The sequence below is a fragment of the Anopheles moucheti genome, unplaced genomic scaffold (genome assembly GCF_943734755.1).
Source record: "Anopheles moucheti unplaced genomic scaffold, idAnoMoucSN_F20_07 scaffold_24_ctg1, whole genome shotgun sequence".
NCBI classification, from domain to species: Eukaryota; Metazoa; Arthropoda; class Insecta; order Diptera; family Culicidae; genus Anopheles; species Anopheles moucheti.
Genome location: NW_026453616.1, coordinates 1 through 69,337, shown reverse-complemented (window position 1 = coordinate 69,337; position 69,337 = coordinate 1). Strand labels below are relative to the sequence as shown.

General features: G+C 41.7%; 4 protein-coding genes and 1 pseudogene across 4 annotated transcripts; 3 read left to right on the top strand and 2 right to left on the bottom strand.

Annotated features, from left to right (window-relative positions):
- The first annotated feature begins 42,084 nt into the window (after positions 1-42,084).
- On the top strand, positions 42,085-50,515 carry LOC128309216 (uncharacterized; annotated as a pseudogene).
- Positions 50,516-55,074: 4,559 nt separating this feature from the next.
- LOC128309214 (putative nuclease HARBI1) lies at positions 55,075-56,346 on the top strand. The gene is made up of 4 exons (XM_053045597.1): positions 55,075-55,219; positions 55,275-55,707; positions 55,768-55,912; positions 55,991-56,346. The coding sequence occupies exons 1-4, from the start codon at positions 55,104-55,106 to the stop codon at positions 56,251-56,253; spliced, it is 957 nt and encodes a 318-aa protein (XP_052901557.1). The 5' UTR covers positions 55,075-55,103; the 3' UTR covers positions 56,254-56,346.
- Positions 56,347-56,424: 78 nt separating this feature from the next.
- On the bottom strand, positions 56,425-57,297 carry LOC128309178 (uncharacterized). The gene is made up of 2 exons (XM_053045571.1): positions 57,006-57,297; positions 56,425-56,937 (listed from the first exon to the last, which is right to left on the bottom strand). Exons 1-2 carry the CDS (start codon positions 57,189-57,191, stop codon positions 56,425-56,427), a joined length of 699 nt encoding a protein of 232 aa, XP_052901531.1. The 5' UTR covers positions 57,192-57,297.
- Positions 57,298-65,114: 7,817 nt separating this feature from the next.
- On the bottom strand, positions 65,115-66,253 carry LOC128309177 (uncharacterized). The gene is made up of 3 exons (XM_053045570.1): positions 65,408-66,253; positions 65,201-65,266; positions 65,115-65,141 (listed from the first exon to the last, which is right to left on the bottom strand). The coding sequence occupies exons 1-3, from the start codon at positions 66,251-66,253 to the stop codon at positions 65,115-65,117; spliced, it is 939 nt and encodes a 312-aa protein (XP_052901530.1).
- Positions 66,254-66,797: 544 nt separating this feature from the next.
- On the top strand, positions 66,798-67,850 carry LOC128309224 (uncharacterized; the record flags this gene model as incomplete). The annotated part of the gene is made up of 2 exons (XM_053045601.1): positions 66,798-67,643; positions 67,785-67,850. Coding segments are annotated over exons 1-2 (912 nt in total), but the record flags the coding sequence as incomplete, so codon positions are not given.
- Between the last annotated feature and the right edge of the window lie 1,487 nt (positions 67,851-69,337).

Sequence of the window (69,337 nt, the reverse complement as noted above, 5' to 3'; positions counted from 1 at the left end):
TTTCAAAGTGTCTATTCTGTGTTGCTATCCCGCTCACACAATCGTAACCCTTTCTCGCTCTATCCTGTCAAAAAGCAAGAAAGAAAGCAGATCAAAAAATCAAAAGATTTTTCAAAGTGTTAAAAAAACCCGAACGGCTTGTACTTTACTATGGTACAATATATTGTTGCGCCGTTTCAAGCCTGACACGCAGCTTTATCTTTATATTGCAAATAAATCATATGGTGGTGGAGCGAGGAAAATCGTTATGCTGTTTTGCGTTGGAAAGCTTTCTTTCTTGCTGGTTCTTACAGGTTTGGTTGTCCGTTGTACGTTTTCCGTGTCCTCCGCCTACCAAGAAAGATTACTCTGCACAGAGCTTGGACAACTTTGAGCTGCTGGCGTTATACCCTAAAAAAGAATTAATCATTAAAATACATTCCAATTTTAAGAGAGTGCGGATATTGACCGACTGACACTTACCTTGCACTTATCAGCATCCTTCGAAGACTTGCTTTGCATTTTTCTATTCATCCAAATACACCCCCAATGAAATTGTGTGTTTTTTTTTACAATTATGATAGACACTGACCGAGTATGGAACTTTTCTAAAACGTTAAAGAAAACCTCGAAAATACCAGAACAATTACAAATTAGAAGAAATGTTGATTTATAAGATCAAACCCGCAAAGGGAAACACTCAATAGCTATAGCCAATCAAACTAAAGTACAAGAAGCTCAGGAAGAAGTGTTCTAAGACATGGGAGGAAGACAAAGACATAAGAGAAACATTAAAATAATGAAATAAGAGAGTGTTGTGGTTTGCAAAGTTTATTTATTTTACTTCAATCCCATTTATAATTGTATTTATATAGACCCGTTTATGGCGGGTGTATATTTATTTTTATATATATTTGAAGCTAGGGTAAATGGCTTTACGGGCCAATCTTAAACCGTATGCAGTTCGGGAAACTAAACGCTACCACATTTGATCGTACTCCTTAACGATCCTTACCGTGTACGCATATAAGTTAAATTACCAGATTATTATACTTGCGAAGCGGTACAGGTAACTTATTCTATACTGATGACCGTATTATAGTTTCCGTTTTCTTCTCTAACTCACAGTTGTGGCGTTGAGTACAAGCGACGATAATATATCAATGATGGTTGTTTGTGTACGCTTAACCACACGTGCAAAACTGCCGCGTGTAGGTGAAAAAACAAATAACCCGGGCTTCGGAATAAAATGAATTATTAAGGGCGGGAGGACTAGATTGTGTCGCTATTGTATGAAGTTAGACAATTCCACACCTTTCATATCTAATCATTATTAATAAGCTTATGTCAATAAACGCAAGGCTGACACGCTGAAACAGTGCAGTCGTAGGGGCATAGGGGCAAACATGCTAGTGTTTTTCCATCAATTCTAACAGGTTATGGTCCCAGTACCCAGCTAGAGAAGTGGTTATTTTCAAATTCTCAAAATGACAGAATTATTAAAAAATAATTTTTTGGTGCCTGTGTGGCACAAATTACGCTGCGTGGAAGATTCTTGTGTTGGCGATCTTTGATGAGCAAGATCTCTTAGGAAGAATCTCCAAATGAAGAGGAAACCAGTCACGAAGAATCAGTGCTGAAGTCTGGTGACAAATTTAAAAGTGGCAAGAGTGAAGAAGGACAAAAAGTACAAAACGCTGTTGCTTAAAAGTATGTCGGACGCGCAAATTGTAAATACGCAATTTTGCAAGACGGCATATGAAATATGGTCCACGTTCGCATCGGTGTACGACAGAAAAAGTGTGGCAAAACGTTTGCATGTGGCTATAGAGCTAAAATCTCTCAAGCCAGAAAAGGAAAACATTCACGATTTTTTTTTATCAAATATGATAAATTAGTATTTATGATAAATAAAAAATATGATAAATTAGTAATATGATATATTAGTATTAGTATTAGTATTTGAGTATCGGACCGCAATATTCAACAATAGTGACTGTAGTGTAGCAACCTGGTAATGTATAAACCTCGGTATGTTAGTTGGGAACTGATGACCGGGAGAACAATAAAGTATAGGGAGTTGCACATAGACCATCAGACGAGTGAGATCTCTTTATTCAAAACATTACACTTGGCGACGAGGAGAAAGAACGAAGAAGGAAATTAAAATGAATACTCTTGGTAAGCGTTGTGTAGCACGTAGTGTAATGTAAGAAAAGTGAAAGCATGAGGAAAATCATAGAATAAGTTCGAATTGCTTGAATGCAGCGAACTTGATTAAATTCGGTTTTGTTGAAATATGGTAGATGATCGTGCTTAAATGCAGAAAACCGGAATGGGTTTAGCTTAAATGCTGTACGAATCCAGGTGAAAAAGAGTTGCTTAAATGCAGAAAACCGGAATGATTTTAGCTTGAATGCTGTACCCCAAATAGCCAAATTGTTTGAAATCGTATTGTGACGCTGCTTACAGGCTGCTTAACTAAAAACAGAACCTTGCGTGACCCTTGCGGCCATTTAAACCGCACGCGGAACTCAATGGGATTACAGGGCTTGTTATTGGTCGCTAAGTGGGTCGCAATGGAACTTCGCGGTCTGTTGAGAAGCACGCGGCACTCGATGGAACTTGCAACTGTTTAGTACAACTTGCTTGTTTGTAGTCGGTTTGGGGTTCCCGATGGAACTTTACGGTAAGTTAAAAGAAATACAGCCCCCGGTGGAACTCGGGGATATCTATCATATGTCAGATAAAAAAAACCTATCTGTTTCGGGAAAGTGTACATATACATAAAATATTTTCGCAACAAATTAAAAAGTCGGGTAAAATCTATCGTAAGCGCGATAAGATTAAACGGGACTTATTCAAGAATATAAGTAATTCTGATGAGAGTGAGTTCTTCGATATCCCAGGTTCGTTACAATAAACTTACAGATCATATACAAGATTAAAAATTATGTTGTTATGATTATCGGTTACATTTCTTATTAGGCCCATCAACCAGTGTTCCGAATACGATTTTTCAATCTTCGCAAAGTTTTGATTCAGAAGATGAACATGAAGGAGCCACAACAGAAAGAAATGATTTTGAAAACATGAATATGGAGGATTGTCTGAAATGTTGGGCTTTATCGACCAACCAGTCTCATCAATCAATAAACATGCTATTGAAAATAGTTAACACGAAACATCCAAGCGATCTTCCTAATGACGCCAGAACGTTGCTTCGTACTAAAAGAACCCCGGCATGCATTAAAGACATCGATGGTGGACAATTTTGGTACAACGGTATCGAAAATTGCATTTCAACCTATTTCTCGTAAGATTTTTTATACTAGATTTGCTCGTTGTTATTCATTCTCACTTAATTTTTTTTTCAGAAAAAAAGTCCACCATATCAAGAATTATGCTTATGCTGAATTAAGCTCAATGCTGAATTATGCTGAATTAAGCTCTACTACACAGTTTTGGCCTATTCTTATAAACTTTCACGAGATGCCAAATATTCCTCCCATGATTGTTGGTGTTTTTTGTGGTACATCAAAACCCGGCAACATTCTGCCTCCAGCCTCCGTCGAGAGCAGACGTGTTCCAGACGAGCATGAACACAAGCATGAAGCCCGCAGAGGCAACGAACAAGTTGGGTTACGAGCCACCAAAAATTAAAAAAACGCAATCGCTTCCAATTAACCAACAGTATAAAAGGAATACGGACGCAACTTCCTGTAATGGCTGCGGAGGACGACATTTGCGAAAGGATTGTCGATTTCGTGATGTTCGTTGCAACAAGTGTGACATAAAAGGTCATATAGCGAAGGTATTTAGATCTAACAGAAGCAACCGCGGTGAAACATTTTCAGGCAACGAACAGACGCGTCCAGCCCCTAACATCGACCACGTTGTTTTCGATGTAGAACTCTCGGGTTCAATCAGTAGCAGCCAGCAGCAGCAACAGCAGCAGCCGCAACAGCAGCAGCCGCAACATCGTCGGCAGCAGCGTCAATGTCAACAGCAACACATCCAGCGGCAACGCCAACAGCAGAAGCGTCAACAGCAGCAGCATCATCGGCAGCAGCATCATCGTCAGCGCAACAAGCCGCACTGGCGTCGAGCAGGACGGCGCTGGAAGGTGCAGGAGTTTCAACAAGATGCTTTTAAGGTGGCGCTTGAAGCTACTTCATTTGAACAGCGGGCGACCTCTCCATCCACCCTGATTTCGGCTCTCTCCAGGACATGTGATGAGACGATGGAACGCGTCAGCCCCTCGTCTCCACTCCATCCGGTACGACCACGGGCCTACTGGTGGACGCCGGAAATCGAGCGCCTGCGAGAAATGTGCAAAAGTGCCAGTATTCTCACGGACCCAGAGGAGAGGGCAAACGCCGCTGTTACACACATGCAGTGGCGGAAGGCACTGACTATTGCTATCCGGCAAAGCAAGGAGGAGAGGTTCAAGCAGATGATTCGAGAAGTAGAGGAAAACGTGTTCGGGTCGGGATACCAGATAGTCAAGGCATGTCTTCGGGGCAGCAGCATTCCTCCAGAGATGGACCCTGCTGTCTTGGGCCATATTGTCGACGATTTGTTCCCCGAACACTCGTCTTTCGAGTGGTCACCAATCCTGGAAGAAACCACGGAGAATGTGCGTCCGGTTACGGAGTCGGAGTTGGTGTCCATTGCCAACACTTTGGTGGCAAAGAAGGCTCCCGGGTTGGATGGAGTCCCCAACTCAGCCCTCAGTGCAGCCATTAGGGAGCACCCAGGAGTTTTCCGACGTGTATACCAGGAGTGCCTGGACACAGGGATGCTCCCTCGCGAATGGAAGACGTCACGACTTGTGCTGCTGCCGAAACCGGGGAAAACACCGGGCGAAACATCCGGTAAACGCCCGCTTGGGATGATCCCGACACCGGCCCGAGTCGGAGAACGTCTCGTTCTGGATCGCCTGAACGAGCATCTTGACCGTTGGGAAGCTCCCCGTCTCTCCCCAGCACAATACGGTTTTCGTAAGAGGAAATCGCCGGTGCAGGCTGTCCAAAGGGTCGTGGAGGCGGGCGAGATGGCCAAGTCCTTTGGCCGGACTAATGGTTGGGACCATCGGTGCCTAGTGGTGGTTTCCCTGGACGTCCGAAATGCGTTCAACTCGGCAAGCTGGAAGGCGATTGAAGCTGCTCTAGTGGAGAAGCGAGTCCCGACACCCATCCAAGCATTCATTCGGACCTGGATGACTGACAGGTGGCTGGTGTATGACACTGACGACGGACCGGCCACGCGACGTTTGTCGGCAGGCGTTCCTCAGGGGTCTATCCTGGGCCCCACCCTGTGGAACGTCATGTACGATAGTGTGCTGGACGTTCAGCTGCCTATCGGGTGTCGGATCATTGGATTCGCTGATGATTTGGCGCTGCTCATTCCGGGCACAACTCCGGAAGATTCGGCCAGGAAAGCCGAGGAGGCGATCGTTGTTGTCCAACGGTGGATGGAATCCCGACAGCTGGAGCTAGCCCCGCGAAGACAGAAATCACGTTGATTTCGAGTCTCAAGCGGGGCTACTCCGACATTCCTGTCCGTGTCGGCGACGTGGAGGTGAGGTCCACGCGAACCATCCGCTATCTTGGGGTCGTGCTCCATGATCACCTGTCGTGGAAGCCACACGTTGAGTACGCTACGACGAAGGTACTCCGTGTGGCGCAGGCGGTTTCGCGCCTTATGCGTAACCACAGCGGCCCCAAGTGTTGTAAACGCCGGTTACTGGCAGCGGTGGTTGATTCCATCCTCCGGTATGCTGCGCTTGTGTGGCACGAGGCGACTGGGGTTCGCGAATGCAGGCGTATGCTGCATCGAGTCCAAAGGATGACAGCGATACGAGCATCATGCGGCTTCCGTACCACCAGATACGAGACGGCGGTGGTACTGGCGGGCATAGTACCTATATGCTTGCTGGTTAAGGAAGACGCGCGGTGTCATCAAAGGCAGCAGCAGGGCGCAAGGACCCTCACCACCTCGCAACTCCGCAATGAGGAGCGGACGGCTACGCTCTCAATGTGGCAACGCTCGTGAGACGAGGACGCTTAACAGGAGGACGCCAGTCGGTACGTCCGATGGGCGCGCCGTCTCATCCCGGACATCGTGGCGTGGCAGTCACGGAAGCATGGCGTCGTCGACTTCCATTTGACGCAGGTGTTGTCCGGACACGGATTTTTCCGCGAATACCTGCACGTCATGAGGTTCACGGCGTCACCGGATTGCCTGAGATGTCCCGGCGTCCCTGAGACGGTGGAGCATGCGATGTTCGAATGCCCTAGGTTCGCGGATGCACGCCTGCGACTCCTGCACGAGGATGGCTTCGATCCTGTCTCTCCGGACAACCTGCTGTCCCATCTCACATCAGAGTTGCAGGAGGCGTGGAACGCGGAACTTGCGAGCCTGACGGAACCCGTCGATCGGACGAGCCACGAGCTGGTGGTCGCTTTGCGGAACGAGCGGCGTAACGCGGCCCGGAGGTTGGCGACACAACATCGTCAGGAAGAGCGCCGGCAGAGCCCCCCTTCACCACCACCAACCCCGCAGACAGCGAGAAGACGCGAAAGTGGACGAGAGAGAGTTCGTCTCTTTCGTGAAAGGCGACGAGCGGAAGCCGACCCGAGAAGTCGACTCGAGCCTGCATCGGACGGAAGCACCGCGGATTCCACAAGGGACGGCATCCTGACGGCCGACGAGATGGCATCCATCTCGGAGGCTACGACGTCGGGACGTTAAACTATGGAGTTGAAGAATAGAAAAGTGTACATACAGAGGATGGCGTGCCTCGATGAGGGGTTGCAAAGGAAGTCTACACTGGAAGGACACAAATCAGGTCAACAAGACCTTTAAGCAGGCGAAATTGGCAAGGACAACGGGGCTGAACCTGAAAATCGCTTGAAAAGAGTTTGTTTGTTGAAATAAATTCGTTTTTAAAAAGAAGAAGCCCCTAACATCGACCTGGTACAAACACTCAACATGGTAAAAGCAACAGCACCAGCCGAAAAGAAAATGGTGCAAGTGAAGATAGATGGACTTTCGATAAACATGGAGTTTGATACAGGAGCCCATGTGGTATTATCTCTGAGGCCAAACTCAAAACATTAAAATCGAAGTACCGATTACTTTCTTCAGATCGACAGTTTTCTAGCTACTCGGGACACCGTGTTACCTGTCTAGGACGTTTACCGGTGAACGTAGCTATGGGAAATGCACAACGTAAACTAAATGTTTATGTGGTATCCGGAACATCAGAACCTTTATTTGGTAGAGAATGGATCGCCCAGTTCTCAGAGCACCTTGATTTGAACGCTATGTTTGCGCCGAACGTGCCAATTCAATCCATTACCGAATCCGAAATATCAGCTAGGCAAAAATCAAAACTCGATGCATTGTTGGAAAATTATCGCGATATTTTTTGCAAAACTCCGGGAAAGCTGATTGGGCCCCCTGCTAAAGTACATTTGAAACCCGGAGCTTCTCCAATATTCTCCAATGCCAGAGAGGTTCCATTTTCTCTTCGAGATACGCTGCCGAGATAGACAAAAAAATCGCAGCAGGTTTCTACGAAAGGGTAGATTTCTCCGATGCGTCACCAACGCATATTGTAGTGAAGAAGAACGGTAACATTCGAATTACCGGCAATAACAAACCGACTGTTAATCCTCGGATGATCATTGACGAACACCCCATCCCGAAGATCGAAGACATCTTTAACAAGATAAAGGGTGCTTCATTCTTTTGTCATTTGGATCTGACAGACGCATACACGCATCTACTCATCTTGTCCGCCGGGTAACAACGGACACCAAGTCGGTGGAACATATTGCCTGGTAGCAAGAAAGACATGGAAGTAGTTCAAGTCAACTTGAATCACTGCGAGGCGGCACAGGATCTTCTGTGGCAAGCAACGGAGGAGGAAAACGGTGATGTGGTTTTGATATCGGAGCCATATCGCACATCAATCGGAAGCAACAACTGGGTGTCGGACAAAACGGGAATGGCAGCTATCTGGGCAACGGGAAAATTCCCCATACAAAGGGTTGTATCCTGTGCCTTCGAAGGGTTTACCATCGCCGTGGTGAATGGAGTCTACTTCTGCAGCTGCTACGCACCCCCGAGGTGGGACCTGGAGAAGTTTACCGCAATGCTGGACAACATAGTTGCGGAGCTTTGCGGGCGAACTCCGGTTGTCATCGTTGGAGATTTTAACGCCTGGGCAGTTGAATGGGGCAGTAAACGGACTAACAGCAGGGGAGACGCGGTGCTCGAGAGCTTTGCCCAATTGAACGTGGTTTTGGGTAACGTTGGCACTACTCCCACGTTTAGCAGGAACGACAGGACGTCGATTATTGATGTGACGTTTTGTAGTCCCGTTCTGGCGCAGAGCTTAAACTGGCGAGTGAGTGAAGCATACACTCTCAGTGACCACCGTGTAGTCCGGTACTACGTCAACAGAAGGCGCAGCCCAGCACCTGTCCCCTCGACGAGCATCCGAGGTTGGAAAACCGAGCTGTTCGACGAGGAACTGTTTGTGGCGGCGTTAAACTTCGGCGATTTCGGAGAGACTCTCGATGCTTCGGGCCTAGTAGCAGCGTTGACCAAGGCGTGCGATGCTACGATGCCCAGGAGGAAGGCGCCGAAATACACAAAATCTCCTGCCTATTGGTGGAACACATCCATCAAAAGGCATCGGGATGAATGCATTGCGGTGTGCAGGAAGCTGCAACGGGAGAGGTGTCCTGTAACGAAGGAGCAACTGAGGGCAAGCTACGTTACGGCCAGGTCGGACCTAAAAAGGGAATTAAAGGCAAGCAAAAGGCGACATTTCCACGAGCTTTGCGCTACCGTCGCTCGCGAGCCCTGGGGGTCCGCCTTCAACAAGGTGCTTATGGGGAAAGAGAGGAAGCACGAACCGGTTGAACGATGCCCCATAAAGCTCAAGGGCATTATTGAGCAGGTGTTTCCAACGCATGGCGCTCCGGTGCTGAGCCTTACTTTCAGCAACGCGGAATCCGAACCTGTGCCGGTAACCATTGACGAAATCCTCAGATTTACAGCCCGCCTTCAAACAGGAAAGGCCCCTGGTCCGGACGGCATTCCAAGTGAGGTTCTAAAGGCAGCAATGCAGGCGTTTCTATCGGTGTTCCAGGCCATTCTCCAAAGCACACTGTCGTCTGGCCAGTTTCCGTCGATCTGGAAGCGGCAAAAACTTGTGCTTATACCAAAGCCAGGTAAACCCTCGGGCGACCCGTCAGCCCTAAGGCCATTGGGTCTGGTCGACAACCTGGCAAAGGTACAGGAGATGCCAATTCAGGACCGCCTGACAAAGAGAGGGGCAAGATGGTCTTTCGGATTGACAGTTTGGCTTCCGGAAAAACCGGTCAACGGTCGACGCGATACTGGCATGGTAATGCGGCGTTTCGGCGGAAGATGTGTGGAGCTCGCTACTGCGCGGTCATCACCATTGACGTCAAAAACGCCTTCTATAGCGCCAGCTGGGAGGCGATTGCGGTCGCGCTGCAGGGCATGAGTGTTCCTCCGTATCTGTGCAGGGTGCTGAGGAGCTACCTCAACGGACGCGTGTTGCAGTACGACACGGAAGAAGGCGTAAGGACGGTAAACATCACTGCAGGCGTCCCACAGGGATCTGTTCTTGGTCCCACCCTGTGGAACGTCATATATGATGGCGTGCTAACCCTTGCACTACCTCCAGGGGCACAGCTAACCGGTTTCGCAGACGACATCGCCCTGACGGTCACCGGCGAGTCCATCGAGGAGGTGGAATTACTAGCCACGGACGCTGTCGGAACGATCGACGAGTGGATGAAATCAGTGAGGCTGGAGATTGCACACGCGAAAACCGAGTTCATACTCATCAGCAGCCACAAGGAGGTTCAGAAGGCATTGATAATGGTAGGCTCAGAACGCATTTAGTCTGTCAGGAATCTCAAATACTTCGGGGTTAAAATCGACGACCGACTGAGATTCAAGGACCATCTCGAGGAAGCCTGCAGGAAGGCTATGAACACCGCAAACGCATTGGCATCGTTTACGCCAAATATAGGAGGACCGAGCAGCAGCATCAGGTCTCTTCATGCCAACGTTGCCACATCCATGTTGAGATATGGAGCGCCTGTTTGGGCGCACATCCTGACTGAAAAGCAGCACCAAAATGCTGTGAACAAGGTGTACAGGCGGTTGGCTATGCGGGTTGCTAGTGCGTACCGTACCATATCGTATGAAGCGGTATGCGTTATTGCGAACATGATGCCGTTGTGTATCATCCTCGAGGAGGACCGGAAGAACTTTCGGCAAGCACGTTCGGGGGAACCACTCACCGCAGCAGTGAGAGCGATAAACAGAGCTGCGTCGATGGAGAAATGGCAGAACACTTGGAGCAGCGCAACGAGCGGGAGATGGACCTTCGCGCTGATCCCGGACGTGACATCATGGCTGGGTAGGAAGCACGGTGACGTAAATTTCTACGTTACGCAGTTCCTGTCCGGTCACGGCTGCTTCAGGAGCTACCTACATAGGTTCCGGCACGCTTCCTCGCCTCGGTGCTCAGCGTGCGTGGACGTTGATGAGACGGCGGAACACGTCTTGTTCCACTGTCCAAGATTCGCCGAGGAGCGCCAGCAGCTGAGCAACAAATGCGGAACGGAGGTATGCCGATCGAACCTGATGCAGTTGATGTTGCAGAGTGGTGATCTGCGGGAAGCCACAGCTACAACGATGCGTCTGATCCTGGTGGAGCTACAGCGGAAGTGGAGGGAGGACCAGCTGAATGGTCGCGCCTGAGTGTTCAGTGTTCAACGTTGAAATGTGTGTACAGTGAGCGTCTGTGAAATGTGCGTGTTCGTGAGTGTTATTGTTGCTAGCGTGTATCCTACGTAGACTGAGTGCCACAGCACTGCCCCTCCCACGAAGTAATACCGCAAGGTGATCCCGTGGGAGGGTGCAAAAAGGGTCCAAGGAGAGTTTTTTACTGGGTAAAAATCCCATGTCGCCCCTAGTGGTGTCTTTTGAAGATTTCAAACTCCTTGTAAAAAAAAACCCATAGATGAGGAATTTTGACACGTCCTCACACTGAACACCGTTACACACGGGCTCATCAGACCTACTCGAGGAGTATACGGTGCAGCTAACATTCCTGCAATCTTGCAAAGGCGTTTGGAAAGTATTCTTCAGCATTTGACCAACGTAGTCAATTTCTTTGACGACATCATAGTAGCTGCCGACAGTTTTGACAATCTGCTGGAAACCCTAAAAAATACGATGGAAACATTGAAAGAAAGCGGACTCAAGCGCAATCGATCTAAATGTGTTTTTGCAGTCTCGACCTTAGAATGTCTAGGCCACAAGATCGATCGCAACGGACTGCATAAATCAGATAAACACATTGAAGCGATACGTGACGCACCGAGACCAAGAACCCCAGAGGAACTCCAGTTATTCTTAGGTAAGGCGACCTATTATAATTCCTTTATTCCAAATTTCTCTACTAGAGCTCGTAGTCTACGCACCCTGCTAACTAAGGAACCGTTCGAATGGAACGAAGAAGCTGATAGAGCCTACCAGGATTTGAAAAATGTACTAATTTCACCGCAAATCTTGATGCAATATGACCCAACACTGCCAGTCATTTTAGCAACAGATGCCAGCAAGACAGGACTAGGCGCTGTACTTTCACACCGATACCCTAATGGAACAGAACGGCCAATAGCCTATGCTAGTTGCACAATGTCAACAACCGAACAGAAATATCCGCAAATAGACAAAGAAGGCTTGGCAATCGTGTGGGCAGTGAAAAAGTTCTTTCACTATCTGTATGCTCGTAAATTCATATTAGTAACAGATCATAAACCACTAACTCAGATTTTTCATCCTGAGAAATCCCTACCACCGTTGTGCATCAGTAGAATGGCAAATTATGCGGACTATTTAGCTCATTTCAACTTTGACATTGTTTTCAAGCCAACAAACAGTAATACAAACGCCGACTACTGTTCGAGAATTCCAGGCAGTTCAACAAACTCCGATGTTGATCACGTCAAAGACGAAGGAAGAGAAACTAGCGATGATTTTGAATAATTTGCATATGTACAGATAGAGCAACTTCCAGTTAAAGCCGACTTTTGGAAAATACAATAGTTTTCAGTTAAAGAATTCGATCCATTTATAAAAACTAGAAAAGGAAAGTTTTAGGATAAACTGAAATTTATAATCAAGTAACCATAGAGCCAAGGAAGAGCAGGAAAAGGAGTTTAGTTTGTAACCAGATCCCGAGAAAATAAGACCTAGAACCGATTGAAGTTGAATATCAGATTGATGTTGAGTAGTTAGTTGAAAATAAAAGGCTACACTTGAAATCAACGGAACGTGTTTTGGATCGTTATCAAGAAGAAATACACAACGTAGGGTAACTCACGCCAACACCGACCATATCGCAAAAGAAAAAAATCAAAGATCCACATTTGGGAAAAATCCTGCAACACCTAGAACTAGGCCAAAATCTCGCACAGTACGGATACAAAGCTCCGGAATCGAAATATACAGTAGCAGCTAACTGCTTACTTTTTGAACATCGAGTAGTGATCCCGAATACGCTGCGCCTACCGATTCTCAATGATCTCCATGTTGCACACTTTGGCATCGTTCGCATGAAAGCTTTAGCACGATCATACGTATATTGGCCCGGTATTGACGCCGACATTGAAGAAACAGTCAAAGCGTGTGCTGCATGTGCATGTTACGGTCCAACACCACCCAAATTCGACAATCACCATTGGGAATACCCGAGCGCACCATGGGAGTGCATTCATATCGATTACGCAGGCCCCGTGGCGAATACGATGCTATTAATCGTTGTAGACGCGTTTAGTAAATGGGTAGAAGTAAAACCCACTCACACAACAACATCAGCAACTACGATTAAAATCTTAGATGAACTCTTCGCTACTTATGGGATACCAATAACCGTTTTTTCTGATAATGGACCGCAATTTACAGCTGCTGAATTTCAACATTTCCTCCGAAAGAGTGGAGTGAAGTACCACAAACTGACCGCCCCATACCATCCAGCAAGCAATGGACAGACTGAACGTTATGTCCAGACAGTGAAGAATTGCCTTAAAGCAATGGGTGCAACATGCGGAAGTCTAACTAGCGATCTTAATGTCTTTCTGCAGCAATACAGAAAAACGCCACATGTCGAAACAAAAGATTCGCCAGCGCAGCTGTTCCTGGGACGAAACATTCGTACACGCCTGGATTTGGTTAGACCATTAACCGTCAACGAGAGAGTTACAGAAAAGCAAAAATTACAATTCGAGCCAACGTTCCGTTCATTTCAACCGGGACAACACGTGTACGTCCTATCAGGGAACACGCGATTGGATAAGTGGTTACCTGGTATAATCTTTGCTCGTTTTGGTGATTTACATTATGACGTCGTGTACAAAGGACATCATTTGAAACGCCACATTGACCAAATACGCCATTTTAAGCAGAGACTCCACAATCAATGTAATGAAGCAGAACGAAGTTCAACAGAGCATTCCACTGTAAAAGCAGACGCTTCAAACAGCCATACTCGTTTCTATAGAGTTACAGATCCCGGATCATCAACACAAACATCTCCAGCGAATACAGAACCCGACGAAACAACAGATGATTCTGATGCGGAACATGAACATTTCACGACACCAGATACGAGCCTTCAACAACAGCAAGAACAACAACGATGTAGCTCGCCAGTCGCCTTGCGACGTTCCAATAGATCACGCCATCCGCCTTTGAGATTTTCTCCTTAATTTCAGAATTCCTATACGAGGGAGGAATATGTATGTAGAACCGCGAGCTGATGAACAAACGTCATCCAAGCTATAGATATATAGATGTGACGTTAAGCTATAGATATATAGATGTGACGTTAACTACTTCCGGGTTAGAAAGAACGTGGTTTTTCTATGGACAGAGTTGTACGAATGTAGCGCAATAAAACGAACGTGATTTATACGAAATACACAATAGCGTTATTCTCCGATATGGAAAGGAAACTGGATGGACTTTCCGCTAGGAGAAAGTGATGTCTATGTGTCGATCGTATGCGTAGGGTAACTCACGAGAGTGACCTATCATAGCGATCGCAGTTAGTGTCGTCGCTAGAGCAATTCAATTAAAAATACATATATATATATATATATATATATATATATATATATATATATATATATATATATATATATATATATATATATATATATATATATATATAAAACATCGCTAGTGGAGCCCGTCGTCGGCGAGCGACGCGGTAAAGAAAAATGTGAAATAAATGTCTCCTTTCTCTCACACGTTAAAAAAGTCGAATAATTTGTTTATTTGTGGAAAGAAAGGGCCCAACTCCCGTAAGCAGCTGCGCTCGCTTTAAAAGGACTTGGCGAGATTTGGGATTATTGCTCGGACTCGTCCACAGTTAGTTTTCACTGTAGTGTGTGTGAAGTGTTTCTGTGCGTGACGGTAAGTCCCAATCCCTGTCCCCAGTTGACAATTTCTCGGGCTTTACCAATATGGTAGAGTCAGACCCATGCAGTGACTCCGATTCGGAGTTACGCAGTGGGTCAAAGCGGAAGAAAGGTGTGCCAGCACCAAAAAAACTCGCTAGCGAGGAATGTTCGTTCAACTCTGACCCTCAAGCCCAAGCATCAGCATCGCTGAATAAGGGCTTAACAAGATCGCGCGCTTACCCCGCTTCCTGGCAGGGTAAGCCAATAGTTTATTTTATGCCACGTACGCGCCAGTTGGATGTGAGATCGATCGCCACATCGATCTTAGGCAAGTACCCGGGTGTAACCGATATTTATCGGATGCGCCTGAACAAGATCAAGGTCACCGCAAAGGACCGGCTTCAAGCCAATGCCATAGCGGCCGATACGGAGTATGCGGAGCTTTACCGGGTGTTTATCCCTGGTGGATCGGTGGAGGTAACCGGCGTGGTCGAAGAATTCGACTATCCGGAGGAGAATATTTTAAAAAATGGTTTCGAAACTTTTCCGTCGCTAGATACTCCAAAAGTACGTGTTTTGGAGGTTAAAAAACTATACAAAGCAGTGGTATCCGAGGAAGGTGGAAAAACCTTCGTCCCGACATCCTCCCTCCGGATTACGTTTGAGGGAATGGTACTCCCACAGACACTCGTTTGCGAGGGTCTAAGAATACCCATCCACCGGCCATACATTCCAAGGGTGGGCACCTGCTCTAGGTGCCTTCGGATAGGCCACTCCGAGGCGTTTTGCACTGGCAAAATAAGCTGCGGTAAATGTAGGGGGCAACACTCCACCGACGAATGCAAAACCTTGACCCCTAAATGTTCGCATTGTCTGGACGAGTGGCACGAGGTGGTAGTGTGCCCTGTATGTAAAAAAAAATAAAAAAAGCAATCAAAAACAATAGCCGAGCGGGCACGCGGCACGTTTAGTGAGGCTCTTAGGAGTGCTCAAAATACGTTTGCAGTGCTGGCCGATGGTGCGCCAAATGTACCAAATCTGACTACATCAGAGCGAGTGGTCATAAGACTAAGAAAATTGACGAGATATTCCTACAAAAAGGTCCAAAGGAAGGTCTTATCAAAAAAGGGAAACCCTGTGGCACCACAGCGTCGCGCCGAGAAAAAGACGCCATACCCCACATCCAATTGTCCTAGTCGAGGCGGTGATCCCTCAAAACGATCATCCCAAGCTCCCCGAGAGCAGACCAAGAACAAGCGATCTTCTCGGGCCGAGGCCCTTGTGGACACTCCTGGCTTCACTACTGAACCTAGGGGCTTCTCGAGGGCTCACACCCCTTCCTTGACCGAAATCCTAGAGTCCCTTCTTATGTCCTTGAATCTTCCCATCCCACTGCAAATGATCGCTACTTGGGCTCTCCCGTACCTAAAGGGGATGATCAAACAGTCGCTGACACAATGGCCATACTTGAGTATGATGGTCCGTCTTGATGATTAAATCAAAATGGCTACCATCATACAATGGAACTGTAGAAGTTTGATTGGAAAAATAGACTCTTTTAAAGCCATAGTTGGCGAATATAATTGTAACGTCTTCGCCCTCTGTGAAACTTGGCTATCGCCCAATACATTATTAACCTTCCCGGGATATAATTTAATCCGTGAAGATCGAATCAACCGAGGAGGAGGGGTGTTGATTGGTATTAAAAAGAGTCACACTTTCTCAAGAATAGCAACCCCCAGATAGGATATAATCGAAACTGTCGCTATAAAGGCAAAGATAGGCGATCTTCACGTGACAATTGCCTCTATTTATATCCCCCCGATAGCTGAGGATGAAAAGATCAAACAGGATCTTGGAAATCTAGCAGTGGCTCTGTCTGGGCCACTTTTAATCCTGGGAGACTTCAACTCCCATGGTTTAGACTGGGGATGTGTAAAGGATGATATCCGCGCTCCCTTAATCAGAGAATTCGGCCCAGGCTGCAAACGTCATTCGAAAAGGCACCTTTCTGCAGCCAAAAAGGGGTCTTTTTTGCTGCACAAAGGCGCCTTTATAACAATGGTTTAGGCCCATTTTGACAGCGGTGTGACTACCTCAATGTATCTTGCTACAGCAGAGGGTGACGTCACACGCCCGTGTAAAAAAAAAATAATAAAAAAGTTGTCTGTTTTTTGGCGGGTTCTCCACCTTCGCCCATTTTGCCGGTTTTTTTTTTGCTGTCCCCATGTGTTGACACACTCTTTCCTCGTGTGATTGTATTCGTTCGCTGTTTCTTCGTATCACACACTTGGAACGCGTTCCTGTGCGCGCTTACACACTCTTTCTTGGTATGGGAGACTGGCCTGGCTCTGCTGCTGTATCAGCTCGCGAGTTTCTTCGTATCGATTTGGAAGTGTTCAGCGCTAAGGTAGGGAATTGAGTGTGTGTGTGATGATGGATGATGCGTTGTAGATATCTTTTTTACTGAGGCTCTCTGTCTTCTGGTGTTTCCGATTGGTATTGAACTTGACTTTCAGGTTTGAAGCATTCATTCGGCAGTCGCTTGTGTGTAGTGCTATACGATTCCCCGAAAGAGTTGCCGTTACAAGCACAATATAACGTTATAATAAATAAGAGAAAATGGAAAAGTAAGACCATGTGATCATAAAAAACATGCACATAATGATTAAACTTCTTTTCATCCATATGCAGTGCCAAACGACAAAAAGTTGTAGTGAGGATGGTAAATGGAAAATATATTTTAAGTTCATTGAAACCCCAAAACCATGGTGAGCATTTAATTTTCAATAATGTATACTTTACGGGCTGTTCTACGTTGTATAGAAACGCTTGCCATTTGAATGGATGTGAAAACCATATTAAAAGTTTTTGTATATTACCAGATTCGCCACCCCGTGATAGAAATCTAATTTTGCACGAGCAGGTTCTACAAGAGATTTCATCGGAAAAACTATCACTTGAATCCAGCCAGTCGCAAGAGAAACGTAAGAATTTTTTTTTAAACACTAGTGGCTTAATTATAAGAGTTTTGTTTCTAATGCATATTTTTAGACAAACAGAGCAGACTTCAGTCAGTTGGTACGCAGACGATTGCAGTACAAAACGCATGCTTAGGAGATATAATCACGAAATTAAACGAAATGCAAGGAGAACAGCAGAAAACTATCAAGAAGCTAATGGAGGTGGACAGGCAAATTAAGCTCATGCGTGCAGAACTTGACATGTTAGCTGATAGAGTTGCTCCTAGGGCTGGAGTTGTACGAGCTACAAGTTTTGAGTTCGAGCCTATCACATCCAAAGAACAACTTGATCAGCTGGAACAAAGCTTGATTGAACAAGAGGTTGTAAAGAAAATGCGCGAATTTTTAGACGCCCGGCTTCCAGGAGAAAGCGTCGAAGCACGCATGCATGCAAGCGTCGATTTGTTGTTCAATCGCAATTTTATGGTACAGATGAGCTGGTCAGGAGTCGGACATCCGAACCGTAAAATAGCTTTTAGGAACTATGTACATATTTTAAAACTTTATAGATATATCGGTACTTGCCACGGCCTGGTATCAACAGATATTAAAATTAAGACATTTTTGATAAATAAGTTTAGGCATAGTGGACAGAGGCTAAATTTAGTAGGTATAATTAAAACAACGCATCATATGCATAGACATTAGTGTTAGGAGTTTTGATTTTAGAGTAAGAAATCTTTTTTGATACTCATAACTTAATATTGAACGTTACCTTTTCATGAAATATGTACTTCATAATTTTCTCATCTTTTTTCACATCTAATATCGGTCAAAGACAAGGAATCAAAGATTCATAAAAAATCAAAAACGTTTTAAAAGGCATTCCTTATTAAATGAAATTTATAGTTATTCTATTTCATTGCACTAATGTATGTATTAAGGGTACAAACAAATAATTATTCTCTTGAGAAAGGGGCACTATTACTAACTTACATTTTATATCCTGGGGACCTACTACAATATTTGTATCTTCTAAATCATTTAAATTACCTTGATGTATGTTAATGAATTTTGAATTCAAAGGATATTTGAAACCATCTATCGATCGGGTTATTTTTTTAGCAGAAATATCTACAGAGGTTTCATGTAAAACCGCATTTACATATTTACATATTTTGCCCGATTTGGTCAAAAACCATGAATTACGTTGATCATCTTTCAAGCAAAACGCGTTACGTATATGGAGTATAACTAAACTTCCTCTCTGACGAATGGAAGTATAGTCAACCTGTTCTTCACATGAAATTGTTTGGCAAGCCTCTATTTCAGAAAGTCGATTTATCGTTTGTTCTAAACTTTTCGGTCCACTTCGCAGCAAACGTTTTATACGCTGCAATTCATTCTCAAATGGATACGAAGATAGTGTATGAAGTGGACCGAACTGATCTATTTCTTTGTAAATATTTTGTTGTTTATTAACAGCGGTCCTCGTTTGACAGCAGACAGCGGGGCGAAAAAGACTGTCGGGCGAGAGGGCGAAACGATAAGTCGGTCAGGCTTAAGGCCGTTCATCCGAACCGCTCGATCCTTCGGAGGTTCGGATGAATCTAGGAAGGAGTAATGACCGCTATCGGAACGAAAAACTCCAAATTAAAACCAAACTAACTAAACTAAACTAAAAAAAACCAAACTAAAAAAAATAACCAAACTCGGCCCGTTCGGCTGTCTTTTGCAGCGTGGGTACTAACTTCCACTTGAGACACATGTTCATATAAGGTTGTTGCTAGAATAGCGTGCATAGTGTTCAAATCGTGTTATTTTCGGCGTTACATTGAAGTAAATATAATTATTCATGCAGTGCAGTTTAAGCCGATTAATCAACGCAGTTTCAAAAAAGGTAAGATTATTGTTTAGAGTTAAATACGCGTGCAATATTGTGCTATATGTGATTTGATAATTTGTGTAAGTGCAAAAGTACATATAATGTGACTTGTTTGAACGTACATGTACAGCATGCTTGATCGCCGTCGATTTGCGACGACTTGCCGGCAGAACGGAAAGCAGTGCTAAAGCCACTTTTAGTTCTATTCAGCATAGGCAGAAAATTAGCATGGCATAGATGTTCAAACCCGAAACATGTAAAAACATGTTTTTTAACGCCATTTTTTTTTGCTAGAACAATGCGTTGATGCTTTCTTTTTATATGATACTTGTATTTAGTAGCATGGGATGCTTGTGGATGGTAGATATGATGTTATGTCTAGCTAATTATTCATTACAAGAATGAAATCCAATCTGTAAAATGATAGAACTAGTAATTGTTGTGTGCCTCGGCCCATACAATAATACTGGCGCACTGTCACAATGTACAATGGTATTGGCGCGATATGGTAGGCTAAAAGGCCAAACGACTATTGCAGCGCGCTTGGCTTAATTCTTCGAACTTGAATTTTTACTACCTCTTTTTTACTGCTCTGAATGAATTTCAGGCAATCTGAAGTTCGATAGAATCCGTGGACAAAATCTTCATTCTGTCTCAATCTATTCAACTAGAGTTAATTATTAGAATGTTTTATAATGATATCATAAATTATATTTTTTTCAATCTAAAGTGTATTGCAAGCAACGTACTAAGTAATAGTAGTATTAGTATACGAAACATATTAGTTAATATATAAATTTAAGCATGCTCAATCTCTAACCAAATAAATTATAATTTTAGTATAATAATTAAGTGGTATTTTTACAGATCTTTGAAAATGGCTGGGACAAATAGCGACATCTGGCAGCATTTCCCTAAAGATGATGGTGCAAAATGTAATTACTGCAAGTGTCTTCTCGCGTTCAACAAAGGATCAACATCCAACTTAAAGCGCCATTTGGAGCGTCGACATCCTACGATACCACATTCCATCGAACCATACCATCAGTGGAACCAACACCATCGAGCAGCAATATACATCAGTCTATATTTACGTCCTTCGCTTCAAATAAGCCTATTACTCCTGCAAAAAAACAAGAGCTTGATTATTCTCTTATAGTTATGATTTGCAAAAAATACTACCCTTTTTCAATGGTAGAGGACTCGTATTTTCGTAAGTTCATGAAAAATGCTTGTCCAAACAATGATCTACCAAGTAGAAAAACGCTTTCGAATGCTGCTCTTCCTCAACTATACAATGAAGTCCTCGAGGCCGTAAAAGATAAATTAGAATCTTCGACGAATGTCTCAATAACTGTTGACAGCTGGTCAAACATCAATCACGTTAGCTTTTGTGCAATAACGGCACATTGTATCAACAATGATTCATAAATTTATTCTTGCCTGCCAAAATGCTCAGATTTTCCAGCAAGTCATACAGCTGTAAATATCGAATCATGGGTAAAAACATATTAAAAACCTTCAATATCCATGAGAAAGTTTTTGTACTTGTAACAGACAACGCGACAAACATGAAAGCAGCAGCAGGACTACTAAAACTTGAACATCATCCGTGTAGCGCACACTCTCTAAATCTTGTTGTGCAAAGCGCACTGAATAAGTCTATTAAACACATAATAGACGAAGTTAAATCCATCGTGTTACATTTAAAAAAAAGCATTAAATCCGCTCGAAATCTCTCAGAAATGCAAACGAACATGAAATACGCACCGCTAAAACTAATCCAAGACTGTCAGACACGTTGAAATTCCACTTATGTAATGTTAGACCGAGTACAGAAGAATAAAATACCAATAGTGTCATGTTTAGCAGCTGAAGGATTTAATTTTAAATTACAAGAAACAGATTGGATCGTAATAGAGCAGGCAGTCAAAATTTTACGCTTGTTTGATAAGGTAACAACTGAAATAATGGGGGGAAAATATGTAAGCTTTTCGAAAATGGGGATATTAATTCGATCCTTACAATTTCAAATTTCAACAAAACACCAAACGAGACATTTACAGATGAAGTAGTCAAATTAATTGATGAACTAGAGTCCGGAATCAAGCTAAGATTTTCAATTGTTTTAAACTCTGAATTAGTGTCTTTTTCTATTATGCTCGATCCCCGATTTAAAACAGACGGTTTTTTAGGCAACGAAGCGCATTACTTAGATACGTTTGAGAATATGGTTAATCTCATAACGCCAAGCGATAATGAAATGGACTTTGATGTAAATGAAGATATAAACGATAGCAGCGATAACGAAATTTGGGAATGCTTAAACAAATACCACAAAAATGGCGAGAAGTCTACCCCAAGAGCAAACGCAGCTTCGGAGATAGATACATTTGTAAGTGAAAAAACTTTGGGAGTTAAAGAAAACCCTCTTTTATGATGGCAACAAAGAAAAGAAATATACCCTAAACTTTTTGAACTGGTACAAAAAATACCTAAGCATTCCAGCAACATCCGTTCCATGTGAACGAATTTTTTCAAAAGCTGGCCAAGTACAAACTGACAGAAGAAATCGACTGTCTCGAAAAAAATTAAGGAAATCTTCTTTGTTCAACATAACTTTGAGTGATAGTATTACGACTACTACTAACCCAAACAATGTGTGTAGTAGTTGTATACATTTGCCCAGTCTCCTATGCTAGAGGGGGCCCCGAAGGGTACCACAAGAGGCCCCTGGTGAAATTTGAAGTTGGGACAAAATGCCCCGTAATCGGCCAGTTTTGTTACTTGCGATACCAAGCGAGCATCCACAAGTGGAAGTAACACTTCTCACCATACATTTAATACAGCTTTTTTTCTCGCATAATAGCATTAATCACGTCTGCCTGTAGGTGTCACATTCATCAAACGCGTTAGAGTGTTTTGCCATTTGCAACAGCGGTATTGATAAAGCGGATAGCTTTGTCATATATAGCCAACATCTTCGACCCTCTCGGCTTGCTGGGTCCAACGATAATCGTCGCTAAACTATTCATGCAGCAACTATGGTCGCTTAAGAAGAATGGAAAGGCATGGGACTGGGATAGCGAACTCCCATCGCACTTACAGCACGAATGGTTAAGGTATCACTCTTCACTAGAATCACTTCGTGATTTACGCATTCCGCGCTACACTTCACAACACGCGGCTACAAATCTGCAGATACACATTTTCGCAGATGCATCACAAGTGGCGTATGGTGCTTGCTGCTACATTCGGGCTGAAAGCATGAAAGGAATCACGGTTCACTTGCTTACAGCAATTGCAAGCGCGAGCCAAGTATTGCAATGGTCGATCAGTAACCGTAAAAGAAAACCAACTGGTGATCGTCAAAGATGACAGCATGAATCCTACCTTGTGGGCAGTGGGGTGTATTATTTCGGTTCATCCTAGCAAGGACGGAACAGTTCGCGTAGTGACGCTGCGCACAGCATCCGGTAAACATGTCGAACGCGCAGCAAACCAGTTGGTAATGTTACCCAATCCAAATGTGCTCAGCAATTTGGATAAGAAGATTGGCACTGGCACTGAATAGCATGCAGCAACAAACCATATTTTCGTTTATTTACTTTCATAGTTGTCAGTGATAACAAGGCAAGGCACATACTCATATATACCCATAATTTCAATTTCTTTGGTGACCGGAATGTGAGAATTAAGGTTTATAAAAGAACATTCCCTTCACATTCCTATCAAACGCATTACAGTGAAGTGGGAAAAGGCAAAACGGATCCTGCATCTCTTTCGTATTTTGCGCCGATCCGTCCGTCAAAAACGCTCAGAAACGGTGGAATTTTTGGTTTCGGACACCAAGAGAGCATCCAAACGAAGAGCTAGCACAAATTTCCGTACCATTTCATATGCTGTACCCTGCCCTCTAGTGATCATAGCGCTTGATCCGTCGACTGATCTTTCATTTCTTTCCGTTCGTCCAAACGTTATAGCTCGCACACACAGTAGCTTCCCTCACTCGAAGGCGTGCAAACGTTTTTTCGAGAGCAAATCAAGCACCTACGTTAGGGTGGTGGCATTGCTCGGTCGTATACGACTAGTCGTATGGAAAATGTATGGGATTTGACAGATAATGTCTTACGACCATTTTGGTTGCACGACCAAATCAAAAAGTTTTGATTTTGAATTTGGTCGCATGCAACCATATCAGTCAAATTGAACTTGCGTGTATAAACTTGATTTTTCTTGAAATGACGAATTGTAATGAAAACAGTAATATGTAAACAACAACAAATCAAATCTACCCACCTGGCAAAATCCCACCCATACATATACAAAACCTTCTCAATAATTTCTCAATACCTTCGCGAAAGGCGTCGTTATTGAGAAGGTTTTGAACATGTGTGCGTGTTCGTGTCCCTCCGGCGTTCGTGTTCTCTTCGGGTATCGAGACATTTCTTTCCATGTGTTAGTGTTAGTTTTCCCTTCCCACCTGGCAAAATCCCACCCATACATATACAAAACCTTCTCAATAATTTCTCAATACCTTCGCGAAAGGCGTCGTTATTGAGAAGGTTTTGAACATGTGTGCGTGTTCGTGTCCCTCCGGCGTTCGTGTTCTCTTCGGGTATCGAGACATTTCTTTCCATGTGTTAGTGTTAGTTTTCCCTTCCATTTCTTTCGTTCTGTTCGGCGATAAAGGAAACACAGTCGATACACAACACTTGCAACACGAAATATTTAACTTTATTTTTAATATAAAAATATTTGTTACATCACTTTCACACTATTTTCACTGCACTTTGAACAACCAATATCAAGAAATGAACGAACAACACTATTCACTATTTTCACTATTACGGCTGTACGAAAGCAGCCTTCCCTCGCAGTGCACATGACTGTGCGGATGACGCTTCCAATGACGCCGTCGGTCGCTCCTGGAATCGTCGTCTGAAACACAAAGAACCAGAAAAAAATGACATTAGAAAAGGTCCCAAACATTATCTTATACTTTATCTTACCTTATGCAACATGATGCACTAATATTTCACTGCTCCTCGGCCGACTTACAAGCGTCCATCTTGCAAGCTGCTTCACCACAGCTGAGCACAACATTTACCGACGGCCTCACGGACTGTGTGCATGAGTGTGTTCTTCTTTCGCTCTCGATCTTTTCCGATTGCGGTTGCAATTGCCACTACACATTGACAAAATTGAGTAAAAAAACAGATTCGTAATGCTCGATACGGTAAATTCGACATCAACACCAGAGCAAACGCGCTAAATTTCGTGTCCATACAGCAAAAACCGAACGCAAACTTCGGGAAATGTCATATGGGTTCCATTTCTTTCGTTCTGTTCGGCGATAAAGGAAACACAGTCGATACACAACACTTGCAACACGAAATATTTAACTTTATTTTTAATATAAAAATATTTGTTACATCACTTTCACACTATTTTCACTGCACTTTGAACAACCAATCCCAAGAAATGAACGAACAAAAATTTTCACTATTACGGCTGTACGAAAGCAGCCTTCCCTCGCAGTGCACATGACTGTGCGGATGACGCTTCCAATGACGCCGTCGGTCGCTCCTGGAATCGTCGTCTGAAACACAAGGAACCAGAAAAAAATGACATTAGAAAAGGTCCCAAACATTATCTTATACTTTATCTTACCTTATGCAACATGATGCACTAATATTTCACTGCTCCTCGGCCGACTTACAAGCGTCCATCTTGCAAGCTGCTTCACCACAGCTGAGCACAACATTTACCGACGGCCTCACGGACTGTGTGCATGAGTGTGTTCTTCTTTCGCTCTCGATCTTTTCCGATTGCGGTTGCAATTGCCACTACACATTGACAAAATTGAGTAAAAAAACAGATTCGTAATGCTCGATACGGTAAATTCGACATCAACACCAGAGCAAACGCGCTAAATTTCGTGTCCATACAGCAAAAACCGAACGCAAACTTCGGGAAATGTCATATGGGTATTTTGCAACACCATTAGCAAAACGTGTAGTACTTACAGCCATGGCGTATGTTAAAATTAATGAAGAGCGACTGATTAGCCTGGTGCAGGAATGCCGGCTAATTTGGGATTTAGGTGATCCGAAGTATAAGGACAACCGGCTAAAGAAAGCAGCGTGGGATGAAATCGGAGGACAGTTAAATGTACCCGGTAAGTATGCAACGCGGTATAGTAATGTTTCGTGGCTGTGGTGTATGGCAAACGGTGATCGTATTGGGGTCCTCTACCAGCATAGTGCAGGACTCGCACCTACAGGCTTCTACACGCAACATTCACGATATATTGAACATTACATATGTGCAATATTATGTGATTTTGTGTGTTGGATACTGTCGTAGGAAATGTTTCTCTGAACAATGCGCCTCCAGGTTTCAGTATTAATGGTGTTACTAATGTGTTAATGGTGGAAGTTTCGCCTTACCGTGCATCTACACCTAGCATTCATTCCAGGTTCGTTAGCCAGGGTACCCTGCTTTTTGGTGAACCACCACCACAATTTATGAGAAACTTCTATCGTACCTGCTAGCGTACCTAGTCCCATGGTAAATGGATGCACTGTAGATGCACGGTTAGCGATAACAATTCAATAAAATATCACAATAATAATGTTAATGTTCATGTACAATAATGTTTTGCGAAACAAAATTTGTTTTGTGAACAAATTTTGCGAAAATTGAATACATATGTTTAGTATGAATATATATATATATATATATATATATATATATATATATATATATATATATATATATATATATATATATATATATATATATATATATATATATATATATATATATATATATATATATAAATATATGTAAATTATATATATTATATATATATATATAGTTATAGGATTGGACCTCATCCTATAAACACGCGTACGCACAAGTGCGTTAGCTACTTACACAGCGAGGGAGGCCACATGCGTGCTGCCAACTAAGAGCGTTCCTCTTTTACGTTCCGGCTTTCGAGGTGTACACTTAAACAATACAGAATAAATCCTCTCGAAAACTTTCATTTGTAATTGGCGCAGCCGTACGGAACTGACCAGTGTGGTTTTAGGTGTATAAAAGTGGTAGTAGTTGATTAATAAAAGCTACAACAGGAATCCGCCTAAGGCATCCGCGACACGTAGGTTTATCCGTCGTGTGATTTGAGGTTCCCCCCACCTTCTGCAATACCACGTGAGTACCTGGTACCCGATTTTACCCCAGCTTCCAAACACGACGTTTTACCGTTACTATCGGAAAGAGATCAACTTCTCTTAATTGTTTTATTCGCGTTTCAAAAAAAAAAAACGAGAAACAAGTGAATTTGTGTTAGTGTATTTGTTAGGTGAATGTGGCAGGCTAGAGGAAACCACGAGGATTCTGAAAGTGATACTATTTCATCCTCATCAGAATCAAATAACGAGCTAGCGTGCATTCCAACTGCTGTTACACAGGAACTGTCTCTTATAAATCTCTCGATAAAGAGCAACGAGATGGAACAAACGATTTTAGAGCAGCTATCCGTAATGCAAAGTGTTATGCACGATTTAATGCAACGGCAAATTTCTTTAGAAACCGCCCTAAACAAAGCACATGTGGAGGATCAGTTAGATCGGTCAAAGGACCCTATGTCATTGAACCCGTGTACATCAACCCGAAAGAACGATTTTTTTGTAATACCGGACCCTGTAAAAGAGCTACCATCCTTTGATGGTAATAAAAAACAACTTTCGGCCTGGATCGCGAAAGTCGAAACTACTCTAAACATTTTTAGAGCAATGGTACCCGAAGACGTTTTCAAATTATACGAAATTGTAGTCAGTGGTAAATTGACAGGGAAAGCAAACGACGCCGTTTGCCAGGAAGGAAATCCTCATGAGTTTGAACAAATAAAAAAAATATTGATCAACGCTTTTGGAGATCGACAGGATATTTCCACATACAAATGCCAACTTTGGCAGTGGAAATTAACTAAAAACGTTACAATCCACAAATATTACAACGTGAATAAAGAAATAGTGGAGAAAATTAAAAATATTGCAAAACAAAATCAAAAATACCGTGATAATTGGGATGTAATAAGTACTTTTATTGAAGAAGATTCATTAGCAGCATTCATGGCAGGCCTACAGGAGGATTATTTTGGACATGTACATGCAGCACGTCCGAAAGATGTTCACGATGCCTATACATTTTTGTGTAAATTGAAGAATAAGCGAGATTTTGATGGGATCGTTCAACCCAATCGCAATACGTTTAATTCGGATAAAAAAACCGATCGTAGCCCGAACGTTTCATACAACGCACGATCGCATGGTGCTAATTACAAACCTACACAATCAAATGAGGCAAAGGATTATAACGTACCCATGGACACAAGCACAACACGTTCCAAGTTAACCCTTAATAGATCAACAAACAATCACGAATGTTTTGAAAGCAATACAAATTCAAATGATAATGAAAATTTTTGTGTTTCTTCGGAAACTTGTTACCCGGTTTAGCAAAAAATAAACACAATTTCCTTCCATACATTAAAGTAACAGATAAATCGAACAACCGAACGTTGAATATTCTTATAGATTCTGGAGCCAACAAAAATCTCTTGCGACCAGGAATACTTAAAAACTCCAAAAAGTGTTGCGATACAAAAGTTAAAAACATGTATGGAAACTACATGGTACGTTTCAAAAGCCAAGAATTATTCCTTGGGCTAAATTTACCGAACTATACGAAATGAAGTTTCACAATTTTTTCGATGGTCTACTAGGCACCGAAACATTATCTACTTTAAAAGCTATCCTAAACTATAAAGCTGAGACGTTGATTCTATTAAATCAAAAATTGAAGTTTTATAAATATCAGATAGAACCATCTTCAAGAGAATTCCATATTCTAAACTGCACAACCATTAACCATGATCCATCTATAGGAAAACTTCTCAGAACTGATCACCTAAATTCATACGAAAGAGACAGACTATTGCATACAATAACTAAATATAAAGAAATTATTCCAAAAGAAAATCAAAAATTGTCAGCAATTACCCAAGTGAAACATAAAATCAACATCGTAAATAACAAACCCATATACACAAAGTCATACAGGTATCCACATGCACATAAAGCAGTAGTTAAAGAACAAATAGAGGAAATGCTTAAAAGTGGAATTTTGAAACATTCTAACTCTCCATGGAATGCTCCCGTCTGGGTCGTCCCAAAAAAATCAGACGCATCAGGGAAGAAAAGTTTTCGTGTAGTAATTGATTACAGGAAATTGAACGATGTTACAGTGGATGACAGATATCCCATCCCTCAAATCGATGATATTCTAGACCATTTGGGACGTTCAGAATATTTTTCCACTTTAGATCTTAAAAGTGGATTCCATCAAATAGAAATGGAACCTGAATCAATGCAAAAAACCGCATTTAGCACCGAATCTGGCCACTACGAATTTCTTAGAATGCCGTTTGGCCTAAAAAACGCTCCTTCAACATTCCAAAGAGCTATGAATTCCATCTTAGGCGATCTTATAGGGAAAAAATGTTACGTGTATCTCGACGATGTTATAGTGTTTGGTACAAGTTTGGAAAACCACCTTTCAAATTTAAGCCAGGTCTTAGAAATACTATATAAAGCTAATTTGAAGATACAAATTAACAAATGTGAATTTTTGAAAAAAAATTGCGAATTTCTCGGACACATCGTTACGAAAGATGGGATAAAACCGAACCCAGATAAAATCAAGGAAATAGTTAATTGGAAATTGCCATCCAATGAAAAAGAAATAAAGCAGTATTTGGGTCTTTTAGGTTATTATAGAAAATTTATCAAAGACTTTGCTAAAATCACTAGACCTATGACTAAATATTTGAAAAAAACTGCTTTACTTAATACTTCAGACCCCGAATACATCGAAGCCTTCGAAAAATCAAAGAAAATGCTAATAATGGACCCTATACTGACTTACCCAGATTTTTCAAAACCATTTACTTTAACAACCGATGCTTCGAACTACGCACTAGGTGCAGTATTATCGCAAACTATTGATTCGAGAGATCACCCAATTGCATTTGCATCAAAAACTCTTAATCACGCCGAGATAAACTATTCTACAACAGAGAAAGAGGCTCTTGCTATAGTTTGGGCAGTAAGTAAATTCAAACCATATTTGTTTGGTCATAAATTCACATTAGTCACAGATCACAAGCCTTTAATTTTCATTAAGAATTCATGTAAAAATTCAAAAATAATTCGTTGGAGACTAGACTTAGAAAATTATGATTATGATGTAGTTTACAAAGAAGGTAAAACAAATGTAGTCGCCGATGCATTAAGTAGGAAAGTGGAAGTATGCAGTAATGAGACAATTCAAACAGAACCCATTCCCAACGATTCAAACACACTGCACTCAGCCGAAAGCTCCGGAGATTTTTATATTCATTTCACCGAGAGACCCATTAACAATTATAGAAATCAAATTGTGTTCCGAATAGCTCAAGAGGAAGATGTAATGACAGATACTCCTTTTCCAAACCACAAAAGAACAATTATTAGCAAAAGCTCGTACAACAATACCGAAATTGAAACGTATCTTAGAGAGTTTCATGATGGAAAAAAAAGCGCTATCCATGCCCCTGAGCAATTATACCAATTAATACAAGATGTATGTAGAACGTATTCTACCGAAACTCTCTCTCATTTCGTAATAGCACCAAACATGGTGGAAGACATTGTATCAGAAGAAAGACAGTACGCTCTCATTACCCAAGCCCACGACCGTGCTCATAGAGGAATTCAAGAAACCGAAAAACAAATGAAAAGAGCGTATTACTTCCCGAAAATGTCTATAAAAATAAGAAAAATTATAAATGCTTGCCAAACTTGTTCGAAGTATAAATACGAAAGGAAGCCTTATAACATAAAAATTTCGCCACGACCGATCGGAAAGGCTCCTTTTGAACGAGTACACATGGACATCTTCGGTGTAGACAGACTCTACTTCCTATCTCTGGTCTGTGCATTTTCCAAGCACCTACAACTAGTGAAGATTGACTCAAGGAATGCAATAGATATTCAAACTGGACTGACACATTACATCTCTACATTTGGGATTCCAAAGAAAATTGTATGTGACCACGAATGTTCATTCAGGAGCACTCAAATACGTGGATTCCTTAGCAATCTCGGAACTGAATTAGAATTTGCGTCCAGCTCCGAATCAAACGGTCAAATAGAAAAAACTCACAGTACAATATTAGAAATATTCAACACCAACAAACACAAAAATCCGGAATTAAGTACTTTAGAAAATATGCAAATCACAGTAGCATTGTACAACGACAGTGTACATTCATCAACGGAATTCACACCTAACGAAATCGTCTTTAACCAGCAAAACGAAATGAACCCCGAAACTATTACTGAAAGTGCAAAAAAAATATTTGATAAAGTGTTATGTAATTTGAACAAAGCAAAAACTAAAATGGAAAAATACAACGAAATAAAAGAAGATCCCCCATTAGTAGAAGAAGGAAAAGACGTTCTCATAAGGAAAGGAGTAAGAAAAAAATTAGATCCGCGTTACCACTTAACACGTTGCATACAAAACAATAGAAAAACTATTAAAATCGGCAGAGACGTAAAACGGAACAAAAATAAACTAAGACGATTAAGAAATTAGGAAATGGGTTGTAGTTTTTTTTTTATTTAGTTAAATAGGGATAGCGGATTAGGTTAATTAGATAGGTTATGCGAATTTTATAATTAGTTAGGAAATTTGGAAAAAAATGTAAACATTGTAAACACCACGGAACGACAGCTGCTACTCTACTCGGCGAGAGTTTATTGTCCTCACTTAACACGGACGAGGACGTCCGTCTTTTTGCCCCGGAAGAGTTATAGGATTGGACCTCATCCTATAAACACGCGTACGCACAAGTGCGTTAGCTACTTACACAGCGAGGGAGGCCACATGCGTGCTGCCAACTAAGAGCGTTCCTCTTTTACGTTCCGGCTTTCGAGGTGTACACTTAAACAATACAGAATAAATCCTCTCGAAAACTTTCATTTGGAATTATATATTTATTATATATATATATATATATATATATATATATATATATATATATATATATATATATATATATATATATATATATATATATATATATATATATACGTAAATTGAAAACAGTTTCGACTATTTCATGGTTGGAAATTAATAACAGAAAAATCGGAAAACTTTGAAAGTATTGAGAAAAACGGACAAAAAAGTCATTGAAGTAAAATTGAAAATATGAGAAATATTCGGATATCGTAAAGTATTAAAACTAATTAATTATAACATATTTTTGAAAAAGGAAAATGTGTGCATGTGCGCTATATATCTAACTTTTTTTTATTATTCGGTTATTGCACTTGACAAATATTCCTCGAACAAATATTTCCTGAAAATATCTCGAATCTCTGTTGCTTCACGAGATGAATGGTTGTTTGCTCTGCAGCTATTGGCGTTAGAATTATGTGTGGAACTATTGCCCGGATTAACAACAGTCTCTTTAACATCTATGCACAAGTTGTGCAATAAACACACTGTTTGCACGATTGTTGTAACGTGATCCGGAGTTATCTGTAATTCTGTTTTTAAGCATCGCCATTTAGCAACCAGTATTCCGAAGGCGCATTCTACGCAACGTCGTGCTATACTGAGCGATTCGTTGAAATGCAATTTTGCCGGATCTGCACTGTTATCTGGGTAGGGTCGTAGTAAACAATTTTTCAGAGGATAACCCTGATCGCCCACGAAAACGTGTGGTACGCCACACGTGGAATATCGCCACATAGGTTTTCGTTGGAACTGCGCGAAGGTGTTTGCCCTTCACATACACTGGACCACAATAATCGACTCCACATATGGCGAATGTTCTAGCTTGGGTGACACGACTTGCTGGTAACTCTGCCATCGGCTGTACAACAGGTGTTGGCTTACATCGGAAACAAGTGAGGCACTCATGGACTATCTGTCTTACTAGATTGCGGCCGCCAACAATCCAGTAATGTTGTCTGATCGTGCTTAACACAAGTTGAGGGCCCGCATGTAACATCTGCTCATGGTAATACTTCACTATTAATCGAGCCAATGTGTGCTGTCCAGGGATGATGATTGGATGCTTCGCATTGTGTGGCTCTATCGAGTTCCCCAGTCTACCTCCAACACGAATTAAACCATCTTCACTCAATATTGGTTTAAACCACTTCATCGGCGACTTCTGTGATACTTGCTGCTCATGCTTTAACGCCTTGAGTTCGTCGCTAAAACTATCTCTCTGTGCTATTCTGCACAACGCTCTATCTGCTGCATGTAAGTTTTCACTTGAAAGCCATTTATTGCTTGTGTCACCATCTCTCCTCAAAATACTAAAATATCGCATCCAAACTGCGATGATTCTTCTAAGTTTTGACCATGATGAATACCGAGAGAACAATTCGTGTTCTTCCTGTTGCTTCTCTGTCATGACAAGGACTACGGCTTTTTGTTCTGGTACATTCTCACACTTGCCAAAACAAACATCAACTGGCCAATTATCTTGACCTTTTCTCAACCATTCTGGACCAATCCACCACATATCATTATGCATAAAATCTTCTGGTGTACAACCTCGAGACACTAAATCTGCTGGATTCTGAGTACCAGGTACATGGCGCCATTTGCATTCCTCTGTAGCTCGTTGCACTTTAGAGACTCGATTTGCAACGAAAGTTTGCCAACGGTTTGGTGTTGCACTCAGCCAATGACCAACTATCATGGAATCTGTCCACATAAAACATTCCATAGGACTTCTTAATGCCTTTTTAATACTTTGGTACAAACAACTTCCTAAGACAGCAGCGCATAGCTCTAATCTCGGAATTGTTGTCTTTTGAGATAGTGGTGCAACCTTGGATTTTGATATTAGCAATCTCGACGTAGCATAACCTCCACTTTTCTCACAACGCATATATGCACATGCTCCGTATCCCTGCTCCGACGCGTCACAAAAGATGTGAAGTTGTGTGTTGTCTCTTTCCGCAGGATAAACTAACCGTGGAAAAGTTGCATTGGTCAGGCAATTCAATTGATCGACAAATGTTCCCCATTCTCGCTGCATTTCTTCTGGAAGTACCATATCCCATCTCCAGACATTACCATCTGACGTCTTTAACGTCCATATTCTTTGCATGAAAATCTTTGCTTTCACTTTCACTGGGTCCAAGAAGCCTAATGGGTCATAGATTCTCGCAATATCCGACAACACAGAACATTTCGTATACGGGTTACGCGAGCCAACTGATCGTACCTTTAACTGATCCAATATAGGATCCCAATACAATCCCAATGTACTGATTGGATTTAAACTCCTTGCTAGTTCACAATCATTTGTTGTCGCTCGTGCCTCGTTCGGTAGTTCGCTTATCACCGCTAGTTTGTTTGATGCCCATTTTCTAATGGTAAATCCTCCTTTCTTAAGCATGGATTCCAACTGACTTCTTGTTTCCCTCGCTGCTGCTTCAGTAGCTGCTCCCGAAATTAAATCATCGACGTCATGCTTGCATAACGCTGCCAAAGGGTATTCTTCACTATAGTCTCCAAACGTTTGATTCAGCGTTCGAATCGCCAAATATGGTGCGGACGATGTACCATATGTTACCGTATTCAACTCATACGCTTGAAGCGGTTCATCAGGATTGGTTCTCCATAATATTCTTTGCCACTTGCGATCATCTTGGTGTAGGTGAACTTGACGATACATCTTTTCTCCATCTCCTACAAGTGCCACTGCATATGTACGGAATCTCATCAATATAGAAATCAAATCATCCTGAATCGTAAGGCCGATTTTAAGAATATCATTCAGCGATGCACCTGATGATGTCTTACAAGATGCATCAAATACGACGCGACATTTTGTGGTCGTGCTTTCCAACATCATAACAGGATGATGAGGAAGGTAATAAGCAAGTTCCTCATTCACTACATCTGCCTTGGTCATGTGACCTAAATCTTCATATTCTTTCAAGAAGCTCACGTAAGCTTCCTTCATCTGCGCATTCTGATTCATTCTCTTCTCAAGCGCCATGAATCGTCGCTTCGCTGGATCCAGAGAATTCCCAAGCGCATCAGCAGGCAACTTCTTAAAAGGAAACCGAACAACATATTTCCCTTCCGAATCTCGAGTAGTCGTTTCACTGTAGAATTCTTCACATTCTTGTTCTTCCTTACTTAATAGTGATTCTCCAGTTATTTCTTCAATCTTGAAGAAAGATTCCACTAACGACTTGATATTCTCGCTTTCATCTACTTGTACGGTTGTACATACGGTCTTCCCAGGTTCGGAGTAGCAAGCTCCGCTAACAATCCAACCTAATTTCGTGTTTCTCAGGGTTAGACCTGTATGTGACTGTACTGCATACGAGCCTTCTAAGAGCAAATCCAGAAACACCTCTGCTCCTATCAGCAAATCAATCCCTCCGACTTCATTGAACTTGGGATCGGCTAGTTGAATATACGATGGAAGTCTCCACTTAGATACATCCACCGTTGTCGACGGTAGATCTATTGTTACCCTCTTTAGAATTAGGAAATCTAAAGACCATGTTGCATTAGAACTTGTCGACTGTATTGTTGCCTTCATACGATGACGTACTCTTGTGGCAGCTTCTCATTCATGGCATTGGAATCGGTACATTAGCAGCGCTACGTCGTAATCCCAAATATTGCGCTAATCTCTCTGACATAAAATTCGCTTGAGATCCGCTATCTATCAACGCACGTGCAGGTATCAACTCTCCTCTTCGATCTACCACATTGATCATCGCTGTCGACAAAAACACCACCTTTGATTCTTGAATTCCAACTATGTCATTGAAACTACCTTCCTTAGCTGGATACGAGGCTGTTGTTGTAACTTCTGCTTGGCTATCAGCTCCTTTGCGCGATGAGTCACTCTCGTTGCACAACAATGAATGATGCCGTCTCTTACATACTCTACACGACACTTTCGAGTGACATGTAAATGCTCCGTGTCCAGGAGTTAAACAGTTGAAGCACAACCTATGCTTCATTGCCTGGTCTCTACGTTCTGGAAATAAGAAAAGGATAATCTGAAATTAGCCGTTGTTGTATATAAAAAATACATTTAATTAAATATCGTTAATCTATTTTTGATTTTATTATCCACAGAACAAGAAAGCGAGGAATATTTGGAGGAGTTCCTCGAAGAAGAGGATCGGATTGACCACGCTGGGGGGGAGACCAGCAACAGCGGTCTCCAATCTATCCCCAACAATGATATACAGCCGTCAGGGCAAACATCGGCCGGCCGGTCAAGGCGCGAAACCGACGGTGCCTTTCTCGAGGAGCTGGTGGCCCTCGAGAAGGAGAGGCACGCGATGGTAACCAAAAAGAGTGGCAACTACCATGCCATGATGAGTTTGGTCGAGCTCATGGACATGCTGACCGAAGAGGACCAAATTGACGCGCGGGAGGAGATTCTGCGGTTTGGCCACCGCGTGTTGAAAGAGAAGTTGAGTAGTTATAAGGATAGTTAGTAAGTTAGGTTAGCTAGGTTTAATGAATTTTAATTTTCATGAATTTTTTTTTCTTAGATAGGTGAATGAATTTTGTTAGGTTTGATTAATTTTAATTTTCAAGAATTTTTTTTTCTTAGGGTAATGAATTTTGTTTTTAGGTTAGGGTGTTGAATTTTTTTCCATGAGTTTTTTTAGTATATAGGTATATTTTAGGTATATAGTTTTTGAATTTTTTTTTTCATGAAATTTTATTCTTTATAGTTAGTACAGCATTTTCTTTTTTTTCTTTTATTTTTTTTTATTTTTATTGTTTTAGTTTTAGTTAGTCTAGTGTTTTAGTGCCAAGGGCTTCTGTAGCAGGCAAAGACCGCGAAGCGGTTAGGGTGACTGATAAGCAACTCAGGTTTGTGGCAGCGATGCCGGTCTGTAACAGACGCCATACAGAAAAATACAGACCAATATAGTATGTTCCTATAAACCTTTAAGGTTGTTAAGCAATTACATACACCTAAATTTAGAGGGCCCAACGAAAGTCTATGACCTTAGAAAGACATTTTGAAATCAAATCAACATGGTTTCAAACAAAAAACAAGCATTAATTATTGTAACTTTGGACTGCACCAAACGGCCAAGCCGATCAATTTAGTATAAAAATTATTATAATGACTAGAATAATCAGCTATAGCAACTATAGCAATAAAATTATCCAATTGAATTTATCAAGAGTAACGCCAATAGTGTTCGTGTGTGAACCTTCCCAGTTTTAACCGAGTATGCCCGGGAAAAGGTAAATTGCAAGGACGCCTTGTAAGATTGTACATCACTCAATTCAACGGTGTTGATAATACGGCAAATGCCGTCATAATGGAATAATAAATACATAAATAAAAAAATGAACCTTCCCAAATTTGTTATAATTATATTCGTAAGTGATATCACCACATACCTGAGAGTTACCATCAATCTTTCCTCTGGACAAATGTATGGTTTGTGTGTAGGCAATTTTAAGACAAGATGCTCAATCTTTCCTAATATGAAATAGAATGTACGTTTCGACATCCTCATATATTGGAAAAATTTTACTCTATCCCGTAAAAGCTTCGGGAATAACACATAATATTCTCCATTTTGCTGGCGATCCTTAAATATATCGTTGGTTTCGTCGCGTTTATTCCTCTTCCACAACAAATAGCGCAAAGCCAAGCTCGTACCCGCCGCCAGTTCATCATCTGAATCCATTCTACAAATAAATCACAAAGAGAGTAAATAATAATACATTTTGATTGCAGCCTAGTATTGATGATCATAATTTAAGTGATGATACTACTAACTGGCAGGCCTATTTTTAAGACTATGATCGATGTAGCGCAGGATGGTCTTAAACGTTTCAACCTGCCACCTAGCAGCCATCAATTAGTCGCAGAAGCAATTGCTCAAAAAAGATTGAGAAGGAGTACTAGTATGTTACAAACATTCGTACATCTAGTCAAAATTCTTCTCGGCAGTCAGGATGCAACAGTCTCATCACAATTGCAACGGCTGGCGGTATCTCATGTTGAGTATTTACGGCAAGAATGCGCCAATATCCAAACCACCATCACACAATCCGGACGTACCGCTCCAGACGTACGGCCGTGCGCTAGATCAACGATCAACCAACGATCGGTGTGTGCTCACCGGATTGTCGATGATATACGGCCAATGCTGCAACCGAAAACATGCAACTGCGGTTGTAGCAGAATGCTTCATCTCGTCTACAGTCTTGCCGGTTCCAGTAGACCGGCTTCTAAAATCTTGCCGACGTCAGCAGATAGGGTGAAAATCGTTTCATTCGTAGTTTTGATTACGAAATGAACTTGCAATCTGGGACATAATAGCATAAAATATCATTTTTAAACACATATACTCACCTTACTTTCAATTACAGTTCACAGTTCACAGCCCCTTGCTTTTTTCGGGTTTGTTAATGTATAGCATTAACATAACCTAGTATATCTTTCTATGTTTGTTTATATTGAAACGTCAAACCGAAAAAGGTCGCATGACAGATCTGGTCTTACGACTGAGCAATGACACCCCTTCGTTTGGTTGTACGACTGATTGGTCGTACGACCGAGCAATGCCACCACCCTCAAACTAAAGAAACAATATCAATAAAATTAATACCAATTATTGTTGGTTAAAAATTAGAAATTGTAGAATATTCGTGTGTATGCGATTGGAAATTGTGTTTAAAATTAAAAAATGGTTTTTAAAAATATTTTCACATAAATTTTCCCCATTTTATGCAGTAAAAATGCTTTTAAATCATATGAAATCTTTAACGTGGTATTATAAATAACCAAACTCGGCCCGTTCGGCTGTCTTTTGCAGCGTGGGAAGCCACATGAATTTTAGATCATGCTAGACACAAACCGCTTAGGATCAAAGTGAATTAAAGCAGTCAGAAATTAGAACAAGATAGCTAATGAGATAGCATGAGAAGTGGCGTCCTCAATACATACACATGAAGATATTTTTCTGTCAATTAAAACTAAGATCAAAAGTGATTATAACATTGAATACCTCCAAAAGTAGCATAGGAATTTTAGTCATAACAGGGTAATATTTTAATAGCACATGCGATAAGGTAAACTATGTAAATTAGAGTGAGTTCATCCAATTGCGCAGCAGGACAATAGGAATTGTTACCAACATTAAAATATGTAAAACGCACCTGTGAAAAATCACGTACGCATAATGCACGCGTTAGAAAGAGATAGTTAAATATGTTCTCGCATTACAGAGCTAGAGGGCTAAATACGCCCATAAGGACAATGTAATTATTTTATATAAAAGGGAGGCTGGCGCGGAGCCAAAACCAGTCGCAAATCAGTTAGTCAATCGGAATCGCATTATACGCATTTACGCATTTGTTTTATTACGCATTTGTAACGCGCATTTGTACGAAGTCAAAAATCAAAATTAAATAAAAAAGGTGAACCCAAAACGCAAACATAATAAGTGCAAGTAAACTTCGCAAATTGGGATGACTACGGAGGCTAAGGAGCTACATGGCGACCGTGACAGCGAGGATTGTGAGTACGATCCAAGTTACCTGCTCCAACAACCACAGGAGGAAAGACTGAAGGACGAAATCGTGGACGCGGAACACATCGTCAAGGACACCGATGTCGGTCCATGTCGGACCATCAGAAGCAGGTGTTTCTATACAAAATCAGGAACCTCGAATGTTTAGTAAGAAACATCGAGGGTAACAACGAGGTAGTTTACCACTGCCTAGTGTCCATAATACACAAATGCGTGAGGCTAAGCCTTGAGAAGATGATTGAATAAAACAAAAAAAAATGTCCAGCGTCTTGATCAACAAACTATTGGAGAAAGCATAAAAAGACGTAGTGGGTGTTGCAAACCAACAAGTACAAGCATCAATAACGAAAGTGTTACAACTTCTACGATACGTAATCTATTCAGGATCAACAAGTGAGAAAAATCTCATAAGATTATTGTGCACACTACACTATATAGAGCAAAACTCCGATCATAGCATTTATGACGAACCGGATCGTTAAGTGTACTAACGCAATCAAAAATGGCCAGAAATACGCAACGCGACACGAACAACGAAACGCGAGAATACGCACAGTGTCATGAAACTACCACTGCAGTGAAAAAAAAGGAAAAACTCACCTCGGAACTAAAAGTGCACGCGCAATACCTCAGTGCAATAATAAGTGCATAACGAGCTAAAAGTGAAACAATAATAAGAAGACAACAACAACACAGTGTACAGTGATACAATGTATACAGTGATACGCAGATACTAGTATACTCAGCCGTTTAGTGCACAGAAACTATTTGTGACAACGAAAATAAGTGAACAAACTGAACCAGTTTAAAACGAGTGCATCGCAGAGCACCTTTACCACACATCACTACACACTACACGAGAAAAGTGTAACGAACGAGAACAAAGCGACCCATGCTACAAAGAACCCACGAAAAGACCGATTCTTTGTGTTTATACTACTAATTAGCGAGTTCATTTATTTCAAAATCGTTTGTACGGCATATTGAGTGAAAATTCAACGTTAAATTGTACTTACAGTTGATTTCATAATTTATCGTACAAGTTTTATGCATAATCAGACGATTTTTCAACAATTTTCTATTTTAAGCCAACAACTGTGGGCATTGCATTGTTGATGTTGTTACCTTGTGCGTTATTTTGGCTGTCATGCCATATGAAGCTCGAGAAGAAGACAAAGAAGAAGACCATCAAGCTCGTGTAAACAACACCAAGGGAAAGATAAAGAGTTAAATAAACGTGTTTTTGTCGGTAATATTTTAAAATACGGTTGTTTTCTTGATAGAAATATCATTCAGGAGACTTTCCCGAAACTATCCAAATATATCGAGTAGCTGCATCACCTTCATGAGCTGTTACCGATTCTAAATAGGATCGCCAGCAGTGAAGCAGACGGCTTGAGAGATCCTTCTACAGAATGATTGTGTTTTTGAACAGGATAGCTGGTATGAACAAGAACGAGGAAAGGATGCCGAACTACAACTGTGTTGCCTTATTCCTGTGTAGACACACCCAGCGATTGTTCCAGCACCACATCGCAATGCTTTTTTGTCGGAATAGATTCTCTAAACGCCATCAACCCTCGGAGTCCGAATCTGTTTTAACATGTTGAATTTGTGTAGCTGATGGTAATGTTTGTGTAGTTTTTGTGGCACTAAAGGCCGTGAATGAAAAATACATGTACATTTTGCAGGTAGCGTGTTTTAGCACTGCGGTTGCACGAGGCAAGCTTTTATTTGAAAGAAAGGAGTGCACTGCCCTATTACACATGCCGGTATAATCATGATTCTGTATCTCTTCCACCGGGTCTGTAGGATTGCAAACATTTTTTTACAATATTATTCCATTTGTCCCTATTGGTCTCATCCTTGACGAAATTACTTTTTGTGTAATACAGGAACGATGACACACCTGTTTTACTTCGGTTTGCAAAACATTAAACATTTTCTAATCATCCGTTAGTTGATAACACATCATGGATATGTTTCTAACCTATTGCCGATTCGATGCAGTTTTTCGAAGGAGAAAGGTTTTCCACATAGTCAGATGGTAAAATGGCATCATCGGAAGCGTTTACCGTATCTGAAACGATTCACAAATATCGCACTCTGTTTATCTCAAACCATATAAAGAAAACACATTTTTCGTGGCCGAGGTCATAAATACATCAAAACGATTACCGGGTAGTACGTACACCATCAATTTTACGCATTTTTCGCGATTTGTTGATGAAGAAATACAACAGCATTACGTTTTCCATTCCACTACACCGTTGTTGCTTTTGTAGCTCTACAGTCGTCTTTTAAACAAAACAGACGCATAGGACAATTCAATAAAACGCTAGAAACATTTGCACAATCAGACATACACAAGTTCAATTCTATAAATAGCTAGCTTGCATTCGGACCGGACTGTTGTAGGGTTTCATTGGGGAAAGACGACCGAAGGAAAAAAGCGGCAAAAAAAAAGCTCGGAAAAAAGCGGCACAAAAAATAATTTTTGCAGCTTTTTTTTTTGTGCCGCCATGACAGTTGGTCCGATGAGGTGTTATTAAGACGTCTTTCCGTCGTCTCTACGGGGACGAAAAGACCGCGCAAAGACGTCTTTTCATGTGACGTTTTGGAGCATGGGGAATAGCAAAGCAGTGCCCATGCTCCAAAACGTCACATGAAAAGACGTCTTTGCGCGGTCTTTTCGTCCCCGTAAAGACCGCGCAAAGACGTCTTAATAACACCTCATCGGACCAACTGTCATGGCGTACGCATCAGGTATACATATATATTTCTAGACGATGTATGTATCTTGATTGCCAAAACAAGGGTTTTTTTTTCTTCTTTTTCCCCGCTCACATTCCGTTCATGGTATTGGTTGAGCCGCAACATATTTATTTGTTAGTGTTGTGTTAACTTCATTCGTAGTTAGCTAATTGAGATTCGAACTTATTACTTACATCATCAGTGGAAAACGCATCCCTCGATCTGGTTGGTCCATACGGTAGTGTTGTTGACAGTGCAATAGAAGACCAATAAAAGCTACCATGGAAAAGTATGTATAGCCCACATTAATGTAAGACAACAGTCCACATGTTCTCTATTCCATTTTTACAGCACACAAAGCAAAGTTGTATTGCTAAAAATGAATAATGGAAAATATGTTTTATCCGCAAAGCCTCAAAGTGCAGCGTTCGCGCCTATGCGTAGGCTATCCGCATTACGTACATTTGGTAATTGGGTTGCAGGAAGTTCGTGATATAGTATTAGTATTAGTATGTAAGGCACAATTGTAATTACGGTACCTGAAATACAGGAGTCTAAGTCGAACCATCAAGGGAATTACACGCAATTTGTTAGCTATCGAAACATTGGTCCTTCGAACCGGATATGATAATTAGGATATTGGATCCAGCAGAACTATCCTAGTTAAGTGTAATCGAGTGGAACGATTTGGATTCAACCCGTTGAGAACTTGGTGTTACGTTTAGTGTGGTTGCACGGTAGCTGCAAGGACCGATAAAGGTTGAAACTGATCATCGTGAAAACGTGCTCGAGAACATTGACCTCTTGCGGGGTCAACCGAGATCATTCTACGTGAGTGCCGGTACGCGTGTGTTACGTTGTCCCGTGGAAGTGACGTGGAGGTAGATCAGATCAATCGGTGAAGCAACCAGATTAACACCAGTGCGCGAGATAAAGCGAATTTATCCGACCGCTTGTAATCCGTAATAAGTGGTATTTTGTGCGTGACGTACGCGCAACGATAGAGGTGGCGGAGTGTGCGTGAGTGCAAGATCTGTGTAAGCGGCAGAGGTCAACCATTGCGTAGCGGAGCTACAGTGTGGTGCGCACAAGTGGAAGTTTGCGAAATTGCAGTACTTTTCAACGTGACGCAAAATGCCCGTAACAACGGATAAAACTGTGCGACAGCTTACTAGGGTGTACAAAGATCGCTTGGCGAGTATAGAGATTTTTGAAGAGTTTGTGAGAGAGTATACCGATGAGGATCTACCGCAAATTGGCGGACAGTTAGCGTCTTTGGAAGAAGCTAAAATGGCGTATGAAAAGGCTCGTGAAAAACTGATAATGGACTATGACGAGTGTGATGAACAAGCCTTATTAAAGGACAGGAAGCAATTTTACGCCAAATATCATCAGGTGAAAGGTTTCTTGCTAGGGAAACGAGAAAGTACCGAACATAGACCTATCGCGAACAGTACAATGGCCAACAACTCGACGGTTAATTCACAAGTGCGTCTTCCTAAAATCGAACTTCCTGTGTTTAATGGCGACAGTACGCAATGGATTAGCTTCAAAGATAGATTTACGGCAATGGTGCATGATGTGAGTGAAATATCGAATACGATGAAGCTGCAATATCTGTTGGCGTCACTGAAAGGAGATGCAGCTAGGTTATTCGATCACGTCCAGTTGGTGGAGGAAAATTACGACGCTACGTGGCAAGCGTTGTTAGATCGATTCGATGACCAAAAGATGCTGAAGAGAGATTACTTCCGGGCCCTGGTGGATCTTCAACCGATGGCGGGACCAACTGCTCAAGAATTGACCCGCATTGTCAACGAATCAAAGCGGTTGATCCTAGGCATGGAGCGTTTAAAGGAACCGGTAGCAAACTGGAACACACCATTGTCCAGTCTGGTAAGATACAAGTTTGATGAAGAGACACTAATGGCCTATGAACTGATTGCAGCGGACCAGAAGGCTGACATGTACACCGAGCTGCTCCAGTTTTGCGAGAAGAGAATAAATATTCTGAACAGCAGAAACAAAAGTAATAAGATCGATACGAAGCCGCCAATCGATGCTCATCAACACGACCGGTCTACGCAGAATAAGGCAATGGCAAACCAACGACGAGCATTTATACCCTCCGTAGCATGTGCAGCACAGTCTCAACGCGATGTTTCAATGGAGTGTCTGGTGTGCAAGGTTAATCACCCTATATCGAAATGCGACAAATTCAAAACCCCAAATCGCCAGATTTGCTTAAGCAGCCAATTTGGCAACGCTAAAGATCGATCTTTAAGTAGGTCGTTTGCAGTAGATAATCAGCCTTGAAGTTCCGCGAATTTTTAAGCAACCTTTAAGCAGCCCTCGGCCAAAACGTCAAAAAATGTGAATGCCTGACTACACGGTGGAGCTGTTCATATTTATGGCTTTATGTTTCTTTTTTCTTATTTATTATTTATCATTTTATGAGAATCGAACCTAGGGGTTTTCAGAGACAGCAGAACAACTACTTTACTAATTCGGCCATTTAGTTTTATTACGTCACACCCTACAAAATACATATATAAATGATACCAATCTAAATTGAAAAAGTTAACATTTTCGTGTACACAATAACACAAAACAAACGAATGCCACTTATTACCACTTTCAATCGGCGGGTGCTACGAACTTTGCCGTAGTTTGTGAGCCTTAATCACAGAAGAGTATGCGCTACGAACTATGTTGCTAATAGAATAGAACTAATAGAAACCTCGCGATCGCAAGGATATGATGACTGGAGTACATAAGGAGGACCCTCATCCTTAATCGTACGCATGAATCAGATGCGAATTGGAATCCAGCACGTAGATTTAATACACCTTTACGCGGATTAAAACCATTTTATTTTCACTTACAACTTCCCGAAACGGATGGCATCGTTTGCGGAGCCGTCATTTGACAGTAGAGCTATCATATTGTAAACAAAGTTCCAATGAGTACCGTGTGCTTCCTAAAGAACCGCATAGTTCCGCCGGGAACCTTTAACCGACTACTTTGGAACTCAATAGTTCCATCGTGCGCTGCGTGCGGTTTAAGCAACCCCAAGGTTCACACACGGTTCGCTTTTTCACTAAACAGCCCTCTAGCTGCGTTATGGTTCGATTTCAAACGTTTCAGGCTACTTGGGACCTTACCAACAACAGAGCGTCAGAGGATCGTCAGAGAGGGATTGTTGTGTTTTAAGCGCCTCGGCAAACACCATCAAGCCAGATTCTGCAAGTCAAGGGTGAATTGTGGAATGTGTAAGAGACGACATCATACGTTAGTGTGCAACAGTGAAAAGGAGCAAGAAGTGGCCAAAGTGAACACACCTATTACCGCCATTTCTTATACTGCAGTAGGCCCTAAGAAGATGATTTGGCTTTCGACAGCCCAGGTCTTAGTATACAACGGTGAAGGTAGCGAAGTGCCGGCTAGAGCATTGTTGGATCAAGGGTCTCAGTCCAATTTTATAAGCGAGGGATTGGTACAGCAGTTGAGGTTGAAAAAACGTAGAATCCATAAACCGCTATCCGGGATAGGACATATGTCCCTGAAGGCAGAAAATATTGTGACGGCAACTATTAAGTCGCGAGTGTCGGAGTTTGTTGTCTCTATTGACTGGTTGGTCCTGAGCAAGATAACTGCCAATTTTCCGGCTCAGACAAGGAGAACGGGGTATTGGAACATCCCCAAGGAAGTGGAATTAGCGGATCCACTGTTCTACGAAAGCGAGCGGATTGATTTGTTGATCGGAGCGGAGTTGTTCGCTGAGCTCCTTCAACAAGGACAACTAAGATTAGCTCCTCAGTTACCCACGTTGCTAGAAACAAGACTTGGATGGATAGTGATCGGCAAGGAAGAATGTATGCAGGAAGATTCGAATGATGAGCTTGTATGTTCTTGTGTGAATGAAGAGGACCTCGGAGTTTTGATGGAAAGATTGGCAAGTTTGGAGGCAGTTCCTGAAGAGCGCGTTTGGAGTATCCAAGATGAAGAGTGCGAAGCTTTGTATCTGAAAACCACGCATCGCAACGAAGAAGGCAGATACGTAGTAGAGCTTCCGAAGGTTTCGAATTTTGAATCGATGCTTGGAGATTCACGATCAACCGCGTTAAGGCGTTTTAAAGCAATTGAATGGCGTTTAGAAGGAGATTCCAAGCTTGAGGCCGCATATAAGGAGTTTAAGACGGAATATGAAGGATTAGGACACATGACAAGAGTGTCTACGTATGATGAAGTCGTCGCTGTAGATGATGGGCCACATTTCTACTTACCTCACCATGCTGTATGGAAGGCAGATAGCACGACCACTAAGTGTCGAGTCGTATTTGATGCGTCGTGCAAGAGCAGCAGTGGGTACAGTTTAAACGACATTTTGTTAGCCGGGCCGCGGTTGCAAGATGATCTCGAGTTGATTTTGCTGCGTTTTCGTTTCTGGCCTGTGGCGGTGGTGGCTGATGCTGAGAAAATGTACCGCCAAGTATTGGTGTCGGAGAAGGATAAAGAACTACAACGAATCTTATGGAGAGAGAACACCTCAGAACCTATTTCGGTATATCGATTAAATACGGTCACGTATGGAACTGCTTGCGCTCCGTTTTTGGCCATACGTACGCTGAGGAAGGTTTTCGAAGATGAAGGAAAGAGGTTTCCTAATGCAATGAGGTGCTGTAATGACTTCTATGTAGACGATCTGCTGTCGGGTGCAGATACCAAGGAACAAGCAAGTAAAGTGGTAGAAGAGTTGAGTAATCTTCTAAATGCGGGAGGTCTGTGCCTTCGTAAGTGGGCCTCCAATGAACCAGAAGTGCTTGCTAACATACCACAACAACATATCGCAAAGGCAGTGCATCACGAGTTGGCGATTGAATCTAACAGTTCGATATCAACGTTGGGATTGTTGTGGACACCTACAGTAGACAGCCTGCAAGTTCAAGTACGGGTACCAGACAAGGAAGTATGTACAAAACGAGAAGTTTTAGCTAGTATAGCAAGGATTTACGATCCTCTAGGCTTCCTTGATCCGGTGAAGATGAGGGCCAAACTCTACATGCAGCACATTTGGAGGTTGAAGGATGAACAAGGAAAACCGTGGAATTGGGATACTAAGCTGCCAACAGAATTGCTCGCGGAATGGCAAACGTATTGGTCACAGTTGCCATTACTGGCTGGAGTGAAGTTTCCGAGAACAATCATAGCCATCGAGGCTAGTAAAATTGAATGCCATATATTTTGCGATGCATCGGAGAAAGGTTACGGGACTTGCGTTTACATCCGTAGCTATTCATCACCAAATGAAGCGACAGTGAGGTTAGCGGTTTCGAAATCGAAGGTGGCACCGTTGGCACAAAGGTTAACCATAGCGAGACTAGAACTATGCGCAGCACTCCAAGGCAGCAAGTTGATTGAGTTAATCAAACGAGCGTTACCTGTATTAGTATCAACTACGTTGTGGACAGATTCAATGACGGTTTGGCACTGGATAAGCTCGTCACATAATGATTGGAAAACGTTCGTGGCGAACCGTGTATGGAAGATCCAGAAGCTCACAGAAGGTTGCCAATGGAGACACGTTCCAGGGAAGGAGAATCCCGCTGATTTGGTGTCTAGAGGTGTTGATCCACAAGTTTTCATCGAGGCTCAGTTATGGTGGTCGGGGCCATCATGGCTTTCTCTATCAGAAGACAGTTGGCCAGAGGTTCCAAGTAAGGCCAGACTGATTCCTATGACGGGTGAAGAACGAGCAAAGGTGATAGTAGTGTCTTCAACAAACGAGGAAGAAAGGTTTAGTGATCGTGTGTTTTCGCGATATTAACTATATATCGCGTGCGTATACGAAACTTCGCAGAGTGGTTGGATATTGTTTGCGATACTTGAATGCCTTACAAAGGCGTACGAAGGCACCAGAAGCAACAGAGGAGCTCACGACATATTTAAGCACCGAGGAGCTGAGGAAGGCGGAAGTAGCAATATGTCGACTGGCACAAAGGGAGATATTCAGCGATGAATCGAAAAAGCTGCACCAAAAGGGATTGATCCCACGTTCTTCGGCATTATGGGCGTGTAATCCTTATGTGGACGAAGACGGATTGATTCGCGTGAATGGGAGGCTGAAAAATGCAAAGCTGGATATGGCAATAAAGTACCCTATTGTCATACCGAAGGATCATCCGTTGGCAAGAATGTTAGCAACACACTACCACCTCAGCTTGTTACATGCAGGGCCACAATTGATGCTGACATCGTTGCGGCAACGGTTTTGGGTGTTAGGCGCAAGAACAATGGTCCGGCGAGTTCATCGGCAGTGTGTACAATGCTTTAAGTGTAAACCGAGAACGATTGTACAATCCATGGGAGATCTTCCTACATCGCGAGTGACGGAAGCGCGACCGTTCTCAGTAGCTGGCGTGGATTACTGTGGGCCAGTTTATATAAAGGGGAATTCACGAAAGGCAAGTCCTACGAAGGCTTATGTTGCCGTCTTCGTTTGTTTCGTCACACGTGCTGTTCATTTAGAACTGGTATCAAACCTCAGCACTGCTGCATTTATCGCTGCGTTACGGAGATTTGTATCCAGAAGGGGTCTTGTAGCTGAACTTCATTCGGACAACGGGACTAACTTTAGGGGAGCAGCCAATGATCTAAAATCCCTGTTTGATTTGCTTAAGTCATCTGCATTTCAGGAACTGGTACATTCTTGGAGCACCGAACAAGGCTTGACATGGAAGTTTATCCCGCCGGGTGCACCTCACTTCGGAGGCTTGTGGGAAGCGGCGGTCCGGTCTATGAAGCATCATCTGCGACGAGTGCTTGGAGACAATTCCGTCTCCTATTAGGATATGACCACGCTTCTGACGCAGATTGAGGCGTGCTTGAATTCCCGTCCGATCACACCGATGTCAAATGACCCTTCGGATCTGGAAGCGTTGACGCCAGGTCATTTCCTAACCGGGACGAGTTTGCAGCAAGTTCCGGATGTGGACATACGAAATATTCCCGAGAATCGTTTAAATCACTGGAGAGCAACACAACAACGATTGCAACACTTCTGGGAACGATGGCGTGTGGAGTATTTGCAACAACTACGGTCGAGAAATAAATGGAAGGGTCTGGTTACGAAAATTCAACCTGGGATGATGGTTATCATACGCGATGATAATGTTCCACCGAATAGCTGGCCGTTAGCGAGAATCACGGAGATTCATCCAGGGAAAGATGGAATTGTAAGAGTAGCCACGTTACGCACGGCTAACTCAGATAAAGTCAAGAGGCCAGTAGCTAAATTATGTATACTTCCTTTTGAAGAGGTTGAAGAAGACAATGCGAACGAATAGAGAGGAATTGAAAAAGATAGTTTTTTTTTTGAATTGTTAAAAAGGGTAATTTTAAGGTGGTCGGGATGTTCGCGCCTATGCGTAGGCTATCCGCATTACGTACATTTGGTAATTGGGTTGCAGGAAGTTCGTGATACAGTATTAGTATTAGTATGTAAGGCACAATTGTAATTACGGTACCTGAAATACAGGAGTCTAAGTCGAACCATCAAGGGAATTACACGCAATTTGTTAGCTATCGAAACATGCAGGTAAATCAAATTAAGAAATCCCGTCTGATTAAATTTTGGAACGGTATACATATTTTATTTTGTTTTGGTTATTGTGTTTCAGCTCCTAACCCACAACCGAAGCTACATACAAACTTAGTTTCACAAATATTTGGAGAATCCAATATATGCGATGACGACAATATAGAAAATAGTTTTTCCGATTCCATTTCGCAACGACACAACCGCAATGTACCTCTCCGTCTTCCCGCAAACATCAAACGGCTACCTATGGCATCAACATCCAAACTACACAGTTCTATTGGCAGTACATCACATATAGAAATGGACTCATTAAATCAAAAAATAGATAGTAATGGAAAAATTAAATCGCATTGAACAACGACAACAGCACCATAAGAACGATTGCAACAAAAAGATGAGGTGCTTTGGAGAAAAATCAAAGCATCATTAAAGCCAAATTGGATTTAATTTTAGACAAGCTTTCTCCTCGGTCGGGATTGGTACCAACATCTACATTCCAATGGGAAGCCATTAACACCAAAGAAAACTTGGATGAATTTGAACAACAGCTTGGAATGCTGGATTATAAGTGTGGCGAAGACGTGTAAACTCTTCTTCATACGTCTTACGCACACACATCGTACGCACGCACCGCGCCTGTTACAACAGCACTAACAGTAACACTACTACTAACGATTAACCCTGATGTAATAAATAAGTCAGTATGCAAGTGACCATTAAGCGAACAACATCTATCCTTCGACTCTCATTCCAATACCGAAAAGAGATAGAATAGTACCCCATATAAGCAAAAACTACACGATTATTTGGAATGCCAACTCCCAACTGATAATTCCGAAGAGAGGTTACATGAGGCAATGGATCTATTATTCGGAAGGGCATTTGTGACGGAGATGAGCTGGACGGTTATCGGACATCCAAATAATAAGATACCCTTGTGTACATATGTAAATATTTTAGCTTTATTTAAACACATCGGAACGTTCCACGGAGTGACTCCAACACAACAAAAAATTAAACAATTCTTCCAAAATAAACTGAAACATGCTGGCCAAAGGCTGCATCTTCTAGGCAAAGTGAAATCCTCCCACCATCGACACCGACAAATGTAGGGTTTAAGTTTAAGTGTTAAGGAATGTTTTTTGCAATACTTTTCATATTTTTATTTTTTTATATTATCCATATTCATATTTTTTATTTACTTTTCATATTTATAATAAATCCAATGTTTTATCATAATTTTATTTCTCGTACGAAAGTTTCCTTATTAACAATTTTAGTGTTAAACTAGGTTAGTTAAAGTTACATTCAAAATAAATTACTTGATAGTCATTTTTTCTTAATGTTCAAACAGAATGTAAACTCAATGTAATACTATAACAATGATATATAGTGAATTAAACAAAAACAACCAGAACCTACCGGTTTCGGTTATGTTTCTTTTTATTAAAAATAAATTGTGTTACAATCTATCACATATTATTGTACTAGCGTATGTATCAAGGGAACAAAACAAAAATCATTTTCTTGAGAGAGAGGAATCATCACCTATTCCAAGGTTATTATAAGAAAGATGGTGATTGAATTGATATTCTTTTATTCCCCCTCAATTCAATACTTCTAATAAATCCAAGTTAGTTCTATGCTTTACGAAACTGGCTTTTGGTAATCCTTTTGTCATTAAATCAGCTTGTTGCTCAGCTGAAGAAATATACTTCAAGACAATTTCTCCGCGTTGTATCTTATCCCTGACAAACAAATGCTTTACACTCATATGTTTCAGTCGTCCTAGATTACGCTCTTCTTCAGCTGCATGTATTGTCGACTGATTATCCTCATAATATGTAACAGGATTACAGAAGTCACATCCTAAATCGATCAAAATTCTTTTCAACCAAGTTCCTTGGCATACTGCCTTCGTTAGAGAAATCATTTCTGCTTCTGTTGATGATAAGGCAATTGACTGTTTCCTAGTCAGCCAGCTAACAGTAGCTCTGTATACCTTAAAAACGTATCCTGAAAGTGATTTCCTATCAAGCTTATTATTCGCCCAATCTGCATCCGCATATGCTTTCAAAATTTCATTTTCCTTATTTCCGTTGTATACCAATTTATAATCCAAAGTTCCTCGAATGTACCTCAACACTCTTTTTAAATGCACCCAATGCTCTTCATTAGGACTGCTTTGAAATTGGCTGAAATAAATCGATGCAGCACATAAATCAGGACGTGATGTTAATGCAACATACATTAAACATCCTATTAACTCGCGGTACGGGTCATCGATTCGTTTAGCTTCTGTTCCCTTTTCTAGGTTTAGATTACATTCCATAGGTGTCGCAGCTGGTTTGCATTCGTTCATATTGAACCTCAGTAGCAAATTTTCAAGAAATGTTTTCTGACTGATAAAAAGTAACTTCTTTTCCTTACATCGCATTATATTCATGCCCAAGAAAGTCTTTATTTCTCCACTATCGGTCATTTTAAACTTTTCTGAAAGTATTCTTTTTACCTTCTTGATCGCTTCTAGATTTGCACCTACGATGACTAAATCATCTACCTACAGTATTAATAGTATCCGCTCTAAACCTGTTCCACTCATGTATAAACATGGATCGTTAACACTGGGCAAGAATTTTATACTCTTTATAAATTCATCAAATTTTACATGCCATGCCCTGGAAGCCTGTTTCAAACCATATAATGATTTATTAAGACGACAAACAACATCTTTTCCGAAATTATACCCTTCTGGTTGTTCCATGTATATTTCTTCGCTTATTTCCCCGTTTAAAAATGCAGTGCATACATCCATTTGATGAATATGCCACCCTTTATAGTTTGCTACTGCAAACATCGCTCTTATGGTATCTAATTTTGCGACCGGGGAGTACGTCTCCGAATAATCAAAACCTTGTTTTTGCGAAAAACCGCGAGCTACTAAACGTGCTTTGTATCTTTCGTTTTGTTCATTATCCTTTTTGATTTTAAAAACTCATTTACATGAAATTGTTTTCCTTCCTTTTGGTAATTGAACTAACGACCACGTTTTGTTTTTCTCGAGAGAACTCATCTCTTCACTAATCGCTCGCTTCCATTTCTCCCAATCGGGTTTTTTTTTCGCTTCTACTAAAGTATTCGGTAGATCGTCAACGAAATTAGTTGCACTAAATGCAAAACCCGTATATTCAAACTCGAAATTTTCGTGCCAACCGGGTGGTTTCCGTTCTCGGCCAGATCGACGCTGCGGTGTTTCTACTATCGTATGTTCTTCAGGTTGATCGAGCTCTACTTCTTCCACGCACGAACCGAAACTGTCGTCTACAGCAACCGTGTCGGATGCTTCGCCAGGACTATCAATTATTTCATTCGGTGTATGCTCTCTATCATCCTCATTGTCAGAGTCGTCCCAATATGCTTGAAAACGAGAGCTTTCTGTAATCTTTGATCTCTCATTCAATCGCGATGCTTCGGCGCACTCTGCAAAAACAACATCTCGTGCCACGATGATTTTCTTTAGCTTGGGGCTCCAGATGCGATAGCCACAAGGTGCATAACCGACAAAAAGTCCTTTCCACGATTTTGCATCTAATTTCTTTCTACGTTCTTTTGGTACGTGAACATGCATTTGCACACCAAACACACGCAGATTTTTCACGTTGGGTTTAACATTTTCCCAAATCTCATAGGGTGTCTTTCCTTCTAATGCACTCGAAGGACTTCGGTTTGCCAAATACGCTGCGGTCTCAACTGCAGTACCCCAGAAATCTTTTCCAATACCACTGTCACTAAGCATGGAGCGAACCTTTTCTACCAATGTACGGTTCATACGCTCGCTTACACCATTTTGTTCCGGGGAATAGGGTATTGTCCACTCTATTTGAATTCCTTGTTTCGAACAAAAATTCACAAAACTATCGTTTTTATATTCCCCTCCGTTATCGCATCGGATTCTAGAAATCTTTTTACCAAACTTTGCTGTAACGATTGCTTCATATTCTTGGAAACGTTTGTTCACTTCACTCTTATTTTTCAGAAGAAAAACCATTGTAAATCGACTCCAGTCGTCAATAAATGTTACAAAATAATTTGCACCACTTTTGTCCTTGGGGGTGACCGGTCCGCATACATCGGAGTGTATCAACTCCAACAAACGATTCGATTGTTTTTCTTCCCGCGAATGAAACGGTTTCCTTGTTTGTTTACCTTCGTTGCAGGCTTCACAATACACTTTTTCGTTCCCGAGGCGACCTTTTTCTGTTATGTTCATTCCACGAATCATTTCACTATTCACCAGTTTCATCATATTTCCTGCACTGAGGTGACCGAAACGGCGATGCCATACCCACCTGGCAAAATCCCACCCATACATATACAAAACCTTCTCAATAATTTCTCAATACCTTCGCGAAAGGCGTCGTTATTGAGAAGGTTTTGAACATGTGTGCGTGTTCGTGTCCCTCCGACGTTCGTGTCCTCTTCGGGTATCGAGACACTTCTTTCCATGTGTTAGTGTTAGTTTTCCCTTCCATTTCTTTCGTTCTGTTCGGCGACGAAGGAAACACAGTCGATACACAACACTTGCAACACGAAATAATTAATTTTATTTTTAATATAAAAATATTTGTTACATCACTTTTACACTATTTTCACTGCACTTTGAACAACCAAAACCAAGAAATAAACGAACAAAAATTTTCACTATTACGGCTGTACGAAAGCAGCCTTCCTTCGCTGTGCACATCACTGTGCGGATGACGCTTCCAATGACGCCGTCGGTCGCTCCTGGAATCGTCGTCTGAAACACAAGGAATCAGAAAAAATGATATTAGAAAAGGTCCCAAACATTATCTTACACTTTATCTTACCTTATGCAACATGATGCACTAATATTTCACTGCTCCACGACCGACTTACAAGCGTCCATCTTGCAAGCTGCTTCACCACAGCTGAGCACAACATTTACCGACGGCCTCACGGACTGTGTGCATGAGTGTGTTCTTCTTTCACTTTCGATCTTTTCCGATCGCGGTTGCAATTGCCACTACACATTGACAAAACGAGTAAAAAAACACATCCGTATTGCTCGATACGGTAAATTCGACACCAACACCAGAGCAAACGCGCTAAATTTCGTGTCCGTACAGCAAAAACCGAAGGCAAACTTCGGGAAATGTCATATGGGTAGTTCAAGATTTCTTGGAATCTGTCCACACGAATAAAATGCCTCACGTGTATTGTTTTCTTTAAATTGTATCCAATACAATTTTCCACAAAGTTCGCCTTTCAATATTATTTTTCCTCGATCGTCTAATATCTTCACGCAATGATGTTCAAAAATCACTTTGAACCCGGCGCTTGCTACTTTTCTAATTGATAGCAAATTTGTTGGTGCTTCTGGTACGTACAATACATTTTTTAATGTCACCTTTTGTTCGTTTTCACCATAATGAAGCACAATTGGTGGAATCGCATAAGAATACTCGATTCGATTTCGATCGAAGCAACATTGTCGATCGAAATCGAAATCGACTCGAAATCGCTATCGCATACGGGTTTTCGATTTCGATCGAGAAAATACATGGGATCGACTAGTCGAGCAGTTTGCTACCTGTCAAATTGATGTTTGTTTACGTTGTGAAAAGCTTGTTCAAGGTGCAGTTTCTATTATCTCCACTATAAATACATCGAATTTAAAGAATGATTGCTTCAATTTTGCTATCGGAAGCTGAAAATAGTCAACCAGCTGTTGAATTGAAGAATTATCGTCGAAACTTGCGAAAGAAATTGGACCCTATGAGTTTAGATGATTCCGCGTAAGTACGCTGCATAACCATCATCTAGCCGTATTGTACTAGTTTGTTTTTGTAGTTTTAGGAACAACTTCAGAATTTCTAAGCAGTTATTTATAGATATTCTTCGAAAAATTACACCTATAATAAGTCCCAAACATAATCGAGGATTGACTGCTAAGCAAAAGCTGGCAGCATCTTTAAAATTCTTGGCACAAGGTTCATACCAGCGGGGTGTTGGAAATGATTTCACAGTGCCGATTGGACAATCCACATTTAGTGAAATCTTCGAAGAAACGTTGTGTGCTCTAGAAAATACACTTAAGCACGTTATTACACTGGAAATGACAGAAGAAGAACAAGCTGATGCACGTAGATTTTTTTACGAAAAATCGGGCATTCCTGGAGCTGTATTGGCAATAGATGGAACGCATATCCGAATAACAGCTCCACATGAAAATCCAGTAATGTATTACAACCGGAAAGGTTTTTACAGCATGAATGCATTATTGGTAAGCATTTTTTTAAAATTTAGTTGAATTAACATTGAATAATTACAATGTTTATTATAGATATGTGACCACCGAAACATCATTCGATATGTAAATGCCAGATTCAGTGGGTCGAACCACGACGCATTCATATTCGACTCCAGTCCAGCAATAGAATATTTTGAAAACAAATGGAGGAATGGTGAAAGAGTGTTTAGGCTGTTAGGTTAGTATAACAAAAAATAAATTAAACCAGTATGTATTGTTTGAGTTAAACTTATAGATTTTTCATTTCGCATTCTAGGAGATTCTGCATATCCGACCAAACCATGGCTTGTGAAACCTTTCGCGAATGCTCTTCCTGGAAGTCAAGAAGCAGAATTTAATACCAAGCATGCTCAGGCACGTGTAGTTATTGAAAAAACTATTGGCATGCTAAAAGCAAAATTCAGATGTCTTAACGGCGAAAGACAATTGCGCTATTCTCCAACTAAAGTTGTACGAATGGTAAATGTTTGTTGCGCTTTGCATAACATTTGTATTCTTAACAGAATTCCAGAAGTTTAATCTGCGAATATGTATTGATAGTAACATTTATTCGATATAAATTCAATTCAATGATATAAAACCAGGCCAATCTACCAATGATAAAAACTTTCAATTTAATAACCTTTTCTTTTGTCACTTGAAATACTACGTTAGTCAATACAAGTAACTGTTGAACTATTGTTTCGTAGATTAATCCTTATTTCTTTGTTTCATGCATTCCAAAAGTTCCTTTTGAAAATTGCTAGTTGCTTCCACGGATATTTTCATCAAGGACACAATTTCAGTCAACGAATTAGCAATAGATTCATTTTGCTCTATCAGAGTCTGTTGGTAGATATCGGGTTGTTTTGGATTAAAATTTTCTTGTTTTCGCTGATGTTGCCGTATCGATGATGTTGTAGCTTTCGAAGCAGTTGCTTCTTGGTCCAACCGATCTATTGCGTATGCTGGCTCGGCTTGCCTGGATATTCCACATGGATCAGCGATAGTTTTTTCCTGTTGGTCGCTACTGCACTCAGGTATTCCTACACAAATAGTGTCTTTTGCTCCTTCCACATTGGCCTTTATATTTGTGACATTTAAGATACGCTCCTCGATATTGTTTAATCTTATAGCCAGTGGAATACCACCTCCGGTTTTTTTCTGCTCGCTTCGCATTAGAGAGAACTTCTTCTTGACGTTCGATTTCTTGTCAGTCCATGTCTAAGAAAACACAAAAGATACATACAATTAAACACACATATCATATGCAGATTGCATGCAATGCGTACCTTCTTCCAAGAATGACTATCCTTTGAAGGACCCAGACTGTTGAGTTCCAAACTAACTTCACCCCAGAATGCCGTGGGATTGGTACAAATTCCCTTGGCAGCATCAGGGTTTTTCTCCATGATTTGCACCAACCGTTCAATTTGTTCCTTCGTTATACGAGACGTAGCGTTTTCGACTTTTTCCATGATTGACGATTGAACTAAAACTGTATTCACTTAATTTAACTGTTACGTTCTTCTTAACCGTTTACGAGTTCCAGCAGATCTTCAGAGTTCCTTCCTCGTCTGAGTTCGAACGATACTGATGTTTGATACAGTCATGCGCTGGCGATTTTAAAATAAAACCGTTCCCGTACACTGGATGTGTGTATGTGTTTCGCTTGTGCACTATTTTTTCGTAAATTTCTTTCAAACATTCCCTGTATCCCTATTCTTATTCCTATCCTTCCCCCCCCCCCCCCCCCCCTTAGGTCTCGAACTTGTTTGTCATTGTATCTCAGACTAATTGTTCTCCATCGCCCACATTTTTGGCCTAGTCTTGTTCCCCTTGGTTTTTTGTCTGGGCGTACCTACACACAAAGGCTGCATTGTTCTCATCCTTTCATATAAACCTGGCAATTTTTGTTGGATTGGTGTGTTTCGTACTAGATAACGCTCTTCCAGATGTTCGTCAGTTTGTGTTGTTAGACATATTTTTCTTGGTACACTCTTAGTTTTGCTGACATGACCTGGTCACCAGTCCGTCTTGTTTAGTCCTACCCGACAAAAAACGTATTGTTCTCGTCCTGTCTTGAACTGTCCTATGATAGTCAACCAAAATTATGTTAAACCGTTAAACCCCGAAAGTCTCGGACAAAACAAATATTCTTAAATATCACTACTCGAGAAAGTCTTGTGCCTGGTCTCTTGTCTTGTGTGTCTTGTAACGGTTCTTGTGTATGGTCGTGCACTAGAGAGCGTTAGTTGATTGAGCGGTTGTCATACTGGCTAGAACTGACTAAACCTTTTCGTATGATTTATATAAAATTTATTGGATTAATTTATTTTTGATGTTTTTGAGTATCTAGTAACGGACTTTTCAAGATGGAAATAAGTTCTCCACATAAATGAGCACCAGTTATAGAAGTGATTATTAAAATTTAGCAAACAACGGTCAAAGGGTTTAATATTATTCTCCCTCGATGCCTCAGAATCTAGGAAGTTCTGGTCATCACAAAGCAATAATTCATTATTGATTGTTACAAAAAAAATGATCGTAGAAACAGTTCCTGTCATTTGGCCGTCTTTTAGCCTTTCTTCCTTTTCTGAACCTGAATAACCCACCATGCTGTATAGGTTTTTTTTCGTTAGAACGGCCTGGCCGTATCGACTTATTTTTACCACGTAGCTGAATAGTCAGTCCTTGCTACGGGGGTTTGGTCCGGATGGGATTCGAACCGGTCCTTGTCGTGTCAGCGGTCGGCGCCAGTACCAATACACCGGCTCGGTGGTATAGGTTGAAATGAAATAAAAAAATATTTAATAAATTTTTTATTTAATTATTTTTTTCCTCGTTAGAGCGAACTGGCCATATCGACTTATTTTTACCACGTAGCGGGATAGTCAGTCCTTGCTACAGGAGTTTGGTCCGGATGGAATTTGAACCGGACACCAGTACCAATAGACCACCGGGCCGCCTTAATTTTCGTTTTGTTTTTGAATGGAAAATGTTTATTTTTTTATAATTATTTTTTTTAATATTTTTAAAATATTTCTAAGAAATATATATAAGGTTATTAATAACCTACCTTTCTACATTGATAAATTTGATTAATAATGCTCTATTTAATGCTAAAATGCTTCAAATTCACAAGTGAAAGCTTTTAGCGCAAACGTTCACTGGCTTTCGATAGCCCTTCAGCCTGTCGAAACGATTTCGATCGATACAGAGCGTTCGCGATACCAATTGTCGATAAAATTGTCGGGCTAGAGTCTGAATAACGACCCCCCCCACTCACGAGTGACCATTTTGTGCGGTTTGAGTGAACTAGGGAGCCTTCTCTCTGCTCAAATTTCGGGGGATAATTCACGGAGACTGCGTACGTATTTTAGGCGGTTGCGTTCTGCTTTTTTTTTATTCCCGTTCGAAATGGCGGTTGCGGTCAAGCGATCGGTGCACGGTTCGGATTGCATTATTTGAATAAACTATTTTTCGCGTTGCGCATGCACCGATGCTGATGCGGGTGCGTTGTTTTTTATTAATTAACATTAAATACACAGTCCGGAAAGAGTTGCGCACTGTAAAAATAACATTTTTGTTTGATTTTAAATATATTTCTGGCATGTTTGCCGTCATAAACGATGGTTTAAAAATTATTTTTCTTCCATTATTCCGTCAATACATTCCATGTAGGTATGTTTGCAAGCGTTTTAACTTGCGACACTGATTGTTTTCTCTCTTTTATGTGTTTGCCTAATGGGTTTCATGAATTCTATCAGGTAAGTTACGTTCAAAACCGCCTTACCGTGGATTAACGTAGTGCATATAATATTGCACAGGCATGTTTAATGAATTATTTAAAGTTTATCGTTTAAACAGTAATTTATCGTCCGGCTTTATCACCATTTCGATGACATGTAGGTCCATAATGGAGTGGAGGATTACACATTGATTCTTCGTCCGGTATCGCGATATGGTTTGGGAGGGTGGCTGTCTCGCTACCGATCCAACTTGGATGTTCTCTACTTGTATTGTATCATGTAGTCGAATAGTCTGTTCCTGCTGTTCTGGGGGACAAGAGTCTGGATGGGATAGTGTATCGATAGTTCGCAACCATAGCTTTAGTTCGTTGGAGGTCCTGTGCGGATTTAAAAGCCCTGGGGATGCGGAAGGTTACTATGGAAGATAATGGAATGCATAAAATCATTATGCAATAGAAGAGAACGCGGAGTATTTCGTGGCGTGGTTGTTCGTGGTAATTGTCTTAAAGGTTTTTTGTCTTGCGCTTCAGAGTGTTCATTCCAAAAGAATGTGTGCACCTGAATATGCTGGTATGATACTGCTAGTTCGACGTAAAGGATTTCCGAGTATATTTTATAAAATTATTTCTTACTTGTTTGGACCATTGCTTCACCATACAGGGAGAACGAAACGGCCTCGATCTTCATCTTTGAATTCTGTTGCAATTTACGGCCACAGCTGTTGCCGGGTAACCAGTGCAAGGCTTCTGTTTGACACTAGATGGAAAAAGATAATCTAGATGCCTGGTCAGCTTAATCTGACGAATCCGAAATGTCCAACCATGTGAAGCTTCTTGATTTCGGTAAGATGCCTGTCGTTCGAGCAAAACCTTTGAAGTAGTTGGACCGTCTGTTTACGAAGGACCTGATACAATTCGACTGATGTCGTCTAATGTTGAATGTACATAATATGATAGCTACCAAAGGCTAAGCTATGATGGATTGTCCACTAGGCAGCAGGGAGCTCCGGGAATGGAAAATCATTAAAATGTAAAGTTCTGTGGCTAATCCATGATGATGTACATCCATAGCGTAAAAACTCCCACGTTTCGTTAGCTCGCTTAGTGGAGAAAGTCAAAATTTTGCTCAAGGCCACCCGCCACCGTTTAGTCTATCTACCGATGAATTGATCACTGCTTTCACGATGTTTTACCATTGCCTAGCAATGGCAACGTCCTTCATTGTCTACGTTGTGTTGCCTTTATGTTTAATGTCTGGATTGTCCGTACATTATTTTTAACGGTAGCTAATATTAAGATTCACAAAAATGCACGGCACTATATAGCCACGACACTATTGGTAACGTCCACTTGCTCGCGCGTTGACTTAAGGACTGTTAGGTCTATCCTCTCCTTCCTTACATCCCCTCATCATCAATGATGATAACTTGTTGATGATGATGTTTTACTCATTTGAACACATTACACAGAAGGGATATATAAAAACAGCCCATGTACGTCCAAATCCAGCTACATTATGCGCATCTCTAACTCCTCGTGGTAGCTTGTAGTACAATTTCATTTTTTTAAGTGCAACCAATTTCTTGATAATTTTGTTTAAAAGTTTTGAGTTTTGGTGCTCGTGCATGGCTGTTTCTTTCTTCGAACAAGTGTTCTAACACGTTTCAGGGTAAAGCATGTGGTTGACTTACTAGACTTAATTTTGCCACGTAAAAGGAGAGTGCTTGCTCCTTGCTACTATGTTTCCTTTGTAGGAATCATTATGGACAATTTATTAAATCAGGCTAACAATGGTTTGGTTTAGAAAGTAAAGAATAAAATTATACCGTATTACACGAATGAAAATAAATCAGGTTTTGGCTTTGTGCTGGTGTATCCTTCTGAACACGAAGCTTTGCATAGTGAAGAGTATCTAATCGTTCATTTAAAAAATTAAAATAAAATCTCAATCATTCCTTTCCTCAAAAACACAAACACATGTGCTAAAGCTAAGGCACATAAAGCACCGAAAGCTTGATCAATAACATTGTCATTAACATTGATGCAGACTGGTAAAGGGCGAGGTTACTTCCAATTGTAAAACCAAACGATACAAGAAGCATTGATTCAAAAAAGCTTCTAATGACAGTCTACAGAAGCTACTAGGTGCAACAATACCTTATTATTAAACTTAACTTGTAGGTTTATTCTGTAGGAAGGTGTTATCGGTGATATCAGAGCATGAGTTGCTGAGGTCGGCTTAAACAAATAAACCCTTAAGAATATCATTCAATGGCTGCGAATGATCAGGAAGGATGCCTGCCCCACGTGCCACACGTGGTTTGTAATGTCCAAAGGCTAGATCAAATGAAGCAGGACTTTTGGCAGCTTGGATTATAATGAGCGTGAGAAAATATAGCCAAAGATCAAATGATTTTCGTTCGATCGATTTTAACTAATACACCAATGTCGTATGGGTAGCAACCGTTACGGTTAATGAATATATACATAATAGAGTCTAATTATCTGATGGACACTGATGGACGCATACGTAGACGCTAACGAAACGCAGATTAAGACATACCGAATTCGTATCGGAGTTATAATAATTGTCAAAGACAGTGCACACTACTTATATGGGATCAGCTTGACCAAAAATAGTCCTGTAGCGAGTAGTCCGGATTATTTCCCGCTGTCTTAGCCTTAGTCGTCTAGGGTGCAAAACATTGATAAAACTAAGAAAACTTTATTGCGTCAATTTCGTTACCGATCAGACCAGCAACAAACATACACTGAGCCGTCGTACTTCCAGTGGCTGGAGTCCCAAATGCAGGCAACGTGAGGCATAAGTTGGGCGTGAATCGTTGGCTCTCTAGGGAAGAAGTATGATGGCAAATCACGTAGCCTTACGTAGAATTGTTTCGATGCCCTGGCTTCAGATATGTGTTGAAGGGTACCAAACAATGCTTGCGTACTCTAAGATAGAAGGAAGATAAAGGATTGATCGACTAGCCAGATAGTTATGGTGTCGTATCGGAACAATCAGTCTTGTTGCTCGCAATAATTATGGATTCAATTATCAATTACTCAATAATTATAATTATTAACGATACACATGCAACAGATGTGAATACTAGGTTCGAATAATTTATTGTAATATTTTACCGCGAGCCTGCGAGGCTGCTCTTATATATTTAACTTAAAAAACACACTTTGCAAAATTGCAACGCAATTAAATGGCACATTGCGCAGGTTTAACGGTGCTTTCATGAACGGTTTCAAAAAGTGACACATCGACGAAAAGAGAGGTTCGTGAGTTCCATCATGCTATCCTCTTTATTCAGGCTGCGAACAGAATCAAAACAATATCAGCATGCAGCCTAAATCAAAGCAAATCATTTCAAACTTAACAATGTATTGTATTTTCTTGCCATTATCAAAAGAAGTTCTACAAGTAGTGAAACTATTCCAAAATCGGACCAGTGTTTCAGTGTACATCTGATCACAACTCTTCTCCATACGAGCGTTTATTCATTTATCGCGAGCCAGTGAGTAAACGTCTACAAACCCGTTGGGTACAAGGTATGTTTGTACGGACCACAACACAACAACCCGACGCATCCTTTTATACCCGGCTGTATTTATGCTTCTTTTTAGCGTTGCAGCTTAAATCGGCAATCCTGTATCTGATCTGAAAGTGTATCTAGGGCAGCGGGCGTCACAGCTGCAATCATTGGGCCGGCAGTTTGCTTAATTTTGGACACAAACTTCAAGCAGGCATTCTTCAGCTCTGCGACGCTGTATCATTTCTTCCGTAATGTATTGGAACATTTCCAATATACCACAGTGGAACTACAGTCAGCCGTACCATCGATCAGTATAGTGTAAGTTTCAATATTTCGATACAGTAAAATGTACCCGACTAAAGATTGAGTTATACCTCTTGCAGATCACATGATCCAATCCCTTTTCCGGACACAAACAGGCGATCAATGAACCAGCGCCTACAGAGTGACTACAGGATTATTATTTGGCGTAGTGCTTAGTGTATCCGGTTGGCAGACGACGACGGCGCTTGGTCGGAAGCGGCTACGAGGAATCCTACACCAGGTCAAGACCGTGAAGCGCCTAAAGAAGGAAGCAAATGTTTAGTGCTCGTGCTCGTTTACGTAACGCTGCGTCGATTATTATATATAGACGATAGAAAGACTAAATTAAAATTTGGGTTTACAGTTGTTATTTCAATAAATTAATTAATACTTACGATCGAATTGCGGTCTACAAAGCTTCGTTTTCCTACCTTACAAATGCCATTTGCTAAATGATTTGAATACAATTTACAGGTGATGCTAATAACCGGTAAGTATAAGCATAGGTTTTACAAGTCCATTTGAAGCTGCTACACGGGTTATTTGATTTTTGCTGGAGCGGATAGGAATAGACAAAATAGCTTGAACTACATCGAACAGTCGAACAAACTGTAAGTATTAATTGTTAGTGAAAATGTTGGTAAAATTTATTTTTTCAATACCAGCACGTTATCGGTAAAGTGTTTTTCATTCAGTCTATGTATTCAGAATTCGTATTGCAAATATAGGAGTGCATATGATCGTATCAATACGGATCAGTTCGTAATTCGTAGCTTGTTCGATCAGATCGCGTTTGAGTGTGGATTGCCAACGTGGAATGTAGTTGCTATGGTTGTGGAATGTTTCGAGAGCACAGGTTGGATTTGTTACGCATTAGAAAAATTGTTTCTATCATACACTGACAAACCGGTAGAGGCTTGCTTACCATCATAGATCCTGCTTGAAATGCTATCGGAAATCTGTTCTCCAATTCAATACACCGATTAATGGTCCATAATTTGCTTTTCACTGAGGAGATGAGAAAGCATATGTATCACAAAGTGGGACCGTGGCTATTGAAGCTATACTAAATGAATATTTGTTTTTTTTTTTCAAAGCTTTTACAGTGGGGACAACCACACCGATACCCGAGATAAGTGATGAAGGTTTACAGGGGAAGGATTGTTATGAACTCGAGATAAAATTGTTTCAACTGCTTGGCAGAAATGGTGCAGCTCAATTGCTCAATCAAGTGCCTTCGATGCGCTAGCAGGATGATCCGATGCGTTTGTGGATGAGGGAGTCTGCTTACGTAGCGGCTCAGATGTTCACCGATATAAATGCTTGTTGTGACATTGATGCAACGATGCATAAGAGAAAGTGTGCTTTTTGTTATTGGACTTTTGTAACTGGTGGCATCTTACATGTTAACACTCGTGAAGAACGGGCACGTCAACATTCAGAGCTTCAATAAAAAAATTGTTTGTTAATGAGTTGTTAACGAAATAGTGTTGTGAGTAGGTTAGTGTAATAGCAAGTGTTTTTTTTTTTTTTTTTTTTTTTTTTTTACAAGGAGGGGAAACCTTCCAAAGGCTGACACGTGTAACGGATTGCGGACACGTAGTGGGGGATTCACAACTTTAAGAGTTGCGGGACCGCCCTAAAACCCAACTCCTTGAGCCATTTTGCTTAAGCAGGGCTGGCGTCAACCGACTAGCATATAATCCGTTCCTGAATAGAGACGGAAGCAATATACTTACCGTGTTATGCTAGTTATGTTGGTTTGCTGTTAGTGTGCAAACTGATTAACCGGGGGGGTTACATCAACCGATCGCGGATATGATCCGTGCCTGAATAGAAACGAAAGAAATATTAGAATTGAACTGTTGATTAATATGCTGCTACTTACCGGATGATGGTGATTGTCCTGCTGTTCGTGTGGATGCTGGTGGGTACGTAGGCAGACGTCAGCCGACTAGAATGCGATCCAATCCTGAATAGTTTGTTGAACACAAAAATTAACATTTGATAAACCTCATTGCTCAGAACAATTTTGATACTTACTGGATGATCAACACGTTTCCCGTGCAATGACTGCAAGAAGGGCCCCAAATACATCGTTCTCGTGCTCTTTGCGGAACATGTACTCCGCAAAGTAGCCCTCCAACGATCCTTGAATGTTGGTGCCCTTCTGCTTTAGGAAGTGTTTCAGCCACCGCCACACATTCTCAATTCGTTGGGTGTGTACATCACCCTGGAGCGGATCCACGAAATTGTATGAATGGTTGACGGTGGCGTGATCGTATCCCAACCCGGTGAGTCCGTTGTAACCCGCCCAGCAGTCGGAAAGGATCCGCGTTCCAGGTGCCACGTGCCGTTGGATCAGCTCGTGGAGCACAGCCTGGGTCCGGGCCTCCACACGCTCCAAGAAAATCTCGCCGGTTTCCCGGCAAATACCGCCAACCAACCACTCCTTGTTGGCGCTGCTGATCCGGCCGATGTTATATTTGCGGCGGACGACCTTCGTCTCGTCTACCTCGACGGTCATCCCTGCTCCGCCGATTTGTCGTGATGTTCGATCAAACTCAAAATCGAACAAGAAATCGCGGAGCAGCCTGAACCACTCCAGGACCGCGCAGCGGCTCAGCCCGGTCTCGCTCATCGCGCGACTCACGGGGGACTTTGCCGCCCACTCGTAAAACAAACGCGTCAAAGTAGCCAAGCTACTTTTCGCGTCGTAAAATATCGATGCAGTCCGGATACTGCAGGTAGCCGCACACGCCTTACGGCGGCACAGCCACTTCACCCGGTCACCGGCGGTCACTTTTTTTAGCTTCATGGCTCCACTGCACTTCGGGCACGATTGCTCGCGCTTCAGGAGCCCCTTGCCCTGCAGCCACTCGATCCCTCGCAGTGGATCCTCAAACAGCGCACTTAGTTCACCACTGTTTTTTATTTCCATCGTGGAAATCGTATTGAAAATTGGTGTAGCGCTTAAAAACGGCCAAGCAAAAATGTTGACACAGAACCACAGAACACACGCGCTGTCAATGTTTTTGCCAGTATGAACTTTTGGCGCTTTTCCGATTTACCTCAATCTAACTTACCAATACCACCAATCCACCCGTACCGATTTAGTAAACTTGCTGGTATGTGTGCCATTTGCGCACCTACACATACGCAATTGCACTAGTAGGATACTAGAACGACAGCAGCATGAAACAAAGAAACTCATTCATTCTGTGCAGCACCTAGCACAACTAGCTCCTATGCTACTAGTGCAATTGCGTATGTGTAGGTGCGCAAATGGCACACATACCAGCAAGTTTACTAAATCGGTACGGGTGGATTGGTGGTATTGGTAAGTTAGATTGAGGTAAATCGGAAAAGCGCCAAAAGTTCATACTGGCAAAAACATTGACAGCGCGTGTGTTCTGTGGTTCTGTGTCAACATTTTTGCTTGGCCGTTTTTAAGCGCTACACCAATTTTCAATACGATTTCCACGATGGAAATAAAAAACAGTGGTGAACTAAGTGCGCTGTTTGAGGATCCACTGCGAGGGATCGAGTGGCTGCAGGGCAAGGGGCTCCTGAAGCGCGAGCAATCGTGCCCGAAGTGCAGTGGAGCCATGAAGCTAAAAAAAGTGACCGCCGGTGACCGGGTGAAGTGGCTGTGCCGCCGTAAGGCGTGTGCGGCTACCTGCAGTATCCGGACTGCATCGATATTTTACGACGCGAAAAGTAGCTTGGCTACTTTGACGCGTTTGTTTTACGAGTGGGCGGCAAAGTCCCCCGTGAGTCGCGCGATGAGCGAGACCGGGCTGAGCCGCTGCGCGGTCCTGGAGTGGTTCAGGCTGCTCCGCGATTTCTTGTTCGATTTTGAGTTTGATCGAACATCACGACAAATCGGCGGAGCAGGGATGACCGTCGAGGTAGACGAGACGAAGGTCGTCCGCCGCAAATATAACATCGGCCGGATCAGCAGCGCCAACAAGGAGTGGTTGGTTGGCGGTATTTGCCGGGAAACCGGCGAGATTTTCTTGGAGCGTGTGGAGGCCCGGACCCAGGCTGTGCTCCACGAGCTGATCCAACGGCACGTGGCACCTGGAACGCGGATCCTTTCCGACTGCTGGGCGGGTTACAACGGACTCACCGGGTTGGGATACGATCACGCCACCGTCAACCATTCATACAATTTCGTGGATCCGCTCCAGGGTGATGTACACACCCAACGAATTGAGAATGTGTGGCGGTGGCTGAAACACTTCCTAAAGCAGAAGGGCACCAACATTCAAGGATCGTTGGAGGGCTACTTTGCGGAGTACATGTTCCGCAAAGAGCACGAGAACGATGTATTTGGGGCCCTTCTTGCAGTCATTGCACGGGAAACGTGTTGATCATCCAGTAAGTATCAAAATTGTTCTGAGCAATGAGGTTTATCAAATGTTAATTTTTGTGTTCAACAAACTATTCAGGATTGGATCGCATTCTAGTCGGCTGACGTCTGCCTACGTACCCACCAGCATCCACACGAACAGCAGGACAATCACCATCATCCGGTAAGTAGCAGCATATTAATCAACAGTTCAATTCTAATATTTCTTTCGTTTCTATTCAGGCACGGATCATATCCGCGATCGGTTGATGTAACCCCCCCGGTTAATCAGTTTGCACACTAACAGCAAACCAACATAACTAGCATAACACGGTAAGTATATTGCTTCCGTCTCTATTCAGGAACGGATTATATGCTAGTCGGTTGACGCCAGCCCTGCTTAAGCAAAATGGCTCAAGGAGTTGGGTTTTAGGGCGGTCCCGCAACTCTTAAAGTTGTGAATCCCCCACTACGTGTCCGCAATCCGTTACACGTGTCAGCCTTTGGAAGGTTTCCCCTCCTTGTAAAAAAAAAAAAAAAAAAAAAAAAAAACACTTGCTATTACACTAACCTACTCACAACACTATTTCGTTAACAACTCATTAACAAACAATTTTTTTATTGAAGCTCTGAATGTTGACGTGCCCGTTCTTCACGAGTGTTAACATGTAAGATGCCACCAGTTACAAAAGTCCAATAACAAAAAGCACACTTTCTCTTATGCATCGTTGCATCAATGTCACAACAAGCATTTATATCGGTGAACATCTGAGCCGCTACGTAAGCAGACTCCCTCATCCACAAACGCATCGGATCATCCTGCTAGCGCATCGAAGGCACTTGATTGAGCAATTGAGCTGCACCATTTCTGCCAAGCAGTTGAAACAATTTTATCTCGAGTTCATAACAATCCTTCCCCTGTAAACCTTCATCACTTATCTCGGGTATCGGTGTGGTTGTCCCCACTGTAAAAGCTTTGAAAAAAAAAAACAAATATTCATTTAGTATAGCTTCAATAGCCACGGTCCCACTTTGTGATACATATGCTTTCTCATCTCCTCAGTGAAAAGCAAATTATGGACCATTAATCGGTGTATTGAATTGGAGAACAGATTTCCGATAGCATTTCAAGCAGGATCTATGATGGTAAGCAAGCCTCTACCGGTTTGTCAGTGTATGATAGAAACAATTTTTCTAATGCGTAACAAATCCAACCTGTGCTCTCGAAACATTCCACAACCATAGCAACTACATTCCACGTTGGCAATCCACACTCAAACGCGATCTGATCGAACAAGCTACGAATTACGAACTGATCCGTATTGATACGATCATATGCACTCCTATATTTGCAATACGAATTCTGAATACATAGACTGAATGAAAAACACTTTACCGATAACGTGCTGGTATTGAAAAAATAAATTTTACCAACATTTTCACTAACAATTAATACTTACAGTTTGTTCGACTGTTCGATGTAGTTCAAGCTATTTTGTCTATTCCTATCCGCTCCAGCAAAAATCAAATAACCCGTGTAGCAGCTTCAAATGGACTTGTAAAACCTATGCTTATACTTACCGGTTATTAGCATCACCTGTAAATTGTATTCAAATCATTTAGCAAATGGCATTTGTAAGGTAGGAAAACGAAGCTTTGTAGACCGCAATT

Coding starts and splice junctions, on each gene's coding strand:
- LOC128309214 (XM_053045597.1), top strand. CDS start 55,104: ATGATTGCTTCAATTTTGCTATCGGAAGCTGAAAATAGTCAACCAGCT. Junction 55,220..55,274: donor ATGAGTTTAGATGATTCCGC/GTAAGTACGCTG, acceptor TTGTTTTTGTAG/TTTTAGGAACAACTTCAGAA. Junction 55,913..55,990: donor AAGAGTGTTTAGGCTGTTAG/GTTAGTATAACA, acceptor TTCGCATTCTAG/GAGATTCTGCATATCCGACC.
- LOC128309178 (XM_053045571.1), bottom strand. CDS start 57,191: ATGGAAAAAGTCGAAAACGCTACGTCTCGTATAACGAAGGAACAAATT. Junction 56,938..57,005: donor ATAGTCATTCTTGGAAGAAG/GTACGCATTGCA, acceptor GTGTTTTCTTAG/ACATGGACTGACAAGAAATC.
- LOC128309177 (XM_053045570.1), bottom strand. CDS start 66,253: ATGGAAATAAAAAACAGTGGTGAACTAAGTGCGCTGTTTGAGGATCCA. Junction 65,267..65,407: donor GCAAAGAGCACGAGAACGAT/GTATTTGGGGCC, acceptor ATCGCATTCTAG/TCGGCTGACGTCTGCCTACG. Junction 65,142..65,200: donor AGGACAATCACCATCATCCG/GTAAGTAGCAGC, acceptor GTTTCTATTCAG/GCACGGATCATATCCGCGAT.